Here is a 61,355-nt window from a genome sequence, read left to right as displayed (position 1 = left end):
GACTAAAAGTATCAGGTAGGTGGCGGTACACATAAAAATGTTTGTGTGGCTTTTAATTTCCAAAAGTCGTACAAGGTTTGGTTGTTCTTTGGTGTATCCATCTAAAAACTGACTTGTTAAAGTGTCATAGTTTTCCTTTCCTCTTTCGACTAATCCAGACTTAACTTTTTATGAGCAACTCGGTGGGTTTTTCTAGAAAAGCAGAGGACGCTTATCCTACCGGTACACCTGGTCCATGGTCCTAGGTTTTAGTAGCGTCCGAGTTGCTCATTTGCTGTTGTTACTTTGTATATACTATTTTACTTACTTTATGTTCCTTGCTGTGTATGTCTGTTTTCCATGTCTGGTTCAATACTTCTGAGTTACAGATTAAACAAAGAGGGTGCCCCTAGGCGATAGGGATGGATGGATGAGTGGAAGGAGTCGAATTGCTACTAGACCTGCTACCAACTTAGGTGTCGTAGGTAAAAATATTTGCATATCGCCAAATATTTAATATCGAAAATACAAGGGAAATTCAAGTTTTTTTTCATAGTACTGTGGTTTTATTTATTTTATTCATGTAAACGTTTGTTGTTTACATAATCGAGGTTTGTTGGTCAAAAATAACTATTTCAAATCTCCGACTATATTATAACCAAATGAAAGCATTATCAACACTGGTTTAAAAAAAGGATGCAATTGCACGAATTGAATATTTGTTTTACGTTGAAGTGTTATGCACGAAACTACTAGTAAAAAGGCGTTTATTGAAAAACAACAAAAAACAAAACAAAAAATAAAAAGCAAAAAAACAAAAAATAAACAAAACATCTCGAACCATCAAGCAAAAAAAAAGTCTGATGATTCAAATAGGTAAAATTCCAAAAACATCTCCTAAACTTCAACACATAAAATGCAGTCGATCTACATACACAACCAGCCTAATAAAAAGATAACACATAATAAAGGGAAAAACGTCATATAAAGAACTAAACCACTGGTAATATGAACTCCCACAAAAAAGGTTAATATCAAAAATATTTAATTGAATGCATCTTTTTGACGTTTCATTGGCGTGTAAAAGCGTTTAACGGTCGCTCATTCGGACATGGCGCTTATTGAAACTGTGATATGGTTAATGCTTCAACACGCCGATAAAATATAACAAACGCAACTATCAAATATTAAGTATTTAAAGATTTTTTACTTCTCTATACATTTTAACTGGAAGCAACATTAAAAGTCAAAAAAGCTTTTTTGGAAAAAAAAACTAATCGTTTGAAGAATTTATTACTTTTTTGACAGGTAATCTTATATGATAAAATTTGCTTTATTGTATTAAAATGAATTCATTATTTAATAACAATGACACAAAAAATGACAAATAATTGTTAGAAAAAAATGATTAATTTTTAGTTTCTTTCAAAACAAATTTGTTTCTCTTGCTCTTACGTGTTAACATGACAGACAATTTTTGTCATGTGACATTAAAATAACAAATTCTATTTTCTTTGATCATAAAGTTTGACAAGACATTCTTCAATCGACCCTGAGGCTTTATACTTTGCATCGCCGATGGTACAACCTCTAAGTGATGGATGTTGCTTCTTACTTTAATAGTATTGGTTTTGATTACTTCTTGTATACTATAGTATATTGAGTAAGGTTTTCCATATTGGCTGAGTTGTTGGTCCGAAGTTAGCAATATTGGACTGAGGCGTAGCCGAAATCCAATATAACTAGGCGAGGACCAATAACGCAGCCAATATGGAAAACCTTATTAAATTATACCTTTATTTACTAATAAGTCAGTACGGCACATTGGCCTTGGCCAAAATGGATTTTATCCAAGCCAATATGTCGTTTTGGAAGGGTAAAAACCGTATTGGACGGCAAAATCCCGTATTGGCGTATATTTGTTTTTGTTTTTGTTTTTGTTTTAATTTTGTTTTGTTTTTTTTTTGTATTTCATTGGCAGTTTTTATCAGATTTAGGCAAATATTCGATCGTTATTCAATGAAATTTAGATCTTCATACGTATCGCATTCAAATGCTGCTGATGGTTACCCTTTGAAGCATGTTTACATTGTACAGTATATCGAAAATTTAATGTATGCTAGGTATTTTCATTATATATTTTTTATAATTATTTACTGAGCTACATTAAATTACTTAAGATTACTCGGCCCGTCGATTTATTTCTTTATTATTATTATTATTTGTTCCTTTTTGATTTTGCTTTCTTTTGTTTTATTTTTGTTTGTATTTGTTTAAAAAAAACTTTTTTTGTATATGAATAATGAAAATTTCGATATGTCATATTTTAACGTGTGTAGCTTACCGAAATTTTCAATAAACATATAGCATCGGTATTTTTCTAATAAAACACAAGTTAATGTGACAACATGTATTTTATTTCAAATGTTTGATATTTATATAAATCAACTAAAACGCTTATTATACATAGTAAAATATGCCTTTTTTATTTTCAAAGTAGCGTTTCTTGTACCTAGTAAATGGTTATGTACAGTAAAACCTGTCTTAACCGAATCTCATTTGGGCTTTGAAATTGTTCGCTTTAGAAAAGAGTTCGGTTTTACCAGGTTCTATTTACATGCAAATTAATGTAAAGAAACTTCAACTAGTGTCTGGTTTATTCAGGTTTTCTCTTTATTTAGGATAAATATATAAGGATTCGGTTTAGACAGGTTTCACTGTATGTGCATTATTTTTTTCGATTGCTGCATAGCTGTTAAAATATAACGAGTTAAGAGAAATCTGATATACAGCATAGGAATGTTGTGAAGTATTTCGAAACCCTGTACAAAATGTTAAATTATAATTTGTCATTACTTTCGTATGATGATAAATGATTGAAATAAGATCCATTTGTTGAGCACGAAAAGTGTCAATATTCATATTACATGTGCAACAATAAAGTTTTAATAGTGTGGTTACTGTTTTGATAACGTCATCAAGTTATTTGTCATGAAATATCATTTACTAAACAGAAATGGAAAAAAGTTCTAATGTAAATGTTGAATTATACTGTGTCGGAAAGCAAGTATCATTAATCATTAACGCACCTTCGTCTACTTGAACCTACCATAGATGATACAGGACATTTGAAATTTGAAAGCGAATACTTTTGATACGTGAAAAAAAAGGTGACTTTAAAACTTAAACTTTCTTTTCCGTAATGAAAATATACAAACCAATTACATACATACTTTACTATCTTACTTAGATATACTTAGATGCACCTGATCAATGCTCACAATTTTTGATTGCATCCGAGTTGCTCATTTCCTTATGCTTCTTTGTACGAGTTATTTTGGTTATTTTACGTTCTTTTTGTGTGTCTGTTTTACTTGTTTGGTCTTCGTCCTTGGATTATATTCTTTTGAGTTCTGTTCGAATCTTGCTGCACTTTTTACTCTTTTATTGCTTTTCCGTTTTTTTTTTCATGAATAGCAAATACACACTGACTTCCTTTAAAGAGAATGACACTGTAAAATAACATTAAAGACAGGGCTTTGTTCAGTCTGTGTTGATATCATCATTACGAAGATTCTCTGGTCGTCGACAAAAATTGATTGGAAATAAACTATATCCGGATTGACAACCGATCGAACACAAACCAGATTTTTCACACTTTCAATGTAACTGGTAGCCTTACTTGGCAGGTATATCTTACAGCCTAAATCTAATATGTTTATACAACAAACGAAACTGTCCTTGGCCAAAGGTCAGAACCAATTTGAACAGTATTCCTTGCATATACTAGTTTCAAAATAAAAATACAATTAGAACCGACGAAAAAATAATTTTGGTTATTGCGTAAAGAAGTCTTCATTTCCTCTAACCCCCAAGGTAGAAATTACAAGTCATTGATTGTGAGATAGACATACTAAAGTCAGAAATTTTGTTAATAAATTTTATATTATTATAAAACATATTAGACGTATTCCTTCTCAACAATGTAAATGTAATAACAGTGAAATTTGGACACCTATTGGGTAGAGAGATTTGTTGTATAAAGGCAGATGTTTGGTTTGCACAGGTACATCAAATATTGTAAATGTAATTACAGTGAAATTTGGACACCTATTGGGTAGAGAGATTTGTTGTATAAAGGCAGATGTTTGGTTTGCACAGTTACATCAAATATTGTAAATGTAATTACAGTGAAATTTGGACACCTATTGGGTAGAGAGATTTGTTGTATAAAGGCAGATGTTTGGTTTGCACAGGTACATCAAATATTGTAAATGTAATTACAGTGAAATTTGGACACCTATTGGGTAGAGAGATTTGTTGTATAAAGGCAGATGTTTGGTTTGCACAGGTACATCAAATATTGTAAATGGCAAATTACAGTGAAATTTGGACACCTATTGGGTAGAGAGATTTGTTTTATAAAGGCAGATGTTTGATTTGCACAGGTACAACAAATATTGAAATTGTAATTTGGTTTGCAAGGTTACCAAGATTCGTTCTAGGAAAGATTCACTGTTGGATATTCGGAAGGAATATATTGTAGCTATATAGCGAGGGCATTATTTCTGTTATTTGAAATCTTACTTCCTTTTTTGATGTAGTGAATCCTTAGTTTTTATACCCGTCTTATCATTTTATGTTGCGTTTCATGGTCGTCATCTCTATTATATATACTTGTACCGATATTGGATTCAACCCGTCGAAGTGAGAAGGAATGTCCAAATTTCACTAGAGGTAAAATAATGTGAAAATATATGGGGTCATTTAAAAAAGTAAAAATATAAATACACATATGTTCAAAGAACCTGCATGATACAAATGTTTATCGTTCAAATGCCAATACATGCGAAGCGTTTAAACACAGATTATGACATGGAAAATTACAGAATGTTCTTATTGTTTGTAAACTGTATGTAAGTATCAGTCACTACGCATGCCACACAGAGACACAAACCAGATAATAAATAAGGCAAAAACAAAGGCAATGACAGTTTATTTTGATGGTGTCAATTACTGGTATGATCACTCATAATTTAAAAAAAAACACACACGATCCATACAACGGCCAATGTCTTACACGGTTTGAACAAACAAATCATTTTTATACACTCTTTTGTTTTTTTTTCACGTACAAATCATAGTACTTAAGTTGAACAATTTGGGAAACTAACGCTGAGAAGGATTTCAATAAATTGTACAACAATTTCTGTTTTATGGCAGGAAAGAGTAATCAAGGGAAACAAAGTTATAGTGGTAATCAAAGGAATATAATCCAGGGACAACGACCAGACATGGAAAACAGACATACACAACAAAGAACATAAAGTAACTAAAATCATACATAGAAAATAACAAAAGCAAATGAGCAACTCGGACTCCACTAAAAACTGGGAGCATGGACCATTTTTGTCAATTTTTGTTTCACGGGCATAAAACTTTCAACAGCTATTGTTATTTATTTCAAATGAAAATTAAGGTACAAAATGAAGTTCCTGAATATACTCTGTACAGCAAAAGAATCAATAAAGTAAAAATAAAATTAAACTTTATAAAACGGAATCGATTATTCTAATCTGAATTATCTGTAATAATGCTGTACATCCTGATTATATTGGTTAATTTATTTATCTTTTTATTGTAGTTAAACGTTTCATGGCATATATTTCATGCTTTTCAGGGGAGAATGATTGACTAATGTAAGAGCCCTGAGACATTTGAAGTATCAGTCCTTCTTACTCCTCACCAATGAAATTACATTTAAAAGACTGATTTTAACACATTTTGGTTGTTTCCTTTTTATTGGCCTTTCACAAATTTTGCTTTGCTTTTCTGTTATAAATCGAACAAACCATGCTATATACTGGAGAGAAATGCACATTTGGGTTTTGAATGTGCTAGGTTCAAGATTCAGAGCCTACATGAAAGCATGTTCACCCACATGTTTACGAGTATAAAATTGACACTAGTAGAGCCGTAGCTATTTGTACCGCTTTATATTGTTATATTGCTCATGTGTCGACCAACTGGATAAGTTGGAAGACTCCCTGTAACCCACCGTGTTATATGTTCACATCCTTTTTACATACATATTATCTGCAATACGTCAGTCCCGACAGATGTTTTTCTTTAGGAATTTATTCTTTAAAGCATCGATATATACAGTTCGTCGCTGATGCTCCGTCCCTATAATGATTCCCCACAAAATAGTCTTTACTTTTTCCAAAGCAGTTGATATAGTTTTCTTAAGATATTACTTGTTCTCTATTATGTACGTAGCATGCTAACAGATTTAATCAAATTTAACTTTTAATTTCGAATTACAAGTAGAAAGACTAATTATGAAGTTGATTAAAAAAATAGGTTTACCAGAAATAACTCGAATTTAATTAAAAGTTCTGATTGAACTTCATTTTTGCATTAGGATAGGTTATATGAGAAAATTATATCTGTACTGTTTTAACTTGTTTTAAGGCCTAAGACAAATTAGATGTCAGAAATATTCTTCTGTCAAAGTAATATATTACCATTTGTCTATTACTGAATGTTATTATTACTCTGTTAAAAATCGTTCCTCTTTCATTTTCTATTTTAAAACATTTTTATACAGACAACCTATGAAAAGTACATTTTGGATAAGATCAAAGTCGGATACACATTTCCGTGATACAAAAAATTGTCAGGCTTTTGATATACAAGGGTATTGACATTTCTGTTCAAGTTATATTTATATTGTTTTAAAAGATACGTGAATTGTGTAACATACAAAATACTTACTTTAAACGATTTCAACATGTTCAAAACACAAATTAATGGCCGTATAAACAGCCACAATTTAATTTCAAAGGAGGTGGGGCTAGGATCAAACTTTGTGTCCTGCTGACATATTTTTTGTTGTCGAAATAACATCTATGTATAACATCATAACGTAAATAAATAGCATGATAGATTATGATTGTTTTCTTTTTTTTCTGCTGTTTGTTCTTGTGATCAGTCGAGGATTTAAATTTATTTATTTTGGGGTTTGTGGTTAACATTGTTTACGCTTAAAGTTAAAGGTAGTGTTTTTCTTAATTGTGCTGAGGGTGTATATATTTTTCTTTGTTAATCTACATTTTCAGGAGTCATTTACATAACAGTTTTGATTCACCATTATTATTAAATCCTTATCGTTATTTTACATTTAAAATATTTTGCTCACGAAACAACGTGTATGAAAAAGGTAAATTAATTGTGATGTTTAACGACACATACCAACATAACTACTCTTTGATTTACGTTTTGTCATTGACCTGTGCAGGTCCGGGTTTCAAAAGAATAGGCCTGCAGCAGCGCTAAGCTTGTCGTAAAAGGCGACTAAATAGTGCTCAGAACCTTAGCCAGGGGCTAGGGCGCTCTGCCCACAGATCAACTGGGTTGTGTGTCCCATGTGGTGGAATGTGGTACCCCTGGTTTGTTACATGCTGGGGTTGTCAGGCTATAATACGGAAAACGTTTCAATAATTGAAACTCAATTATCCAGCATGATATGGAAAATCTTTTCTTTTTTTCTTCATTCTGATGGTACAAATGGTCAAAGTACACTATCAAAATGGTGGGTTTTTTATACTATGTTTCGCCCACTGTCTGATTCTTACAGGGACTGACTCTTAATACTTTCTAATTGTGATTTTGTAAAGACTTTTTATGTGTCAGATAAATTTTGAACATTCTCCTTAAACGATAAAAAAACAGAAGTTTTCGTTTGGATACTTAAAAAAATAAAGCATGGCGCTCGTAAACTTAGTAAAGTTTACTGATAGTTACGTTGAAGTTCTGACATGTATTTTAACTTCGAAATAACATGTCTGACATCTAGCATGTTATATATTTCATGAGCGTGTAAAATGAATCATTTCTCTTACGTCTCCTTCGGGTCGCAAATACTGAACAGTCGCAAATCATCCTTATATTCAATAATAATAATAAACACAAATGTTAATATAGTGTAATGCTAAAAAATAAAACAAAAAAAAAATGTCTTATCTACTCTAACCATTACTTCAAATGATTGAAGTCTAAGAATGTCTAAACCAAAACGACGTGAAATTCTTTCATTTGCAAGTTTTCCCAAATGTGTCTCAGTAAGAATTAAAGTCAAAAATATTGATTTTGAATAAATTAATCATTCGACGCTGTATTACTTTAGTTGTGAATAAGGCGTTAATGATAATATATATATATATATGTATAAACAACGTAAGATCCGTTTTACCTTATGAAAATCAAGCAAACCGAGATTAGACCGGTAAACAAAAGAACATAATCCAAGGATAATGACTATACAGGGGAAATACACACCAATGGACATTAAAAATTAAATAAAAATAACATGTACAAAAAATACAAACGAATGCACTAAAAACTTGTAGCATCGAATGGGTGCACCGGTATGGTAAGCGTCCCTTTCCTAGAAACACCATCCCAGTTGCTCATAAAATGTCACGTCCGAGATACACATACAAGAAAATTATGAAGTGGTGAACAAATCAGTTCCTTTCGTTCAGATGGATATACGATAACGACACACGAGTCCGTGATTACTGCCATTAAACTTATGTAGTGATAACTTTAATCTTATCTAATAGTGTGGAACCAAACTTTCCAAGGTTTGGTTCAAAAACCGGTCTCACATTAAGCAGAATTTCGTAAAAAAAAGTCATTTACAAAAATAATTAATTGTTTGTTAGACACATAAATCGTTTTTTGAAACTGAAATGATAAACAAGATCGATAGTAGAGAATCTGAAATGTGATGATGAAGAATCAGAATACATACATTATACAGAAAAAAATACATATGTTTTAAGACGTGTTTAGGACCGATATGGGAATACATGTTTCTGTGCATATAAAAGCATTTAACACCAGTTCTTTACAAAATTCATAGTCCTAAGAAGAAAAAATAAATACAATTGGATTTTAATTTACATATTTGTTAAAGCTAAACATAAGGTTATCAAATTGTTTCTACACATACAAAAAGAATATGACAAACAGATGTTTTCAGATGTTTTACAAAACAAATGAAAAACATATGTTGAAATTTCTTATGTCCTTTAATTCGAGAAAAAATATTTTTCTATGCTAAAAGGTACAAAAATAAATGTTGGACAATGTTGCAGTAGATATTGATCAGATTAAGATATTTTTAATTTGGTAATAATGAGTTGTTTTCCTTAATGTAAGAAAATAGATTAAAACAAGTAAAACATCAAACAAGGACCTTATACTGTAAATAAGTAACATGACATTTTATTTTTAATATTAACATTTGTGCATTAGACAAAAGTCTATGAAAACCACTTGAATGAACAGTGCGCGTTTCCACAATTCGAAATCAAGAATTCAACATAGGGTATATATAAAAAAAAAATAAAAAAAATATCGCCGTGATAACGGACCAAATATTAATGTTTGGACTGCTATTCATTAAAAAAAATTGAAACCGTTTGCGATTTATAAGTGTAAAATGCCGCAAACCAGGTGAAATCGTGTCACCTGATCAAAAATTAGATTTCTACCTTAAAGGGAGCCTGTTTTAATCTGTTTAGTAGTATGACATTTGTAAAGAAAGATTTAGGCATTTTTGGTTCTGTTTGAATTACAAAACAAATGCTACTTTGCTTTATGCCTGTTTTAAGAGTTTGATAACTGGCTTTTGACATAAAATTTGACATGTTTGAAGCTATAGTATCTTTAGCTTGTTATAATCTAATTGCAAACTACTCAACAACAAACGTAAAAGGAAATGTTTCTTTGTCGTAAAAATCATTAACCCTGTTTCAAAGTTTCTGCTGTCAAACATTTTTTCTCTTAATCAAATTCGTTGGACTTATATATATACCCAAAACAGTAGTTAATGCTCTTCAATTTTTTAACATTGGCTCATTGAATACAGAAGATGTGTTTACCAAACGATGGAAGGATGCATCTTTACCAAACGATATATGGAAGGATGCATCTTTGTGCATAAAATAAGTTTGTTTTACTCTTTTGGCTTTCCAACATATGTTGACATTAGAGCGAATTAACGAAAATCGGTCGGCGTAATATACATACGCAAACATCTCATTATATATGTACCTTCTATGAGAAATTAGGTTACCTGATATGCACGTGTTTCATTAATATAAGGAATTAATGACATTTACTTAAATTATGTTTTGGCTTCTGATGTCTTGGAAATGTTCTTCTTTATATGCCGATATTAAATAAAATTATGCTTTTTATATCTTAAGTGTTAGTATTTGTAAGAATCAAGCAACATGGGAAAAATCAGAAACATGCATGTCAAAATTTCACCGACCTGACAATATAATATCACTCAAGGATGCTTTCTCTATTTGAAAAGACCATTATTTGATCTCTGCTTCACGTTTGCTCAGAAATGTTTCAAAAGAAAAGTTATCTGCCCTTGAAATGTTCATTTTCAGTGCATTTAAATGAAATTGTAACTCAATATGGAAAATCTTGTCTGTTTTTCTTGATTCTGATGGTAAAAATAATCAAATTGAACTATCAAAATGGTTGTTTTTTTTTAAATATGTTTCAGTTACTGCCTGATTTTTAGAGATACAGACACTTAAAAATTGTACAAACTTGACTAATATTTTTAAGTACATACCATATGCTTCTGTCTGATGGAACTTTCTCCTGCTTGAATACGGTCATATAATACAGGTCACTGCCTCGTGAGTAATAAAAGATGTTTACTTATATTTAACAATTATACAGCAATGCAAAACATTGTAAAGCATGTTCGAAAAGCTCAAATGATTTTATAGTTTTAATTATGATGTATTTTGAAGTTTTAAGAAACCACAGGTACATATTTGACTATATATGACGTATTACTAAGACTTACAATTGTTTGTTAAAAGTACATTTTTGCGGCAATTAACGAGTTAATTGTTTTGTCTTTTCAATCTGGAAAACTAAGTCATTTCTTATTTAAGCACAGATTCTTTTACAATAAATATTTTTTTTATCTTCCCAATCATGGCTGATTAATTGAGAAGATCAAATATGAAACGAACTAATCTTACAGGTTCTTTATCATCTCCTCAGACCAGCTCGATTGGGCATTGGTCTATAATTGATACCAAATTATACATGAGCAAATGATAAACTATCTTTACCTTATACTATGCATTAATATGAACATTTAAGTACTAATTTGAAAGACATTCAAAGAGTAATCAAGGGAACCAAGCTATAGCGGTAATCAAAAGAATGTAATCCAGGGACAGAGACCAGACATGGAAAACAGACATACATAACAAAGAACATAAAGTAACTAAAACCATACATAGAAAATAACAAAAGCAAATGAGCAACTCGGACAGCACTAAAAACTGGGAGCATGGACCAGGTACACCGGTAGGGTACTCTGCTTTTCTAGAAACACCGCCGAGTTGCTCGTAAAAAGTCAAGTCAGGGGTAGACAAACGAAGAAAGAAAAACCATGACCCGTTGAATAAATCAGTTTTCATGGTGCAGATGGATACACCATAACGATCCATGAGTTTATGATGATGACCATAAAATTTCTGTAGTGATGACTTGTAGCAACATAACCCTGGTCCAGAAGCCTATGTGTTACAGTTATAGCGCGATACAAAAATTATGCGTAGTTTCGGCAAGCTCTGGCATAACGTATTAGTTGTGATATGAACACTCCATACGCAGGTGCTGAAGGGATGTTGCCACAGATGAAACGAAAGTTGACAATTTTGAATGAAAATTCATTACGTTTGTCGTAGACATTGGTCAATAGTTTTCCTTTACCATCGATTTCTAAGTGTAGGTCAAGATATGAGGTTGAATTCACAATGTCTGTAGTGTCCTTTATCGTAAGTTCTTTGGGGTAGATGCGATGTATCAAATCCCCAAAATTAGGATTGTTTAAAGATAATACGTCATCTAGCGGAAACTGAGATTAAAGGATCTAGCCAAACGATATTCTTTCTTTCTGATCAGATCAGCTATTAAGTCAGCCTCATGAGAGTGAAGGAATAGGTCAGCAAGTGAAGGGGCACAATTTTTTCCCATTGAATAACACGTCCACTACACTGAACAAATATGTTGTCGTTTAAAAACTCCAGCATTTTGTTAACATCTTCATCTGTATATTTGAGGATGAGGAAAGTATGAGGAATCTTTACCAAGAACTATATATTTATATCTAGGAGTACCATCTTTTTTGGGGAAAACAACGATTCATAACGTTTTTAAGTCGGGATTTTAACTGAGTATGGGGAATAGAAGTATACAGTGTTTAAAAATCATAGGTTTTAATGCTATTATATTCAGATAATAGTCTTGAACTGATTGTCTCCAAAAGACCTTTTGAATGTTTTCAGGATCCACATTGAATTAATACCACTACGGGAGTAACAAGTGTTGTGGTAGGACTGCATACCCTCTTTGACGAAAACTTTTTCAAATTTTCCTGCTTATGTTTGTACCCCAAAAAAAGCAATATATCCTATAATAAAATAAAAAGGCACGCATGTAATAATTCAAATATTTTTAAGTGTAGGTCAAGATATAAGGCTGACTTAAGTAGTATACTTAATCTCAAGTTAGTTCTTTTGGGTAGATGCGATAAATCAAGTCCTAGAAACTAGGATTGTTTAACGATAGTATGTCATCTAAATAGGATAAACTGAGATTAAAGGACCTAGCTAAACGATGTTCTTTCTTTCGGATCAGATCAGCTATAAAGTCAGCCTCATAAGAATGTAGGAATTAGTCAGCAAGTAGATAAACAGAATTTGTTCCCATTGGAATGCTGACCGTATTTTGCAAAATGTGTCCACCACATTAGAAAATATGTTGTCGATCAAAATTCCAGCATGTTGAAAACATCTTCTGTATATTCGGAAGATGATTTGGAATTATATTTTACAAAGTATGAGAATCTCTACCAAGAACTATATGATTATATCTGGATGTATCTTCTTTTTCGGAGAAACAGCGATGTATAATGTTTTTGAGTCGGAATTTTAACCGAGTATGGGGAATAGAAGTATACAGTGGTGAAAAATCAAAAGTTTTAATTATATTATCATTATAATCTGATAAATATCTTGAATTGACGGTCTCCAACAGATCTTTCGAATTTTTCAGGATCCATATTGAATTAATACAATTACAGGAGTAACAAATGTTGTGGTAAAACTGGAGACCCCATTTTGATAGCTGTGAGTACAGAAATTAAAAGTTTGAAAAAGTTTTGGTGGTACACTTTGCAGATCCATGTTTGTATGGATTCTTGTGGAATTTAGGAATCCAGTACATAGACGGTAAATAACAATTAGTTTCTCTGGTAGAGTGATCAAAAGAGGATAGCACAGATTTATGGGCATCCACCATCTCTTTTTTGAGACTGTAGTGGAAGTATAGGTTTTATCACTGCTATTATTATCTACATCTACCTCTGATAATAAACATTGGTTGTAATACGTTTCGCAGACAAAAACAATGTTATTTTGGGCTTTCTCTGCTGGAACGACAACATATCAGTCATGTATAGTAGACTTTACTTTTGCTACATCGGGGTCTTTGAAAACTGGTGCAGCATTGGCACTCATTGACCTACTTAAAACTATTATTCGTTTCAAAATTAAAGACTTCACGGCCTTTGTCCACTCTGACAGAGAATCAATGTCTTTTTGTTCTCGTTTTCTTGCGTTCTCCACTGAATCTGTAAGAACTTAAAGTTATAATTCCAATTCATGGAGCGTGGTTAATGGTACTTTTAGACTGTTAGAAAGGATATAACGCAGCGACTCGTTTTCGATGGTGGTTAAATCTCCCGTAACGACGGACCATATTTGAATGGAGAGTTTTTGCAAGAATAGTCAGGTAGTTTAGTCTTGAATCCTCAATCTTGAGGTTCTGCAATAGTCTTTTATAATTAAAATTTTTGATGCAATTGGTGAAGTATAGGAATATGAAATAATCGGTATTGATTTGTCCTTGAAATGTGGGGGAATTTTGTGGGTTACGTTTTTGTAATGGAGGATGTTAGCCAAATTAATTGCGTCTACACCTTTGTTGTCAAATGGTAATGGAGGAAATGATATTCTTTCTTCATCTTGATGTTTTACATAAACTGCTTTAAAAGGTCCGTACTCATCACTACAAATTTTATATTCGCCTTCAAGAACTCGTTATGGTTTATCTGTCTGCACCAGGAGAAATAATTTGTTATCCGTATCATGGTTTTCATTTCCTCTTTAATGATGTGTTTCCAGTACACCTGGGTTACTCATTTACTTTTATTTCTTTGTATGTTTTATTTTGGTTATTTCTTGCACTTTGTTGTGCGTGTCTATTGTCCCCGCATGGTCGATACTTACGGATTATATTCTTTGGATTACCCATTAATTTATGGTTTCTTCGATATCTCCATGTACTCTTTGTTTTTTTTTTTATTATTTTATTTATTTATTTATTTATTTTTTGTTTTGTTTTGTTTTTTTTTTTTTGCTGTAGTGGAACCTTACACTATAATGACTAGACCAACTAACTTTATACACTCTTGGATTGTACGAAGCGTTTTCCTGTCGTGAAGTGTATCCGATGGAGAACTTCGTTTAAATCAATATGACAACCAAGAGATGTCATTATACAGCAATGAATAGTTACTAAAGCTCCAACAATCAAATTCGTTCAGTAAAACAAATATATTTTAGATGCGTTCATGGCAAGACGACAAATATGTTTTCAATTGTAATGAACAACTAAAAGGAGATCCCATGAAGGCTTAAAGACAGAGATGGTTCTTCTGAAAAGTCTCAATTTAAACAATGTTTACCATATTGTAAACAAGTAAGTATCTGTAAAAGCAAATGAAGTCAATTTAAAACTGTGAAAAGTCAAATATACCAATTCAAGAAGCCGCATTTTCATACCGTCAGTAATTCAATCGCTCAAATCATAATAAATAGTCTTAATTTATTTTTCTATTAACAATGCAATGTTAAAATTCTTCATATCACATCCTCCAGCACATTCTTGAACATTTCGTGACAAAAGTGTACTTAAATTCGGATACTTAAGAGATGATCTGGAATATTTTATGGAATGCGTTTAATTCATGTTAAAATCTTGACTGGCAACATCAATAAACTGTAAAGACGTGATTTATGCAGAAAAGTAGTATTTATCATAGTCTGTTTTGCAACTTATATTTTTTACATATTTTTATTGGTAGTACAAACATTTGTTCTATGTCATCTCTATATTTCCATCAATTATGCGTAAATCTTTATATCACTTTAGTAAAAAATACGGAAACGTTTCTTCACTTCTCCATTTATCACTTGTAGAATAATATCTGTGAAATACTTGGTCTATCTAAACTATATAAACTGAAAATCTGTCGAAACCGAAACTTGCATGCACAAACCGGATATTGATGTTTTTTTTCTTGCCATAAGTGTATTATACTTAAGCATACTTAACCCAGTTGATATAACAACCATTAACCCTTTCTTCCGGGGCGTATTAATTGTTTCCACAAAAACTATAACATCGACAATCAACATGTGTTTCTTTTTTACTCGTTTTGTTTTGTTTTTCTTTTTTCTTTTGTTGTTGTTTGTTTTTTTGTTGTTTTTTTATGGCTTTGTTTTGGTTTATATATTCCTAAAATAGTAAAAGCTGAATTCAAAGCTGAAGTTACATTCACGCAATATAACCACAAATGGTTCGTTAAATCAAGTAATGTAAAGCTTTAAAAACCACATTTAGTATGTATCACTTAAGAATGTATATCAGAACATTGAAAATGATTCAAGGAGGTAGATACGGTAAAGTCAGGAAAAGCTTTTAAGTTCAGTGATATGTTTTGATCATACTAAATTTCATTAAACATTGTCAAGCATTTATTTCAAGTAGAATGAAATCAGTCTAAGTTTATATGCTCATATATGATTCATGTGAAATGGTTTACACAAACATAAGAATGATTAGTAAGCGTTTTGGCTCTTAAGGCATATCAAACCTATTACACTGAGCATTCATTTCTGTCATCATAAAAATTCATACTCAAGATAAATTTTCAATGAACTAATAATGCTTAAAATAATGTAAAACAGTATGCTAAAGAAGTTTTGACATAAAAAAAATATGTATGTGAAACTACAAACACTAGTTGTATAAAGCAATACCTCATTTAAGTGGAAATAATTGGCGGGAAAATGTTCTATAGAAACATAATTGGAATTTTAACCCTCAAACTATGAAACTAGTCACCTTTTTCTGGAAAAAGCAAATGTGTTTCTACTAACCACAGGGACTTGACCCAACTATCGAATATGCAACCCCACTAGTATATACCCACGAAAAGGGTGATTTCTTATATGGGGTGCCTCGCTTCAACTCAGTTGTTTTCAAATAAAATCGAATTTATCACAGTTCATTGTTCAGCAATCACTTGACTAATGGTGAATCTAATGAATAAAAACAGGTATTACCATCAAATACTTCTTATTAAATCATGATTCATGCATGTCCAAAACCCATCAGATTCAGTTTGATTTCTTATGCAGAAACAGTTGTTAATCATATAACCAGTCTTTTTTTATTTGGTTTTTGCTATTTTGAGATCAAATTTATATTAATTGTAAATGAAATTGGCACTGTGCAAGAGTTATCGTTCTTAATTTTGTTTAATTTGGTTGATTTTAGTGTTACATAAATGTATAATTTTTAAAATTTGCAGATCTGAAAGCAGTAACGATTATCATTATGTGAAAGTATAGTACTTGTAGACTGAAAAAGCATTGTTTGTTTGGTGGGATTTTCTTTACCATGATTTCTTTGCCATTGGCTGTGTCTGAATTTCATCAGATTGGTACTCAAAAAGTACTAAGAAATTTGGGTAATACCTATTTCGTCAATTTCTTAAATATCTGGGCGCCATGATGTCAACTGTTTTGGCAATTCCCATCTGGAAAAAGGTATAGTTCGATTTGCATTTAATGATCGAAGCTAGTGAATATTTTCCGAGACTAGTTTGGCTCTCAATCACATTTACAACATTTAAAGGAAACAAAACAAAGTGGATAATAAAACCATTAATTGCACTCTTCGGGAGCGTATTGAATAAATAAATACATAGATACAAAATAAAATAAAAAAACAGTGACTCCACAAACATGCAGTCGTCTACTTCCGTGTCGAGATATTTCGTCACTTTCGTCAGAATATTTTTAGCCATTCATAGTTCTGGTCTAGCATTCTACATATATAGTACGTCGCTGATGCTCCGTCTATATTACAGGGAAAAAGGTCTGTTAACCCCAAATTTTCTATTCTAATTATGAAAGAATTCAGTTGGGTGTTCTTTACATAAATTAATAGAAGACATTCTATGTAAGTGTTTTTTTTTACAGTTTGCGAAGTAGTGAAACTCTCCACAAAATCCATCCGAGAATTGCCTTTATTTAGGCTCAATTATCTCGAAATCAAGTTCGGTTACATATGATTTTTACATAAAAATTCGGGTTTCGTTTTTAGTTCAAAAAAGACGGTGTATGCAGTTCTTGGTAGAGATTCCTTATATTTCGTAAAAATAATTCCAAATCATCTTCTAAATATACCAAAAGAGATATTTTTAAAATGCTGTAATTTTTTATTGACAACATATTTTTTCCAGTGTGCTGGACGCTTTTTTCAACAAACGGTTGGTATTCCAATGGGAACAAATTGTGCTCCTTCTACTTGCTTTATTTTTCCTTCACACTTATAAGGCTGACTTTATTGCTGATCTGGAAAGGGAACCTCGTTTAGCTGCATTTTGTAATCTCAATTTCCTATATATAGATATAGATGATGTATTATCGTTAAACAATCCTTATTTCGGCGATTTGATACATCGCACCTACCCCCAAAGAATTTGAGATAAAGGACACTACAGACACTGTAAAGTTAGCACCATAAGCACTTTAAGATCGATAGTAAAAGAAAACTATTGACCAAACTATTCGACTAACGCGATGACTCTTCATTCCGTACTGTCAATTTTCCTTTCATCTGTTGCAACATTTCTACAGCACCTGCGTATGGATTTTTCATACTACAACTCATACGTTATACTTTTTGTATCGCGATAGACTTTTTACAATAAGGCTTTTAATACAGGATTATGTTGCTGCAAGAGTGAAGTCACCACTGCAGAAGTTTTTTAGCCGTCATCATGAACTCGTGGATCGTTACGGTGTATTCATCTGCACTATGAAAACTGATTTGTGTCTTACTTACCTTTCCTCTTTCATCTAAATCAGTGGGTGTTTCTAGAAAAGCAGAGGACGCTTACTCTACCGGTGCACCTGGTCCATGCTCCCAATTTTTAGTGGAGTCCGGTATGATCATTTAGTTTTGTTACTCTGTATGTACTATTTTAGTTGCTTTATGTTCTTTGTTGTGTATATCTGTTTTCCATGACTAATCTTTGTCCCTGGATTACATTATTTTGACTTCCACTAGAATCTTGAATCCCTTGATTACCTTTTCACTCAATGTGATCTTCCGAAAAAGGAACTCGGAAAAATTATCTACCAGAGATATGAAGTATGTTCCGCCTTAACCTACGTCTACCCCCTTAAGTATAAGTTTATTTGACTGATTTAAATTAAAAACAAATACATGAAAGACATGAAAAATACTATCCCCATACAATCTAAATGATAATGAAAAATATAATCTGTACACATATGAGAATTAACACTTAACCGTTTAAAGGGTCTGTCGTTTAAATTTAATTTCTAGCTTCCTCTACAAAACTCAGCGGGATAATTATTTTATATGATATACTTATACTCAATTCATGAACAATTACAGCAAACAAAGAAAGGAATAAACATTTCTGTGTTGTTTTTTTTTCTGTTTACAATGAATGTATTCACGATCATAGTGCATAAAACTTAAAAAAAAGAAAGAAAAACTTTTTTCGTTTTAACTTTACTCAAATATTATACTATTACGTATATGCATTACATTTTGTAGAATGACAAGGTATGAATAATTAAGGTCACTTTAACCTGTACGATTGAAAATTGGGTAGAAATAAATATGACACTAAAGGTTAATTTGCTGAATTTTTGTTTTTTAAATTTGATTAATATATATGACTATATATTCATCATAGAACACTCTATCTTAGAAAATGGAGTGCTAGATATTAATATTTTAACCCAAAACGTTGTAACTGTTTTGGCCCTTCCATCAACCTTTTGTCATATCTTATACGTAGTGAGCATCAATCATTTATAATTTTCAAACATGCAAAATAAAAAAAACATCGCTTAGTTAGATCTTATTTACATCTAACATCAATCATTATTTGGTGGATGCACTAGGAACTGAAGCTATAAAAGACCCACCAAGAGTCTGTTCTAGCCAGAAACGTCCACCAACTTTAATCTACCTTGCCTAAGCCGTAGCCTAACTACTACTTAACAGTAAGTCTTTAAACATCTTTTGTTTTAATTTTAATTAAGGGAAGTTTTTATTTATGAACATGTGATTTCGTATAAATATATTTATATATATATATCAAAACTTATCTTGTTTATTTAAATTGTAAAAAGCAGGACAAGCGACGTAAATAACGTCAAAATACAATATAACCTAGATTGAAAAAAGAGAACAAACTAATCACAAAGCTTCATAATTAATTTATTTAAATAATTAACTGATAATACGAGCACAAACATTCAAGGATATATAACGTTTTGTTTTTCCAATTCTGGTTTCGTTTGGATGGAATTTTATGCGTTGAAAAGAGCGTTGTGTTCTTAGTTTTTAATTTATTTCCAAAAATGATTTCGGTATCAAAGTAAGATTTTGCTTTGAAATATAAACAAGACCGAGATATAGATAATTTGTATAAATAAGCTTTTAATCGTAACAAGTATAAAACGAAAGCATGCATTAATTCTAAAACTGAATTGAACAAAAATCAATATTATCTTATGGTCCTTACCTAGCATAACATTAGTTAGAATTAGCAGAGAGAACCATTAGTAAAAGGAATTACCACTGTTATATACTCGAGCTCGCCTGAGCCGTTTTATGGTGTTTTTTTTTTTTTTTACGAAATCCTACCATTTCTGGTTCTCTGTCCATATAAAATTCAGACACTATTACCGGTTAAGTGATTTATGGTGTAAAAAAACCCACCTAACAAACGATTCTTTTTCACTCCATATATGCTATACATTCACATAACGATAATTATTTCTGCATTCAAATCTGCACTTTTTAGAAGGGCATACATTCATCTTCCACTAAAATCAACAACCAAATGAAAAAGTATTGCTGGTTATGTGATCAGATACTATGTTTGAACATGAAATAAATCTGAATTCCGTAGGTTTCCGATATGCACGAATCACCTTCAGTCTGATTTTTTATAAAAGCTCCTTTGCTTTGAGGTTGCAAGTAAGAAACAGAGCCCACAATAATAGTCAGTGTTCAACTTTAAGAATAATTACAATTAAGTATTCATTTCAGAAATGAAGGTTGTCATCTGTCTGTTTGCCCTCGTTGGTGTAGCTTTTTGCTCCTATAAAGGAGGATATGGCGGTTATGGAGGTGGTGCAGTAGCATATGGAGGTGGTGGTGCTGGATATGGATACGGTGGCGGTGCAGGATACGGATACGGAGGTGGAGCAGGATACGGATACGGTGGTGGTGCAGGATACGGATACGGATACGGTGGTGGATTAGGTGGTGGATTCGGTGGTGCAGGAGGTTATGGAGGATACGGTTATGGCCCAGCCTACGCTAAAGTTCTTGTTCCAGTTTATGGTGGATATGGTGGTGGTGCTGGATTTGGAAGTGGAGCAGGATTCGGTGGTGGAGCCGGATATGGCGGTTATGGTTATGGTGGTTATGGTGGCGGTTATGGTGTCGGTTATGGTGGATATGGAGGTGGATATGGAGGTGGATATGGAGGTCTTGGTGGAGGAGCAGGAGGATATGGTGGATACGGAAAGGGTATGGCTTATTCTAATTGAACTCATGACGGGGATTTATACAAAATAAGAATATTCACACTGCTAATAGGACGGACATTCATTTTTCTAGAAATATTGACACCAACATACGAATCTGAAATATCACACACACACACACACACACACACACACACACACACACACACACACACACACACACACACAAACTGCAACTCGCGTAACCTGAGCTTTAGAAGTAAATAAACTTTATATCAAAACCCGACAAATTTGCATAATTCTAATATTTCATCATTTTGAATTCATTTTCAAGATTTTACATGGTATTGTTAAACATTAATATTTGTAGTTTAAACGCTGTTGTTTTTTTTTTTTTCAGGAGGAGCATATTAAACCAGTCCAGTTTGTAAAGTTGGCCAATAATCTATCCCTGTTTTTATGTGAAATGCCTTTGTTTAAAATTAGCTTGTTTTAATAAATATTTGCATTTACAAAAATATGTTGAATTAATTTCACTCATTTTACTTCATTATAAATGAGAGAATTCAGTTCAGAAATATAACAAAAATCAATTCACAAAGCACGAACACCTACTCCTTAAAGATTTAAATAACACAAAAGAAACAACACTACATATAATTTCAAAAATCTAACAAAGTCTAGCTGTCTTTTCATTTATGTTACTATCATTAAATTACTTAGATAAAGGACCAAAACATTACATTACCTTCGTCACGCAATTTCTTGTAAAATACTAGAATACAAATCAGGATTGGGCGTTAAGTAGCTGTCTTTGTAAGAATCATGCAAACTCTGAAAAATGTGATACACCCCAAAGAAAGCTACAAATTTGTATTTTTATAATTAAGTTGTTTTATTGGTCTATATTATGAATTGTGTAATTATTCAATCAAATCTGCCTGCTCTTAGGGAATAATCAATATTGAAAATCCAATAGTCTATTTTTGTTTTTGATTGTCATTTACAGAGTTATCTCCCTCACTTATGAAACATACAGTGCATTCTATATATTTTTTATATCCTAAGAGCACGGGTTATATTAAAAACCACATGTTTATTTCTGTTTACTATGACATTTCAAACAAAATGTCAAAAATAAAAATATGTAGCCGCTTTACACATGAATCACATTTTGCATGATCCTTAGCTGGAGTGCTACTTAAAAACTTTGCTTTGAAAAAAAAAGGAATACTGAATGCAAAAATGTCATTCCATCGCAATGATTTATCTCTCGCCCATAGAATATGTGGTTTTAAATACGGATGCGACGAACAAAAAGTATACACCTGCATAAATAAGCGTTTAGATCCATATACGTCTGATATAAAGAAACACATAAACATTAGGGAAAAACTAAATATTGTTAAACATAAAAGCCTAAGAGTGTTAATTAAGTAAAGAAAAAGACAATATAACCAGCAACACAGTATACTGCAAACATCAATATCTCCTTATAATAGTACAAGTAGTATACAACTTCAAAACAAAACAATTAAAGGATGAACATAGTCATCATTGAAACAAAGGATTAGTCCTTGCATAACTGCTCCTTTACTTGCTGACCTATTCCTTCACTCTTATGAGGCTGACTTTATAGCTGATCTGATCAGAAAGAAAGAATATCGTTTGGCTAGATCCTTCAATCTCAGTTTCCGCTATATAGATGACGTATTATCTTTAAACAATCCTAATTTCGGGGATTTGATACATCGCATCTACTCAAAAGAGATAAAGGATACTACAGACACTGTGAAGTCAGCCTCATATCTTGACATATACTTAGAAATCGATGGTAAAGGAAACTATTGACCAAACTTTACGACAAACGTGATGACTTCATTCAGAATTATTAACTTTCCTTTCATCTGTGGCAACATCCCTTCGGCTCCTGCGTATGGAGTGTTCATATCACAACTCATACGTTATGCCAGAGCTTGTCGAAACAAGCAGACTTTTTGTATCGCGCTAGAACTCTAACAAATAAGCTTCTGGAACAGGGTTATGTTGCTACAAGATTGAAGTCATCACTACAGAAGTTTTATGGTCGTTATCATGAACTCGTGGATCGTTATGGTGTATCCATCAGCACCATGAAAACTAATTTATTCAACGGGTCATGGATTTCCTTTCCTCGTTTGTCTACCCTGGACTTGACTTTTTATGAGCAACTCGGCGGGTGTTTCTAGAAAAGCAGAGGACGCTTACCCTACCGGTGCACCTGGTCCATGCTCCCAGTTTTTAGTGGAGTCCGAGTTGCCCATTTACTTTTGTTACTTTGTATGTATGATTTTAGTTACTTTATGTTCTTTGTTGTAAATGTCTGTTTTCCATGTCTGGTCTTTGTTCCTGGATTACATTCTTTTGATTACCGCTATAACCTTGGTTCCCTTGATTACTATTTCTTTGGATAATTAACATTTCATATTTGAATACTTAAAAAAGAAATCTAAAAATATATTGTAGTCTCCAGCTATCTCGATATCAAATGTGTAATAAAAGGAAAAGAAGGAGTTTTGTGCTATCTGATATTTAATAGCAATAATTAGTAAGTGCGTGGACAGACTATTAACATATATTGTTTTAAAAATGATAAGTTTGATTTGTTTAATTAAATAAATTTGGATAATTCCTATTTTTAACACATAGGAACCCACAGAAAATCTTTAAAAGTATGTAAAATAAAATCTATATACTTAATGTGCCCCATCTCTCCTACATTCACATATATAACATGTGCATGTATTGTATCAAGCTTGTGTTTTGTATATATATCGTTTAGCAAAAGCACAGCAAAGCAGCACTGTTTGGTCACAATGTTGTTACATTCTGTGCCTATGCATATGCATTAAGAATAAATATGAAATATATATTACTAATACTTAAAACAGGAAAATCTGGCATCTCCAAGTCCGCGACACACTGACTAGACTATTGTACTTTGGCATCTATGTAAAAAATTATGACATACTAACTGGTAATGCATCAATCCGAACTAGTTTACAAAAATATTCAGATTCCAGAATCTAGGAGTTGGTTTTTCTCATTTTCCATGTCTGTAGATTGCTTAGTATCGCTATTTTGTTTAAAATCCCTTTGATCCTGCTATACCATAATTTTCGATCTCACGCCAGTCGAGTGAGAATGAAAATTATCGCTAGTTTCTATGTCCTCGCGTGACATATAAGCAACAGCCTAGGAATATTTGCCGACCCAAATAACCATCTGTTTGTTTACAGCGTATGAATTAATGGCTAATTTGTGACAATATTTTCTAGTCTACAATGGAAAATGATTAAATACAGTAACTTACCCGATTAGATTGAATAAATCCCAAAATTATTTAACAATTTTTAATAGCGATCCTCAGAGTTAAACGATTTAAAAAAATGTGTATCACAGCTGCACAACATATGTGACGTCACGTAGCACGTCGCCGCTCGACGAGATAAGCATGCGAAACGCTCTCTCATTGAAAAAATATTAAATAATCTAATAATATTGTTCCATGTTGACTTCATCTTTAGTATAACATCGTAGAGTATCTAGGCGCAGTTTTCCTTTTAGCATGGATTGATATTTCAATGGGAGTGTTAACCAATTAGCATTATTGTTCCATCGTGTAGTAATACGAAGAACGATCTGCATTTTATTGCTTAATTCCAGGAAATCGAAACGCTGCATCACAAGGAAAAATCTTCTATATTATGCTTTTCTTAACATTTTTCTCATGTAGAACTAGATATTTTTCAGTTTTTATCAGTATTTTTACATACAAATATATTTTGCTTTTAATATTGAACTCAATGCTATGCTAATGACGAATCCCCGTGGATTTGAATAGTAGACGAGGATCTATTTACATGATAACGACGGAGTCACATGACGAGACTTACATACCCTATTAGTATTTCAAATGCTTAAAGAAACTCCTTAGTCAACTTTGTACTGTTTTCATTGGTATATTTATTTAAAAAAAAAATATTGGTTGCAACATTTGTTGTTACATCGGCAATGTCAATTTATAAGACGTCAGTTTTTTTAAACGGTTAGGAATGTGGTGTTAAGAGCGGAAGAGTTATAGGAATTACTTTATACAGTGAAAGCTGTCAAACAGAACCCTGAATAAACACCTGCCTAAAGTAGACTTTTTTAAGTCCCTATGATTTGATTTACAATTCAAACAAATATTATCCAAGTAATGCAATAACCATTTTATGTATGGACAGACCGGCTCAACGAAAGATAACTCAGTATTGTAACTGTGGAAAGGGTCGTTGGATCTGTATATTTAACGATAAAAGCTGGTAAGAAGTTTTGTTTTTTTTTCTTAATCTTTTTTGGTTTTTTTTCTTTTTTTGGGTTTTTTTTGTTTTTGTTTTTTGTTTTGTTTTGTTTTGTTTTGTTTTTTGTTTTTGTCTTGGTAGTGGGGGTGTGAAATAAAGTCCTGGTTGATGACAGCACTTATTTTCGAATTAAGCTTCTTAAAATACAGCAAAGATTTTCAACCGATGGTGTTAGAACCTTTTGCATGGAAGAAACACAGTGGGACGCACCAAAACAAAATTCTCTTTTGAATTGACAAAAACAAAGAAGATTTCACATGGACAAGTGAACATTACAAAACACACAGTAACTTTTCTAGCCATTTACTTAAAGTCAGAGAGAAACCGTGACGTTTCTTTGCATTTAAAAAAATCCCCAACGTTGTAGTTCATTGTCTATTTGGTCGCCCAGTTAAGTGGATATACAGTGTAAATGTGCCAACGATATTAGTCATTAATGGAGATGAATGTGTCCTTCTTAAGCTGATAGGTAAAGTTGGTGTCGTGCTGCAGTTTTCGGCAAACTTCGGTCCATTTACTTGTTTTGTAATTTTGATGAAAAATATGTACAAAGTCACCAAAAATAAAATCTTAGCTACTATATTTCAAACGCGTAATTGTAGACAATATGTTTCTTTTTTCTTGGCTTTCTTGATTTGTTTTGGTATGGTAGAGTAATCAAGGGAACCAAGGTTATAGGGTAATCAAAAGAATGTAATCCAGGGACAAAGACCAGTGGGTTTGCCTTTGTTTTGTTTTGTGCAGTTACTGTTTATTTCTTTTTTTTTTGCTTTAATAAAGGTATCCCACAAAAAGGTGAAAAAAAAACAAACAAACAAACAAACAAACAAAAACAAAAATATGTATGACTCAAAATTTTTAGTAAAGATTAGACCTTTCACGTTCAAATTAAGATGACTCTTTTTGAGGTAGCAAATCAATCTGTAGAAAATATAAAGAAACATTTTGAATTTTGTCAAATATAGTTTCCTTGGAGATCTTTGCTTCTTTCGTTCATCACAAAAAATACGAACTTACATTTATACATTTTAAAAACAACGTGTAACCTACGCTCATGGCGATGTTATAGCAAAAGTAGACGTTGTCAATACGAACACAATAACTTGCTGTGTTATTTCCTGTGACGTTCGCGCCAGTTGTGTTGAGTTTTAAACGGTAAGAAATGATGTAAGACGGTGACGAAAATCTATAAATATAGTATCAAAAACATGCATCGATCTATCCACAAATTACAAATTATGCAAAAAAGGCGTTCCTTGTCCAATACCGCGGACAAAAGTTCAAAATATTGAAAGTAGAGTAAGTATTTATATATAATAGTTCAAAAGTATCATTACATATAATGACATTTCACAGAAACCGTTCTTAACTAAAATTTCGCGCACAGTGGTACGAACAACATATTAGATTATAAAGGCGTCAGTTTTGTTTACTGGAGTTTATAAATTGATTTCTATTAGCAATTTGTTTTCTAATTTGTATTTGACTGAAATATCTAATCGATGCTGTTTGTTTTACTCGACCACATTATAATTCATTTTTGTTTGCATTGTTTTGTTTCAAAAGATAAATCAAATCATTATCATGCAAAACAAATCCAGAGCATACACGATAGCATCATTTAAACGCATCATATTAAAAAACTTATAGGATTGGTTTTATTTTCTCCCCTATGAATTTGTGCATAAAGCTTATGTTCATAAAGTATACGTAACCATTTTCATGGTCAGAGTGTGAAGAATGTGGTTGAAATGTTTGCTTTTGAAACACAATTTGCGAATACGAAGCATAAATTTATCATTGTTCAATTATTTCGTTACTAACATATTTTCAAAATGGCATGAGGATTTGAAAAAAAACATGAACATGCAGAAAGATCTTAAGTGCCGTTCTTTTTTTTGCACACGACAGACACACGGAAACACATCTATTCAAGCTCTTTCAATCTTGTTCTTCTCAAACTGTGCAATGGCCGCGCTTATGTTCTGTGTTCTTGTTGATTTCTATTTAATGGTTCACTAGTGATACTATTTTGTGTTGGTTTTCTCCATGTTTGACCTATCCATTGTAAGGCTCGTCTTTTTATTTGAAGTGCTGTTGTTTCCTAGCTGTCACATACACGCTCCAGTAATTGTAATTTTATTACTTTTTAGCCACCAAACTTCACATATGTGTCTTAGGCATTTGTTGATAAAAACCTGGATTTTTTTTGTTCTAGTCCTGCTGTTAGTCACATCTGTTGAAGGGCAAGGATTTAATATAAGTACTAAATATTCTAATTTTAGTGTTATCACTTAGGACATTGGATCTGCATACTGACACATTCATTTGGAAGGCTTGAAGGGTTTGCTTATTTTGACCTTGATGCATTAACCCGTGCCGCTTGTCTTACTTACAACACTCCCTAAGTATATAAATTAGTCCACGTTGTCCATTTCTCCCCATTCAATTGCAACTGATCTTCCTTTCCTGGTCTTAACCTTCATAACCAATTCTGTTTCCAATTTCATTCTGTTTATTGGGCTTCTCTTTGATTTCCTTTATCTAGTAGAATAGTGAGGAAAATCTGAATTTCGACATTATATAGTATAGGAATATTTTAATCGAGGACTTGCAGACCAATTTACATTATAAACGTCAAGCTATCAGTAAAATGTGTATCAACTAAATTATGATGACCACAAAAAAACAAAAACAAAAACAAAAACAAAAAATAATTTTAGGCTTATTTCAAACATTTTAGAATGAACGTTTCCTCATGTTACATAACATGATAAAACTGAGAAGTCACTATGAAAGCCCTAGCCTTCTTAAATAAAATTATATAAAAACTGTATTGTATTAAGAATATTCATAATAAATATAAGAAAGAACTCATCTTACTTTTTTGAAAATTATGAGGGAGGTGGCAAATTTTGTGGGGTCAGAATATTTATTTTTGAAATTTTGCGGGTCAGACACATTGTCACTGTATGAAGCATCTGGATTGTAGTCAGAGTATTTATTTATTTTCCAGGAGGTTTAAGACGGAATATTTATTTGCAATTTTTTCAGGGCCGTAATATTGATTTCCAAATTGTGGCAGACCCCCACATCAGAAACAAATGGTCATCCCCTAATGCAGACGGATACACCAACAGTAACTTAATCCATTATCATAATTACGTGCTATGCTGTAGGTATCCAATTCGCATTATCAATCATTAATGAATAATATCAAATTGTACTTTAGGTCAGTTTCATCTTTGAGTTTTTTGGGTAATTTATATGTACAAGTCATAACTCGGTAAATTGATAGATAACAGCACTTTTTGTATGCTGGGTATAAAATGCCAGTCAGAAAGACAACCCAACACCTTAGAAACACCAATATCAATAGTCTTTCTAGGAGGTATACGCAAAGTCAATTCAGAAAGTAAGTTTTTCCTTTTTTTGATAACTTTAATCTACATAGATTTAAATTAAGATTTCCCTGGCGGAAAGAAAATCAACATTACTTCTAATACTTAATAACAGCATAAAAACGTTATCTAACTAATCACGGAAGGTATCCCTCTCTTCTGTTTTATGTGTAGCAATTTATGGACACAGTCTTCACACAAAAGAACTTATCATAACAATATTTATATAATAAGGCTTTCATATATTGTCAAAATTTATCCAAAAATATGCGTCATCTTATTTTGCTAAGTCTTTGGGGGAAAAACATTATTTTAGGTGAACAATTTATTCCTTAAAAATACAGTGAATGGTAATCAGTATTTTCATCAGCCTTTACCTTTTATTTGTGTTATTTTTTTGCCTTTGTTTTCTTTTTGTTAAGGGTGTCTATAACAGATTTGATTCCGATATTCTACATTTCAAACATAACCAATTAGCTGAACCCTTCTCTGCAATAAATATGCGTAAATGTCTATGTAAAATATGCTGTTTTTAAGACATGCATATCGGACAAAGTATATCGGACTTCTGTTTATCTTACAGTAAAAACACTCTGATCTGGTACATTTAATGATTTCATTATTTTATGATCTTCATCTTACGAAACCCGCCCACCCAAAAGAAGATTTGTGCTTGGTTTAAAACAAGAATGTGCCTTTCAACTCTGTTACTTAATTGGAACTTTGACCCCTTGAATTATTTAGTCATTAAATTTTCGCATTTATTATTAATAATTAAGAATAATATATTTAAATCCATTTTAACAGAGATGAAGACCACCATCTACCTTCTTGCTCTCTTCGCCACAGTTTTTGCTCTTTTTCCAACAGAATATATGGGCGGATATGGTCCTTTAATCGGGAGTTCCGTGGGGTACGCTTCTTTTGGTTACCCATTCATCACAAAAGGATATTATGGATATCCGTATTATGGAGTACCAGTGTTCGCTGGTGTCGCATTTGGGGAACCTGCATTTGGATACATGGGAGATGTTGCCTTTAAAGGTAACAATTTCAGTATTTTCTTTATTTCTTTTTTAATCTTGTGTTTAGCAGAGATCAAACGCTACATCATTATAATGTTAATTCAATTGTATTTAATATTTAGTATCGCCTTGTTGGTAATCAGAACTTATCAATTAGTTTTTTATTTCCTATTTCGTATTATTTGGAATTGATATTTTATGAGTAAGTCGGCGGGTGTTTCTAGAAAAGCAGAGGCTTTTTACCCTACCGGTGCACCTGTTCAATGTACACAGTTTTTGTGGTGTCGGGGTTCCTCATTGATTTTCATTTCTTTGTACGTGTTATTTTGTTATTTCACGTTCTTTATTGGAATATATCCTTTTGATTTTTCCTCAAAATGTTGATTCCATTGATTACTCTTTCATATCATTTTTGTGCGTCATTAGTTAATCCTAATAAATTAAGGTTTCATATTTTATCCGAATATATTATATGACGAAAATGGAAATGGTGAATATGGTAAAAAGACAACAACCTCAGCGGAATGAAAATATAAGCCCAGGTCACCCAATAAGGACATAACCCGTGTCATGCTTTTAAAACTGCTTTTAAATATAGTGTGTTATTTATATGTATAGACCCTACGAGCGGGTCAATGTTAATGCCAAAAATTGCTACATTTAAGGATTCGACCAAAAATATGAATAAGGCAATTTAATGTTGTAGTCAACTTACTGGGTGAGTTTTGAACTTCCCGTGATTTGTAAAGAAAATAACCATAAAATATTAAGATACCCCGTCGTACTAATTGTGTACAAGTACATCTGTGTTCGGGTATGACTTCCTTGTATCGATTGAAAAGTTTTGTGAATATTTCATGAGCATGTGGTATCGAAAATCATGATGTAGTAATTTCTCGGTTATATAAATATTTCTCTCGTTAAAAACCGAAACTTTGTGGCAAATACTAGCAAATGCGACCAATACCTTATGACGGCGACATCACCATGTAAAAACGGATTGTTAACAATAGGGAATAAAAAAATCATATCTTTTATCGTAAGTTTTAGTTTTAGGTTTATCATCATTGATATGCATACTTAGATCAAGAGACGGACATTCGTTATTATTAATATTTGCACTATTGAAAGAAAGTTCTGCATGGTATTTTAGTATAAATATTTGAATCGTCTTTGTTAAGAGTCAAAATATCGTCCAATAATTTGAGAATACTACATATCTGCAAACGAAATCTTACAGCAAAATGCAATTATAACATTCTTAGCATATTCATTCACAATTAGGCCATTATCATGCTGACAAGTGTAAAGAAGTAAGTTCTTTGGATTGTCAAGTGGCCAATGTCATATAAAACAAAAAAATGTAAAACATAAATTTAATAAACAAAACAAACTAAAGTAAATTCAAGATAAATGACATCATGAAATGAATAAACATAAATGTAACTGAATATACACGCACAAGACAGAACTAAATATAATGGAATGAAATAAACACATAAACTAAATGATTCACAGTCTCAACACACCACCATTTTTTTCTGCACACCTCCCGGTAAGGTCGAACGTTGCATGTACTGTAAAATTAACGAATGAAATGGGTTGTTTCCCTTGGACTTTTATTATAATTATAACTGGACGAAATATAGACTAATTTCACACATTTTTTGTAGATTTCTATATTGACGAAGAGAACACCAGATGATATATATTTCACTATAATGCTGTATTCAGTAAGCCATGACCGGTTAAACGAACATATCTAGCACGGACTTCTCGGTTACTTTACAAATTAATATAACGGACTTTGTGCTCCAAAAATAATAAATTCCTAGCTTTCCAACGGTTTTTTTTTAATCAACGATATTACTTCACCGACTCTAGGCGTTATTACACCATCTCGGGAACATCAGGTTGATAACCATTTTATCACCGACAGGTCGACGCTTCTAGCTATGTGCAAGACGCACACCAAAACCGGGTCTAAAAACCCCTGTAAATAGACATTGAACCCAAAAATTACTTACAACATCTATACCTTTGCATAATATGGCAATTTCTCGTACATTCTGGACCGCGAGCAAGAAATATCATCTCGACAGCAAAATAGACTATAATTTACCATATAAAATTAATTATTAACTTACCTGAGTATTGTAAACATTAGCCAAAGGGTTGAATGTCCTGAATTGACAATTAAAATTCCCCACTGCTACTTTACCAAACTCAATGCTTCACTCAATGACCATGTGCCGACAGATATAAAACTCACCTGTTAAATTTCTATACGTGTACAATCTCGTGATTTCACAAAAGGTCTACTTGATTCGATTTACCGGTGTTAGTGGTATTTAAAGCTAGGATAGTTTAAATAGTCCTGTATGGAAAAAATGTAAACGACAATTAACTGAAGTTTGTTACACAAGTTTATTAGTGATAATTGAGCCCTGTACGGTTTACTTAAAGCGAATGATTTGCACTTTTCTGTACTTATGATTTCTTTGCTAATACAGTTCAGCTTATATTGTGCATCCATTCCAATTGTCTTTGAAAGAAATTTTAAAATGAATTATCTAAGGTACAGTTAACAATATTAATGGTTATAAAAGGGTTTCATGAAATACCTCACTTGAAGTTATGCATACTCAGTGCTATATAATATAGTCCTTTGTTGTTTTCACAGGAAAAGGTTTGTACAAACCTCTAGGTCAAACAAGTCACTACCATCGACTACATAAATGTTGCAACTGCTGATAAATAGTCCGAATTTCAATAAATTTACCAAGCATTATCATTTATTATTTAGTACTGAATACTGTCTGTAAACTAAAAGCAGCGTAATCATTTCAGGTGGTTTCCACTAAAGGTCTATGTTCATCTTTTAGATATCATTTTTGCTGATTTAAAATTTAACCTCAAAGACCAATTCGGTTGGTGTTTCTAGAAAGGCAGAGGATGCTTACCCTATTAGTACATCTGGTCGATGCTCCCAGTTTAACACCAAATAACAATTTCGCGCTGGTATTGAAAGGGTTGAATAACTGACATAGAAAGTTAAATAACGACAGTGTAATCAATCCAATGACCATAATAGAGTGATATAGTATACAAATAGAAACATTTAAACATGCGGAACATTTATATCTCTTTCTTTCAATTTGTTTTTTTTTAAATCATTCACCAACTTCGTTCCAACATTTTGTGTTTTCCTGTTATGAAATTTTATTTCTTATTTGCACTTTTATCTAATCGCATGCATATCTGTCCTTAGTCGATGAAATTAATAAAGTCACAAGAAAATACAATAGCATGTGTTTGGTTTTATAATGCAATGATGATTGATAATGATTATGCAAAATTACTACAAGATGTTACTGAATATCAATTTAAAATTACGAACATCGATTTAATTCTTATATTAGTGCATAAACTATAGAATTGTTAAACATGGTACGCCATCACTACTTTTTTTTTCTTTTTTGAAAATATAATTTAGGAAAAAACAAACAAAACCTCTGTACATGAGAGTGGTGTTAAATACTACATTTTCATTAATTAAATGTGCATTTAGATCAAAGATGGATATCAATGCAGTATATTCACCTTGCCTTTCATTTATTTTATAGAGGAGGTCTCTGAAGTTTAGATCGCATTAGACACGTTATAAAAACATACCCTCTTGTACGTACTATAAGAATATAACAAATTTCTGTGCATTTAAATCAAATTTGGAAATGTCTTACTTCATTTAAAAAAGGTCTGAAAAACTAAGATGTCGTAGATGCTATAACTGCAGTAGTTCTTCAATATTTTACTATATGTAAAGCTTACAGATTTAAGATTTTGAATTGGTCATATAGATAGAGCTTGTATTTTAATCGATCATATAGGTGGCTTTGAACTTGAATCTGTGATAAATGTGATGTTTTATTCAAATGAGTCACACAGGTGATGTTTCTTTTTAATTAACGGAATATTTTTGGGTTACAAGTTAAAAAAAATATTTTGTCATTGATAGCTATAGTGCTTACCAAGAACAAGCGAAAAGATGTATTTTTCCAATACTGAAAAAAAACTTCTTAATGTTTCTTTACGCCTCATTCTATTTTATTATTATATTTTATTATAAAATTGCAGGTTCCATTTCTTTCCGTTTCTTAATTTTGTTTTCGGAGAACAGTCTTTTAATAGAGGAAAAATAGTACTTTATTTTATTATATAATATAGTTACATTGCTAGTGAAAAAAGTGCTGATTGATTCATACTTTTGAAGACCTTTATTGTACAGTATTCTATTACATGTCTATATTCATTTTATATGCAATGTATTTGAATGTCTTAGTCTCTGTAAGTAAATGTACGTAAATATTTTCCAGGATGATATTTAACCATTAAATTATATCATTGATAAAAAATATACATATAGCATCCCATGAACTAATATCCTGGATACTAATTATTTAAACATCCTGGATTCTAATTGATATCTTAAAACATTCTGGATACTAATTAATTAAACATCCTGGATATTATTTGATATCTTAAAACATCCTGGATACTAATTGATATCTTAAAACATCCTGGATACTAATTGATATCTTACAACATCTTGGATACTTATTAATTAAACATCCTGGATACTAATTGATATCTTTAAACATCCTGGATACTAATTGATATATTAAAACATCCTGGATACTTATTAGTTAAACATCCTGGATACTTTTTAGTTAAACATCCTGGATACTTATTGATTAAACATACTAGATAGCATGTCACATAAAAAAATGTCCGAATCACTTTAAATTGTGAAATATTTGTTACCCAACAACAACAATCAAGCTTAACTGTTTTAGTAGTGCCCCTAAAGATAATCCTTCCAGACATTTAATGTTTAATGGTGATAAGATTGTTAAAGGGAACAATCTAACAGCCATGGAAAACATTTAACTATCATACAATATCTACAAAAAGAATTTGATATATTAAAAATTTCACTGAGAACACTATTGGATGTTACATGTAAACAGTATTTCTGTCTACCTTCCGTTTGCCATATAATAACAATGTTCACTGTTATACTGAATATATGACTACATATTTATAAACTTAATTTGCAATACAGTCTGCTATAATAGATATATTGTGTAGTTTTACATGGGAAATGCCAAATTGATTTCCAAGTATTGCCGACAATGATTATACAAGATTACTATTAAAATTCGTTAGATGCCGTCAAACATTTACAAAAATCGTATTTAAATGTCGAAAGAGACGGTCTTAACTTACTGTTTTGAATATGTAATTTCCATACCGAAAAAAAAGAAAAAACTTTTTTTCTTTTTTCTTTTTTTTTTTTTTTTTGGAAAAACAAATCAAATCGATTTCAAAGTCACCTATAGTGTAAAAGGGGCGAATACTAATGAACTTTAATGTTATTTTGTAGCTTTCAATTAAATATGATGGAATGTTTAGAGGATCGATTTATTTTGTTGAAAATTTGTCTTTTTGTAAGCGATTTAAAAATCGATATATGCGTATATCGAAGTTGCCACATTCGGAAAGATCACTACAAATAAAAATATTTCAGTTCATCATGTGGCAAAAGACCAGCAAGATATTTAAGCTTTACAAAACACATTTCATGTTTCTTATATAATCAGCAGTAACAAAACTTTTAATTTAATAAGATAAACTCGTAATTGGTGCTGGTGAAACCTGTCAAAAAAAGGTTTCCAAAAGCATTTGCAAAACGTAATTGTGTCTTTTGCAGTTTACGCAGAAGAAGAATTACCAAAGCTTCAAATAAAGGGAATACGTGAATAAATCGAAGCATGTTACTTTATAGTGGAAATAAAATAATTGTCAACTTAAACGACAAGAAACCCACAATGTAAAGATTATAATGGAAAAAAATAAAAAAAAAAAAAACCTTAGTGTATTACTAATAGTTTGTAGTATCAATTTAATTGTTATATTAATGTTAAAAGATCTAAAACATGAACCTCGAAATTCTTAAATACCACTCCATATAAAATTCGGTGATTCATGAAAAAATTAAAATTAACCAAATCGGACAAAATTAAACATGCTAACTTTTACAAAGGGCTTTTTCATGTACAATCCATATAAATTGTATCTCAAAAGCGAAACATCCAAATGAAAAACAAAGACTGATTATGTGATCTATGACGGTTTCTGAACAAGAAAAAAACAAAAACAAAAAAGAACCAAAAAAATAAATAACTAAAAATCAAACATATTTCACTAATAAAGCAGGATGTTAAAAATTAAAACGAGCTCAATTTTGAATTCAAAATTCCGAATTAATGTTAGAAAAAAATCGGAAATAATTGTTTAATTATGTGAGTTCTATTTATGTAAAATTTTAACGTCTAAGAACAAACACTATTGTGCATGAAAATGAAGGAGTTGTTTCTTTTTTTTTTTTTAAAGTTGATGAACATCAATCATATTTGTCTGTATTACTGGGCAGCAGGAGCTTCCGCCTTAACAGTATATAAGGCAAGGCGAAAGGTATTCTGACAGAAAAGGAAGCCTCTTGAATTGCATACGACCTATTCACTTTAACAAGTAAGTATTATTACTATTATTATTTATTCTACAGGGATACTTGATAAATTTATTTTGTTTGTTTCTTTTCTCATTGTTTCTTTTGGGTTTTTGTTTTCATTTCCTGTGATCATAAGCGTACTTTGATTTTCCGAATACATACATGTAATTCATGTTTCGTCATTCTTTGTTTTGTAGAAATGGCCTTGTTATTAGATTGCAATTAAACAATTGTCGTATCGTATAAATTTCAATTTCAAAAGGTAAGGAATAAAGTCATAGATTGGAACGTGTCTTTATAATATCATAATGTAATGATATAATCTTTCCTTCCTTTCAAGGTATTTGGAATAACATACTTACTTTTATATCTATATTTAGGTGAAATATGTAAAAAATCAATCGAAAATAAACCAAGTCTTTATATTTTAAAATGAATGTTAATGAGGATATTTCAATGCTTTACACTTGAAAATCTATATTCATTACGTTACTTTTCAATAGGATCAAAGCCCGAAACATGTTAAATTTTTGTTTGTTTTTCAATCACCATACGTGAAATTATTGCAGATGGCATAGGTTCCAAGCACCTCCAAAGATAGCCTAATGGGTTGATTCAAATAATACAAACTGGTTCACAATTATAAAAAAGCATGCTTTAATTATGATCTCCCTATCGATCATTAATTGATCTTTATTTCATTGAATTATTTTTTATAACAGTATGTGTTTGAGTAAGGACGATTTAGAAAGAATTGCCTTTGAAGACATTACCCATACATTCTAAGAACTATCAAATGACAATCTTAAGTTACTCATTAAATTGTATTTTGATATTTCTAAGGAACAAACTGGAAATAGGTTTGATTTACAGAGCCACTGGTTTTTTTACTGTATTTCTGTATTTTTTTTCCGTTTTATATATATATATATATATATATATATATATATATATATATATATATATATATATATATATATATATATATATTGGGCAATTCAATTTCTTCCACTTAGAAGATACTTCATGTATGCTTTTAAAAAGGAATAATGCGGCTGAAAATATTCACTTTTAACATGCTTTATAAAGAAAATATCTCGTCATTTGAAATGTGTACATAAGATTAGACAAATGATTTTACTATACAAGTGAACCAATCACAGTAAGTATAGATAAAACAAATGTACAAAGAAAATTATTGAACTGCATTTGTTGTTTGGAATTAAGCTATTAATGATTCTAGTCACTACTTAAAACTCAAATACACATCGCATTCATTTTTTTTCTTTGAAGTAAATTAAAAAAAACGCACCATCAAACGTTTCAAACATTTTAAAATAACGATGTAACTATAAAGTTATATGATTTTCATTAATTAAATCTGTCTTTTTTTCAGGATGAAGACTATTCTCTGCCTTCTAGCTCTCCTTGGTTTTGCCATGGGCTATTACAAAGGTTACGGTGGTAATGTCGCCGTAGGTGTCGTACCTGTTGGAGTTGTTGGTGGAGTTGTTGGAGGATGGGGAGGTGGATGGGGAGGCGGATGGGGCGGTGGATGGGGTAGAAGTTTTGGTGGATATGGCGGCTATGGTGGTTATGGCGGTTATGGTGGCTATGGCGGTTATGGTGGATATAAAGGTATGTTTTGCAGTCGATCTCTCCGAAAAAGGTGAGGTAGTTTTAATAGAGGACGGGGATGGTGGATGGATATAATTGCGGTAATTGAGAGTGGCATTCAAATCAATTTGGGCTATAGACTTATGCTAAGGGACATAACTATTAAAATCAATAAAATATTTGTTCCATATTCATTTTCACCAAAACCTTCCAAGCATTCATTTAAAACAGAATTAAATCAATCCAAGTAACTGATGCTTGCATAAATTTTATGTAAAATGGTTAACACAAACGTTCCAATGATTCGTAAGAGTAGTTTCCCTTAATTTATTTCTACCTCCTTAAAATCATAAACTGGCAGGCTTGAGATCCAAGTATTAGTAAATTAGTAAATTTATATTGAATAGTATGTAAATCAATGTCATAAGTTTAAAGCGTTGAAAAAAGGAAAAACTTAACAATCGCACAATTTAACATGATTTAAACATCCTTTTCCTGTTACTCAATAAACATGAAACAACTAAATATTAACGTTTGGTTTGTTAAATAAATAGTAGCACATGGAGACAGTGGAAATCATAGTAAAAAAATGACCCATTACTATAATTCAGGCACGCCTAGTATGATTAAGAAATTTTATTTGTATTCTGTTTTGTTCCAGGAAAAGGACACTATTAGGAACAGATGTAGCTAAACCCCTACAGCGACCGGAACAGTTAAAGTTATGGAGTACCTTTGCTTTTTGCCATAATAAACTGCTATATAGCTTAAAGTTACACTTATTTGATTCTGTTTCCAAGTACTTCAACAGAGAAAAGAAATTAGACGCACACAAAAACGAACATGAAATAACCATAAAAACACACATGTAGAAATAAAAGAAAACGAGCAACACGAATCCCACTAACACCTTATTGTATGGACCAGATGCACTGGTAAGGCAAGCTTCATCCTCCTTTTTTCTTTAAGTAGAACTATATGTCATATTGTTATTTCCAAAAACAAATGCGGTCGAAAATAAAATACAAACAAAACTGACAGTTATCGACACTTCTAACTCAAACCGTAAAGTACATAGATCAAACCATCTCTGCTTGAAATAATTTTTATATTTAGTTGAAATGCTACAAAACACTCAAATAGTAAAGAAAACGCATTGTCAAAGATCAAACCTAAAATAACGAAAAAACAATAATAACAACATGCTGGAAGAGTAATCAAGGGAACCAAGGTTTTAGCGGTAATAAAAAAAATGTAATCCAGGGACAAAGACCAGACATGGAAAAAACAGACATACAGAGCAAAGAACATAAAGTAACTAAAATCATATATACAAAGTAACAAAAGCAATGAGCAACACGGACTCCACTAAAAACTGGGAGCACGGACCAGGTGCACCGGTAGGGTAAGCGTCCTCTGTTTTTTTTTTTAGAAACACCCGAAGAAAATATGTAAAACCTGCCAACAAAGCTATGAAATAATTTTCATTTCTACTGCCGACGATTGAATATTTCTACTGCCTCCTAGATCTGTAACAATGCCTTTTACAAAACAAGTTTGTCAATAAAAATAAGAACTTAATTGAGCCACATTCTCCGTAAAAAAAACAAATTAAACACTAATTGCTCTGGAAAATTGAAAAAAATGATGAAAACATTTTAAGTAAGGGCTAGACAGTAAACATCTTACTTTCCTAAGTCGTAAAAATGTTGAAGGTAATATTCTATTACTATCTAAGATATGTACGTTTTATACAAAAAAATAGTTACATTTATCCTATCATTAAACATCAGAAACTAAGACGCATTACTTACTTCATCATTAAAATGCGTCATCATGTTCAGCATTTAGGAAGATACAAAGAAATTTATGATCGTAAAAATAATTACGAAAATGGTTCGTCGACAAGACGTAGAAATGTACTACTGTCGACAATAAAAATGAAATTTACTTACCCTTTTGTAAGTCTCGAAATAAAAACAATATCGAATAACATGTTAAATCTTATTTGTGACAATCTGCTGATAACTTTGTGGTGGAATAATGTAGTTATCTTTCGAATACTGTCCTAATGTTTGATACGTCTTTCTATTGATGTGCCTTTATGTAGAGCACAACAATGTTCTAACGGGGATAATATTTCGTATGAATGATGAACAGTTGCAATTTTGGTGCATAGAAGACGTTCTGGGTTTCAGATCTTTGCCTAAAGGATAAGATCAATCAAAATACTAACACATAAACAGCTGATTTGATATCATTCTAGCACGTGTTTAATGTCTCTGATTCTATATTCATATAAATAAATGCATGGTATTACATTGTACTGTGCATAAAAGAAACAAAATTACTTGTTGATATACAATGATATGATCATTCTTCAAAGATATCGATTTGATTGAATGTACAAAACGAAATTTTTTTTTCGTCCATCTATTAAACGTTTAATACTATCCAATACACAATCGAACTTCATTCACCTACCATGCACAAAACCGACAGAAATCTACACAGGGACATATCATCTAAGAAGGTTGAGTTACTGACTACATGCATGGTGGAGTCTTCATAACGATTTATTTAAGCGTGCGCAGTAAAATGCCGAGTCTGGCTTCTTTACAATTTCCCCGACTCAGGATTATTTTCTGAGTGCAAATTATACGTAGTCGGGTTTTGATACTGGCAATACATTACAATTAAGCAAAAGTATTGGTTACAAACTGCGACTACATTACAGTATGAGTAAGTCGGCTGGGTTACATATTGTATCTATAAACTAAATTGAAGAAAGTGGGGATTATATACTGAACTTTCATTACAAATAACTTAAGTAGGCCGGGTTACTTGCTGATTCTAAATAACAACTTACAAAAGACTGCATGGTCTCATAGTGAGTCTACACTTTAATTTGTCGGAGAAGGCAGGGTTGAATATTACGTCCGTGTGTGCAAACCATGTTCTATAATGCTCTCTTTGCCGGATAACTAAGATTGATGTTAGCATTACATTTGTAACATGTTTTGTCATATCAAACTTTCAGTTGTGTTGAGGATGTACTGTACCATGTCATCCTTTTAGTTACGAAATTATAAGACGATAGTGACATATTCGATGCCAATACTTTTTTTTTAATTTTGATATTGTTTTGATCTAAATTAAAATTTTTTTTTTAAAATAAACTATTTAATGATGACTGACGCAATTATACTTCTTCAAATGTTCTCCATATACCAAGAGTTTATTCAAATGTACCAAATAAAAGTTTCACGGTGATTTTTTGGAAATCTAAGTCTGCAAAAACGCAGCACATTATGCATGACATACCGTTTATTAGAAAATATTGGTACGGTCGCAATGTCACCACTTATAATGTTCTTCGCCAGCTTAATTGTTATACAATTTTCAATACAACTTATGTTCCATCAGATCAATAGATCTATTCATGTGAGTAAGTTGTATGGAAAATTGTATAACAATTAACAAACACCTCCAACAAAACAACAAATGTTGCGATAGAAATGGTATTAAGTTGATGAACGCCACAGGTAGAAAAAAGTTTTGAACTTTCGTTGACCTGTTTATTAATGCCAGCACTTTTTAGGTAATATCCAATAAGAATGTTTTATTCCATTAGTTTTCCGCAACTGGCCCAGTACAATTCACGAACGATTATTGATTGAAATGATTATGGTTCTGACTTTATATATATGTATGAATTTTATTATCCATCCTGGGTTAAATTTGCGACTTGACATAGGTCAAGCATTATTACACTTTTCAGCTTAAACATAATAGCATGGTTTATTTGTTACATTTTTTTTTAAAGTTTAAGTCTTTATATATCAGAGGAAATGGAATGTATGACTTCGCAGTGTTAGGTACAAAGCAACGTGTTGGTCAGCTGATAACGGCGTATTGTTCCTTGTTATATCACATTATAAAGTTTGTTCAAACTACAAAATGCAGACATAACATATATTAAAAACTATTCCTTCAAATGTAACACTTTTTACACAAGATAAGAAGCAACATTGAGCTTTTCAGTTTGTTTTAATTTGTAAAACTTCGAACGAATTTTATCTTATTCACCATTTAGTTTCGTTCATTAAAAAATGATATTCTTTCATGATTTTCTGGGAAACTTGTTTTGAAGCTGTATCAAATATTAACTGAAATCTTCTGATTATCTGCATTTAGATGCATGTTGAACCCCAGTCTCCCATAACATATAGGTGAACTGATATCCATATGGCTTTTGCCATATAAAGACTAATATGAACCCCTCTAACCATATAAATCCTCCCATATGCTCTCGAATAAATTGATGTGTATTGAGGAAGGTTGTATGAAAACATAATTATAAAATGTTCTTTGGGAATCATGCATGATTTATATGTATAAGCAGTGCATATCAACATTAATATAGTTTGCGGTAAATGTATGCAAAATATTGATTGATATATGTTATATATCGTTCTTCAAATAGAGATTACTTGAATTTCAATTTGCGCAAAAGGTCAAACTCTATTATTCGTTTTAATCATGAAGTTATTTAAATCCATGAATAAAGTCAATTTGGATTGGCGACCTTTTTTAATTTACAATATATCATATACGACTCAAGTTATTATCACTGTTATGTAAACGCTTGTTTGGTTGGTTAGAAGTTTCATATCAGTTGAAATAAGAGAAGTTAGCACTTCCAACACTCCAGACAATTTGTTATTTTATTAAAATGATCGTGACGATGATCTATCATTGAATGTTTAAACATAGATAAAAATAATAAGAAATGTAAACAAGTGTAATCTAAGTGGTGTCCAGAATTTTTCAGTCCAATGTTGTATTAGATCTTCTCATCAGGATCGGGCCTTTGATTTTCAAAATACCTAATTCTGCACGAAATTGCAAAACGAATCGGAATGTGTGTTTTTACTTTTACTCATTTCCCACCTCTTTCACGTATGCTTTCCTTCTGTGGTTGGTTCTATTTTCCCGATATGTCATAACACAAATATTTTGGATACCTTTTGGCTATTTGGAAATAAATTAAGTTAAAAGTTGTTCAGTATGTTGCCATGGCTAACTTTTAAATTGCTTGAATCTCAACACACCAAGGATTAGAACACTAAAAAAACGTAAATATTCCGTTTTGACTATCAAAAGAAAAGAAACAGTATAAGACAAAAGAAAAGAATTAACTCAATGTAAAAGTTTTTTTTTGAAAAATAAGGTAATTTTCCTATCTAACTACCATATTTTTCTTTTGATAACAGGAAATAAGGGTTTTATTATCATTATTTATTCATGTTTTTTTTTCTTTTAAAGTTATGTCGTATTGTCTAAACACATTCAAATTTTGCCTGTACATGTACTATCAAATTTAAGCGAAATTGTATCTTGATTTCAAATATTAAAAATCACAAAATTATTTATTTAACATTAAGAAACTGGTTCAATTGGCAAAACATTTTTTTTAATAAAAATTCTATCGAGTATAATCATACCACATACAAACTGTACAAACTTATAAAAATTGTACATATCAATGTATTAATCTTTCGCATAGAAAATACATGCGTTTAAGTATTTGAAATAACCAGTCGTTTTAACCACAAAATGTAAACTTATTACCAATTACATGACCTTATCGACGTTTTTAGGTAGAAATACTCGTAACCCGAGTGCTCTTATAATGCATGCTTTAAATTAAGAAAGTGAAAAATGTTTCCTGCGCAATAGTTTATATTATTTTTTTTATATTTTCGTTCCCGATTAATGATTATTGGGAACTTTCGTCATTACCTTTACTTATCTATGTTTGGTTTATATCGTGGTAAATTCGCAGCTTTAATTAGTTCATAGCTGAATATTGTCTTTACCAATTAAACATGAATAGTTTTGTTCATGATTATGTAATTAGAGAAAGTTTTGACTAACACACTAATGGACAATGAAATGAAAGTATTTCACAAAGAAAAGGAAATCGATTTATATTGAAGCCTAGAAGATAATTTCTATCATAAAATACATTCGGGGTTGAGGGTGTAACATAAGAATTTCCTAGGCAAAATCACAGAAGTGGGTGTATAGATGGAAAAACAACTACTAAATTTTTATATGGGGGTTAATGCCAGCACTTAAAAATCTGTATATAGCGGAATACATGCTTTAAGTTAACGAAGCGAAGTTTTAACAATGGATATCAAAATTATTGTCTGTTTTATAATAAAATTTAGAATAAAGCTTTGAAAAAGTCTTTGTTAATGAAAAAGATCTGTGTATGGATACGTATCGTTGATCATAAACAAAAGATGTAATGTCACTAAATAGGTGACATGTCCGTTTTGATTTCTGGCGATTCATTCCTCTGGAAAACTTTTTGATTTTTTTATGAATATAAAAGCTATTTTGCAGCTTTTTCAATTGCAGCAGAAAGATACTGCTAGCATATAAACCAAATGAAATACTATTATTTCTTACGTTTTCGAAAAAAATGTCATATAGTTGAAAATGCATTATCTATAGCTCCACTAAAATTTCAAAATCCAACCTAAAAATTCTCATTAATTTTGTTAATCGACTTTGTTTAAAAGCCTCTAGAATTGTCGATTTTCCTACATATTAAAATATCGTCTCGAACATTTACGACTTCGTCCACAAGATTGTGTTGAACAGTAAAATTATCAAATCTCTTATTGACAGAAATGTGCAACAGCAACCTTTCATACTGTTTCATTTCCTAGTTATGATTTCAAAACAGCGGTGGTGTAATTCATTTTTAATAAGATTAAAAGATGGAGTATATGGTTAACGCATGTTTAAAGACATGAACACCTTATTATGTATGCAGATAGATAGGTCTGATTAAATTTAGAAATTTATGGTTTAAAAAGCTACTTGTTATTCAGGGTTGATACAAAAATTACAGGGAAGAAAGAATAAACAAGTATGAAAAACGAATAAAAAAATCAATCACCATAAACAATCGCGTTTGAAACAAATAATTTGTTTTATTTGATTAAATAATCGTTTTTTTAATAAGTGATAGGCGTATCCCTCTCTGCAGTATATAAGTCATTGGAGAAACAACAGGGGTATACACAGCTGCCTTTTAACCATAGAGTAAGTGTTTCATTGTATTCATTTTGAATGTTTGTCATTTGGTTTTTCTCTTCTTTGTCGCTTTTGACAAGTCATTTAAGATATAAATATTCTATAGATTTGTTAAATTGGTACAATATGAACATGTTTCACACCGGGCTTTAATACAAATGATTCTCTAAAGGCCGTAAAGTATTTTAGTCGTCATGAAATAAGTCTAAAGTTTGTAGGTAAAGGGCCACTGGCATACATCGGGTTTCTCGAATACACTCCAATATGCCGTAGACCTTATAACCTCGATTACGATTCATCTTAATATATTCATGAAATGGCTATATCGTACAACAAAAAATGTTGTTATTTTTCAAAATACTACCTTGACATGAAATTATATAAAAGCCCTCTACAAAGATATTAGCTATCGTATATTTACAAAGGAGAATTATTTATTTCATTTTTCTTTAGTTATTTGATTTGCTTAAAATTTTACATTTACAGATATGTTCATTAGTTTTTAAACACGCAAAATTCGCGTAAATCGAGCTTTCGCGTGCATTTTCCTTTTGAAATTCATCCATTAAACTCTCTGTATTGTAGACCATATACGTTAGTTTGTTTATAAAGTGACAGTTTATGTAGACAAAAAATTATCTGAACAATCACCTAGAACATTGGAGGTGATTAACTGTGCGATCAGTGCATTAGTTATATAAAAAAGAGTTCAATGTAATTATCCAAAGGTTTTTGTCCTTAGTTTTGAAAATGATATGAATTCTAATGGTTGCTTGGTCCATCGTATATTTTTTCCCTTTTATTGATATGTCTTTAAAGAACTCAATTCTAAAACATAATAAAAAATTATAATTTTATTATGAAAACAACAAACACGATTTTCATAAAATTACTGCTCTTTTTTCTAGAAATGAAGACTGCCATCTGCATTTTCGCACTCGTTGGCATTGCCATGGGCTATGGCAAAGGAGGATACGGAGGATACGGAGGATATGGAGGTAATGTCGCTGTCGGTGTTATGCCTGCTGCAGTCTACCAGGTTTATGGAGTTGTTGGAGGAGTCGGAGGATTAGGAGGAGGGTGGGGTGTAGGTGGTGGAGGATGGGGCGGCGGAGGCGGAGGATGGGGCGGCGGAGGCGGAGGATGGGGCGGCGGAGGTGGTGGATGGGGTGGATGGGGTGGAGGAGGTGGTGGCGGATATGGTGGATATGGCGGATACAAAGGTATGTTTTATTATCTACAACTTGTATCAGACATACAATTACTGGATTGTATAAACTTCCTTTCCATGTCATTTACGTATACAATACAACAAATTCGATCCATTCATTCAAGATCATTTACGATACACTAAACTTCCTTGTTTTTCTCATTCCGTTTAGCATTAACGATGTTCCATAAATATTACATAATTCACGAGTATACTTCCTGCATTAACTTTTACGAGTTGCGGTATACCAAGCACGACAACGCGTTAAACTACAAATGTCAACAATGCTCTTTTTTTAATTCCAGGAAAATACTAATAAAGTAAAGTAAAGAAAGACCCCCTGTGACGACCGGAACATCGACCTTGAAAACATTATATTAATCTTTATTTTACTAAAAACTGCTATGTAGCTGACGCTTGCAACACTTTTTGACTTGTGTTTTATTTGAAATGTCCACCATTGGCCCAAATAATCCCTTCGTTACATTACGACCCCTACGATCCATCGATTGATGACTAGAAGAGAAACAGATATTGCGAGAGACTGAATTATACCGGTTAGTCTGTAAAAGGCGTTATATCCCTTTATGGAAATTTTCCGCCAGAAAAAAAACCAACAAAGCGACATTTATCATTTGAAACCACGAAATTTGGTTCCCAACAAATAGAAGATTTCCACTGAAGTGTATACAGCAAACCACAAAATATTGCACTTCCCTGGCACCACTGTTTCGCATAGAAAAATAGAAGTAGTCTCACAGAAAATTAAAAAAGTGACAGGCAAGTACACCATACAGGGAAGCACCATTGGGTTTCATCAGTTTAAATACAGAAAAAGCAAGCTTATGTTTTTTTTTTTATTAATCTTCTTTAATAAGTTTTCTGATTTGATAAATTGACAGTTCCTCGGGAAATCCAGTTTTCAGAGATCTGCACGTTGTGTTTTTTTTTAATAAAAGGGGGGTAGAGCTGCAGTGTTTCAAAACATAAATCGTGTGCAGGTGTCGGACAAAAAAACATTGCATTGCACTGAACACAGTCCTATTTAAAAATACATCAAATAATAAACATCAGACATAGTTAAAAATCACTGTTTATTCAGCTAATATTGTGTAATAACATGTCTCTTTCCGGAAACAAAATTAACTCAATCAAAATCTATATGATATTATGCATTACAAAGTAAAAACTGAAAGTAAATAAAATGTAATTATGAAAATTAAATAATGATAATAACAATTATTAAACAAGTGTTATCTTTAAAAATAAAGATAGCCGACGCAGTAAAATTTGTTTATTTTACTTATAATTTTCTACATTTTATCCAGGAAATAACACATGACACGCAATTTTAATTTTGGATACAGTTTTTACGAATGCTACTAAATGGTCAGTATGTGGCCAATCGGTAAACAGAATTTCGATCAGGTGACTTGCGTTTCCGTGGAAGAGCGTCTTTTAAGGTCAAAGGGTATAAAAAGCGACACTATACCGACTGCGTCGGAAAAATAATAAATTGAATTAGAAAAATAAATAAAAATAAAACCTGTTAGATTTTTTATAGAAATAAAAACACACATGTATTTTGGTTCGCAGTCATATTAGGCCGATGAAACGTTCGTCCAATCAAGATTTAGGATTTATCTTATAATTCATTTCAAATATATATGTATATATCAAAAGATAGCAAAATTATAAGCCTTTTGTAAATCATAAAGATATCAAACAGACATGAAGTAAATTTCGGATATTTAATGGTTTTTTTACTATATCCCCACTAAAAAACGGCGCAATTCGTGTTACAGAAAAATACAGTACTATCAAAATTTTCCATTTTAGCTGCCTCAAAATGAAATGACTTTTATATCAAAATGTATCTGTTGACAAAACCTTAAGAATATAGAAAACTTAGTTGACAGATATTTACCACTTAGAAAATATTTAAATTTGTTTGTGCCCATATCAGAAGAGAATATTTTTGTTAGAAAAAAATCGTCCTTTCAAGATTTTAAATTCATTTCTGAAAATATTTCAGAAGTGTACAGGGGAAGGCTGGGTATATTCGAATAAATTGTTTAGTAACCAATCAGTAATCATATTTTCATTTAATCATGCAAACGCTCTCATATTTGGATTGGCTAATCATTTTTCTCTTTAATTCTTAAATTAACTATAAAGAAAATAAATGAAATTGTACACAGATAACAAATGATCAAAAGTACCACGAATTCAAAATCATGCGATAAGCGCCAATGTACAAAAACTTTGTAAAGAAGACATCCGATAGTAACCGAATTATATTGTTCACTATAATATAGACACTATATCAACATAAACCAAAGTAATGTATTTAATCCTTTTGAATGCTGGAAAATCACATTCGTGAATAGTAAAAGCTTCTCACAATAAACAAATTATTATGCCTTTTACGTCGTCCGAATATACCCTTTGCGGAATAAATACATTTTAAGGTACATTCGGTTACTTTGATTTTGATGTTAATAAATAATTCATAATAGTTACAATTCAATTATACAGTATTTGATCTGTAGCATATATAGTGTGTTAAATGTTACGATAAACTGTATTTCAGTCCTTTCCTTAGTTAACGTATGTGAGTAAACCAGATCGAGAATCAATTAAATAAGGTTAGAATTGTAGACGTATAGAGCACATATATGCACAACATAGAAGAATGTTGTTTGGCGCCTCGTGCTACATGTGTCGACGCAGGTGTATGACTTCGATAATTGAAATATAATTGCATTTCTTTTGTCTTCTGGATTTTTAAAATAAAACAATTGACATGGAGAATACACAATTAATAATAGGCGACCCTAGGTGAGTATAAGGGGATTTTTCTGGTACGAACAATATTTTTAAGTCAGTTTAAATATTTAATTTAGCAAAAACGATTTAGAACACGAGGAAGCTTTAGCACAAAACCTTTATGGGTTCTCAAATAAAATTATCAAATACCAATAAAAAATAAACATGTTCGTATTACCCAATAGCTATACTTGTGGGGTTCTGGTACACTTGTCAGGAGAAACATTCCGTAAAATCGAGTTAAATCAATATTTTCTTTGAAGATCGAGATCGGAACAGTTAGAATCTTAGAATGTTACTTACTTACTTTATGTAAAAAGTTCAATCGAATATGACAGAACATAATGAAATATTTCTATGTAATCTTCGAAAAAAAGTGGTATTGTCTTTCTGTGGATTCTAGTCTTCACACATGCAATAGTTAAATATATCTGTCATTGTTTATCATTTTCTTCTCGAAGTTGTTTAAATTGATACAACTGTAAGTATATATTCGCTGGCAAACCAAAACTTTACAACTGCTCGATCATAAATGCTGAAGCCGATCAAGGTCGATAGGTAATTTGTCGATCTCTACCATTACCCCAAAGACCTATCTCCTACAGAGACTTGGAATATGGATGAAACACATCTAAACTTTCAGCAACATCCGAGTAAGGTTTTATCATCAGCAGGAGACAGAAATGTGCCAGGCAAAACTGTGAGCAGTCTGGACGGTGTGACAGTTTTGCATAGAGTGAATGCGACAGATGATAAGATTCCACCATTTTTAATTGGTAGGGATAAAACTGGAGGATCTTTCAATACTCATGAAATGGATCGAGATAATGACATAATGATACTGACAATACCAGCCCTTGCAACTCATTGTCTATGTCATCTTGATCGTTGTATTTTCGTGCCATTCAAGATTGAATATGGTTTTGTTCTCTGATTAAATGCCTACTAATGCTGCCAATATGGTCAACAAGCTTTCTTTCTCCATGCTTATAAAATGCTTGTATGATAAGGCATTTAAGAGATCAATATAGTGTCTGGATTGACGCCATGGGCATTGCTGACTGGAATTAATCCGTTTGCTATTCCAGCTTCAGTCTTTGCTCCTGCATCTGCTTTTGACGATCCGGAAATTACACTGGACGAGTCGGAGAATGACATGCCATTGACTGTGTTCGAATTGAATGTTTGGTCTTTGAACGAAAATAAACAGGTGAAAAGCTTAAATTGCAAATGATTTTTTTTTTTTTTTTTTTTTTTTTTTTGTCAAGCAAATACATAACTTTATCAGAAACAAGCGAAACAACGTTTATATGGTTGTCGTGCAAAAACCCGTAGAAGCTTTTTTATTGAAAAAATAAAAATCCCATTTGTAGCAACGTTTGCTAAATTCAGACTATGAAAATCGCCACAAGTCATCAAAAGAACCGGTATCTGTTGTGATAGTACTAAACAGAAAAATACTGGTACCAAGTAACCATTTTTGTTATGAAATAATGAAAAAAAGGAGGTTTGACATGGAAAAATATGTCAATTTTAAGGATTTATCGGTGGGGTAGGGGTATAACGATTGTATATAACTCAATGACTGTAAGTGTTACAGCAACTTTCGTAATACCGTGGTAAAGGGTTACATTATTGGGCGACATGATTACAACTGTATATGTTTCATTAATTCATATCTGATGCCCTAAGACGGTCTAAACGCTCGAATAGTGGAGTAAAAAAAATCATGACTTTATGACCCAGTAGGGTACAAAAATAGGCTTATATTGAAGAATAATCCGAGAATATTCTTTGGTCACAAATGGATTCGTAAATGGAAGGTATTAAGTAACATGAAAAGCATCATGAAGTTAATGAGTGGGGTGTGCAGTGGACCTTTCCAGCCCATGTACTAACATATTCAATTCCGTTTCGAATTGAAAGTAAAAGAATGCTGAACTGTTTAATTATATAACTATAATGTGTAACGACAACATCTTATTCTATTTCATCGCCTACTGATTATTTCAAAACAGTAACGGTATCTCTTTTTTATATATAATTAGATTAAAAGATGGAGTGTATGGTTAACACTGACAATGGAAATAATGTGGAACATGTTTTAAAGACATGAACACCCTCTTACGTATGCAGATAGATAAGTCTCTGACTGAATTAAGATATTTATGGTCTGAAATATCTACTTGTTATTCAGGGTTGATACAAAAATTACAGAGAAAAAAAACGATAAACAAATATGGAATACAAAGCAAAACAAATTTAAAAAATCAATCGTCATAAACAATTGCTTTTGAAAACAAATAAATTGTTTTATTTGATGAATTATTCTTTTTTTCGATGAGTGATAGGCTAATCCGTCTCTATGGTATAGACAAAGAAGGTATATAAGCCACAGAAGAAACAACAGAGACATTCACATCTGCCAACCTTAAAGTAAGTGATTTATTTTGTTCATTTTAAAGGGTCTTTCATTTTGCTTCCTTCTTCTTAGTCATTGTACATATGAATAAGCACTAGACTTGCTAAAATGATACGGTACGTACAGGTTTTACACAGGGATCTGATGCAAATGATTCTCGAAATATTTTAAAGTATTTTGATCGGCGCGACATTACTGTATAGTCTATGGACATAGACCAGAATTTTTAAAGTACATTTCAATATGTACGTTGTATTTTTAACCATGATTACGGGCCATCTTAATATATTCGTGAAACGCTTTTTTATTAAATAAAAAAAATCTTTGTTATGGTAGCTTTTTTAAATATTACTTAGACATATAAAGCCCATTGTATCCATTGTATATATTACAGACGAATTTGTCATTTTGGTTTGTTTTTGAATTTGCTTGAAAAGTGTACATTTACTGAAAAGTTAAGTTTTGAACACGTAAAATTCACGAAATTCTCACATTGGTCTGTTCCAATAACACGGGAAAAAACATGAGAACCATATTTTCACAAATAATATTGAAGATATCATAAAAAATTGGATACATATGTATTTAGAAAAAAACGTGGAAAACTCGTTGTATTCGAACTTTACACGTTCATTTTTAATAAAGTGACAGTTTATGTAGGTAAGACTTAGTTCATTTTAACAACCACTTCGAAATTGGGAGGTGTTTAAAGCTGCATCAGCTGCCAAAGTTGTTCACTTTTGATGCTACTGAATTTGCTGATTCAATAAAGTAATATCGATAATACCTACGGAAAACAACGTTTTGTTAGTCAGAGAATATTGATAGGTCTGATCTAGTTATTTTTCGCCATTACTTAAAAATACTTTAACCTTGGCAAAGCAAATAACAATAACGGATACACAGCACGTGGCCTGTTTTCATTTCATTTCAACTATTTCTTGATTAGTTTTCAAATAAATAATGATCCTATTTGAGCCGCATTATATTACAATACGTAAATTTCGAAAGGATCCTTGCGTTATATTCGAACATTTTTCTTTTACGGTTTGAGTCTGTCTGTCTTCCTTGCAGTTAAATAACCACTTTGGCTTTGCAATCAGATTTGTTATTAAAGAAGCGACCCTTACAGCCAATGCCAGATTAAGGTCACCAGAAGTCGCATGTATACGAACTTATCTAGGTCGATTTTTTTTTGTCTTGCAAGACATTAAATATATAGACATCTATTTCATGTATTTAATGCATTTTATTTGTGGATATCAAATGAAATTGAACAAGAAAAGCACTATTTAGTTGAAATAATGCAAAGTTAAGGTTTATTTCAAAAGAAATAAAAAATTACGAAAATGACAGCCAATGCAGCTTTAACTGTACGATCATTGCTGCTTTTTGAATCAATTAGCATTTGTTTTTTAAGGGTCCATTGTAATTTTTTAAAGGTTTAGCTCTTAATTTGTAAACTAACATATGAGTTTTAACGATAACACAGTCCATCGCGCACAATTTTATAAAATTTACCAACGCGGATTATTATGATTTAACGTGTGATAAAAAACCTATATATATATATATATAATTAATAATTAATTCTGCTAATTTAATATTCACCACTTTTTTTTCTGGAGATGAAAACTGCCATCTGCATTCTCGCTCTCTTTGGCATTGCCATGGGCTATGGCAAAGGAGGATATGGAGGATACGGAGGATATGGAGGATATGGAGGTAATGTCGCCGTCGGTGTTATGCCTGCCGCAGTCTACCAAGTTGTTGGTGTCGGAGGATGGGGTGTAGGAGGTGGAGGATGGGGCGCCGGAGGTGGAGGATGGGGCGTCGGAGGTGGAGGATGGGGAGGTAGAATTGGTGGTGGATGGGGTGGAGGAGGTGGTGGCGGATATGGTGGATATGGCGGATATAAAGGTATGTTTTGCTATCCACTAGTATCGCTTGTCTCAATATCATCAAAAATACAGTAAAATGATTGTAAAAATATCCTCTCCATGCCTTTACGTATACGATACACCAAATTCCATTGTTTACGAATTTTTTTTTACGATCCGCCATGGTAATAGACGATATTCCAAATTTGGGAACAAAACGTTAATTCAAACTTTCCACCACTTTCGGTAAAGATTATTTAGGTAAAGTGGCAGGTCACTCAATGCAGAACAGGAGGAAATTTCACGGCGGAAATTGATGATGATTGATTATATGTACAAAATCGGTTTCTTAAGCCACAAAAATTATCTAACATTCTACAAACAGAAAAACAGAAAATTAGCGTCGACAATAATCTTTTTGGAATGCCAACAACGTTTCAGACAAAAGTTTTTATACGAGTATGTTTCTTTTGGTATTAGTTTTAATTTGTCGAGTAGGGGGCATATATTCTGGAGCAATACCGGATATTGTATATTAGACATTCCCTGTTTTTCTCATACCGTTTAGCATTTACGATGTAGTATACATCACGCACTATTTACGAGTATACCTTCTCCCTTCACGATACACGGGTAATACATGTATAAAAATTTGAATGTTCATGAGCATTTTGACGATTTTTGTTGACTGACCAATATCAACTTATTGTACAAATTGTGGTTTACCTAGAACGCGTCCAACTTCATAGATTTACAATGATTTTTTTTAATTCTAGGAAAATGATACTATTAAGTAAAGGTAGACCACCTGCTGCTTCGACCGGAACTTCAACCGTGAACAACATAACGTAAATCCTTATTCGACTAATAAATTGCTATGTAGCTTAATTTTGTAACACTATTTGATTATATTTTTTTATTATTTGAAACGTCTTTAATTGGCCCAAATAATCCCGTTTATAATCCCTACAATAACTCCATTCGCGAGTAGAAGAGAAACGGATACGGAGAAGGACTGGATTATTCGGGTTAGTTTACAATAGGCGTAAAATCCTTTCAAAAGTCGGACAGCGAAAGTTTCCGCCTGAAAATCGATATAAATCATAAATTAAAAGAACCTATTAGTTATTAGTGCCTAACCGTACTGTTTCATTTTATTAATTTGCTGGTTGTGTTGTCATATCTAGTGATTTGAGCTTTTTCATGTTTACAGACATTTGACGAGGACTATTGTAAACTTTTATGTTCATTTAAACAAAGGTGTGAACATATCTACAATGCAAAAATGAAATGCACAATAAAATTGTGTATTTCGATATCCATGTATAATACAGTTATGACAGAAATTAAAAATGACATAATATTAATCAAAAAGCTTTAATAATAATTTGCAAATTTTGGCAATACCAGTAATTTTGAATAAATGTAATGAATTAATTGAGTTCATGAAACTTAATAACATTTATATAACCATACGAATTACTCGGCAAATATCTCGCCTAGCAGTGTTGAAAATGTTACGTTTGAGTAAGTAATGAAACTCATCACCAAGTTCATTAACATTACAAAGATTACAATAGTTCTCAGATCTATCAATATTATAAAATCTTCCACTTTCAATATGTAAATTAACATATATACTTCTTAAGGAGGTAGACCTAGGGTAAGGGACACGACTCATACAAATCATTGAAACATTTGCATTTTACATTAATCTCATTAATCTCATGTAAGCATCAAAGTAACTTGTTCTGATTTCACTCTGTTTCAAATGAAAGCTTTGAAGACTTTAGTGAAATTGAATGTGATACAAACATGTCACTGACTTCATGAGTTATGCCCCTTACCCTAGGTCTACCTCTTTAAATCACATGGTAATATTGATGAGTTAGACAGTACTTCTCAAAACAGAAATCGCATTTATATATTCTATAATTAAGACATTTAGCAGAATTCATACCATTTTGTCAGTTTTGTATAAACTTATCAATTAGACATTTCTTAATAGTTTTGCTAATACAATTTAAAACATGTTTGATGATCCCATAACAAATCATAATTACATTTATATAAAGTATTCTTGATTTCTAATAGCCGCTTAGAGTGGAAAATATTTCTGACACTGAGTTGATACCATATATTATTTACGGACATTTGTTTTTTTCTCTTTTACCATAATTAATACTATACAAGAATCCAACCATTCTGGATTTTATAAGCATATTCAATGGTATTTTACCCAATATTCCATAAGAGTAATCAAGGGAACTAAGATTCTAGCGGAAATCGAAAAATGTAGTCCAAGAACAAAAACCAGAGAGGGAAAACGGACACACACAACAAATAACATAAAATAACTAAAATAACACACACAAAGTAACAAAAGTAAATGAGCAACTCGGTCACCACTAAAAAATGGGAGCACTGATCAAGTGTACTGGTAGGGTAAGCGTCCTCTGCTTTTCTAGAAACATCCACCGAGTTCCTCATTAAAAGTCAAGTCCAAGTTAGATGAAAGAGGGAAGGAAACCTATACAACGAGGAGTGCTTTTTTAAAAATCTTTTTAAATGGTTTAACAAAATTGCATGTGGAAGTTTTCTACATTATTGCATTTTTCAAAGCCCCAAATTTCTGCAACATACAATAGAATGTGTACTTACTACCATTATATCAAATAACCCAAGTTGTATATCGATTGGGAAATTCAACATTCGAGCCTTTCTGATAACTAAAAAATATGGTTTGTCTTGTTTGTTGTGCTTTCGCATCATTAAAGGAACCTTTACTTGAAAATATAATACCCAGATATTGAAATTCAGCGACAATATCTAGTTTTCAGCAATGTATTTAAAATGAATATTAGTTGTGTCAAGTCTAGATCTTGAAAATAGTATAACCTTTGTCTTGGGGTTATTAACATGTATCTTCCAGTAAGTAGTAAGTAAGTAAATCTGATCTAAAGTCTAGTTAACGAGTACATATATCAAATAGCATAAATTCTCAGGAGCTTTTATACCAACTAAATATAAACATACAAACATCATACATGTTTAAAAGTCATACATACATGCAGACATATACAAATTAAACATAAAATCATGTACATACACAAGAACATAGGGAAAACATATAAAGCACTATCATTATACACAGATAAAGCAGGTGAAATTGAAGCAGTCCGCATGATTTACATATAATACATGTACAGATGGGAACTGCCCATGTATTAATGAGGGTCTTGAACTAATTTATATTTGTCTGCTTTCTAAGTTCATTCGGGAGACTAATCCAAATCTTTTGGGGTGAATATCTGAAGGATTTCAGACCATACCTGGTGGTTTTTACTCTTTTATTATTATTAAATGTTTCAATGCTTATTATTCTAAAACGTCTCATTTTAAGGGATGGGAGTAGCGATTTGTCCAGCAACTTTTCGTAGAGAGAATGTTTGTCCTGATAAATAAATCTAAGTGCTCTTTCTTGAATTTTCGCAATATTTTTAGTGTTTGCCTCTGAGGAAAAGTGCAATGTGAGGGAACAAAAGCTAACATTTGATATAATGAAAGAATAGGGAATAGTAATCTTGTTCAGACGGTGATGGCCAATACGCTTGGGATCTTTAAGTTGTCTTGCTGCTTTCATGCACATATTTGTAATTGACTTTTAAAGTCTAACATAAAATCAATTGTTACACCAGGTAATTTGACTTCTTTTTCACATTCAATTTTAACATTACTTTCAAGGTCAAATTTAAAATTAAGATAGTTAGTGTTTTTACCCAGAGCAATGACCTGAAAATTATCAGGTTTGTTTCTATTTTATCAATATGAAATTATTTTATACGAGTTTTGTTGTCATTTTCAAGAACAGTTATTGGATCATTATCTGCATAGAAGACTGTATTATCATCTGCATTATTGTACAAAGTAAATTTATGAACAAAACTAAAGATCTCGTTGAGAAAAATATTAATCATTACAGCGACCAAAATAGATCCCTAATGAACACCTTTTATCAAAGTCTGAAAGCAACTGAGATTTTGTCCAACTTCAACGAATTGTTTCAAATTGTTTTCTTTGACTCAGATAACTCAGATCAAGAGACTGAGCGAGTTGTCACTGGCTTCATAATATTGTAGTTTTAACAGCAACAATCATTGGGGGCAATCAAAGATTTTGATAGACCTAAGTTTGACGAAACAAATACATAGCATTCAATGAAGCTTATAGCGTAGCCAATCACTCACGGTATCTGCATAAAATAACAGAAATAACGAGAATAAACAGAATTTTTTTCAGTATCAATAATGGGTGTTTCAAAACTCAATTCAGATAAACCATTATAAGCAAGTGATATAAAATCAACCAAAAATAAATTTCCACCTTGGCGGACACCAACATTGGATTGAAAATAGTTCAAAAAAGAGCTTTTTTACATCAATGGTACACTGTAACAATTTTAATTTTGCCACGAGTAATTTTTCTAACAGAATAAAAGCTTTTCGATAGTCAACAAACACACAGTGTAGTTTTCTACTTTCATGCAAATATAAATCAATCAAACATTTTAAGTTAAAATATGGTCTATTGTACTACAGCCTTTTCTGAACCCTGATTGCTCCTCACTTAATAAATATGAGTATTCTAAATATGCATGTACCCTCTTATATAAAATACAAGTAAACAGTTTTCCATCACAACTTTAAATAGTAGTGCTACGATAGTAATCCACATCATTTTGATTGCCTTGATTTTCATAAATTGGGCAAATATAGCCTTCTGGTCAACTATATCTATCGGGTACAATACCACTATGAAATACAACACTGAATACTTTCACAAAAAGAGGCAAAAGTTGAACAGTAGGATGCTTAAAACATTCTTTCAGTATAAGATCATTTGTCTACCCCGGACTTTTTATGAGCAACTCGGCAGGTGTTTCTATAAAAGCAGATGCGCTTACCCTACCGGTGCACCTGGTCCATGCTCCCAGTTTTTAGTGGAGTCCGAGTTGCTCATTTACTTTTGTTACTTTGTATGTATGATTTTAGTTACTTTATGTTCTTTGTTGTGAATGTCTGTTTTCCATGTCTGGTCTTTGTCCCTGGATTACATTCGTTTGATTATCGCTATAACCTTGGTTCCCTTGATTACTCTTTCTTTACCACATGCTTTATTATTTTTCAGTGATTTAACAGCATATAAAATTTCTGCTTCAATAATATCTAGGTTTAACTCAACATTATATTCAGTAGTATGTGCAGGTAATACAAAGTTGTTGTCATCATCAAGAGAATTAGGATTTTCAAAATGACATGTAATACATCAATAGGAATTTTATTAACAACATTGTCATCTTTTCTGTCACATTTTTCAAAGACCAACGTACGTTTGAATCAGATTTGCGTAAATTCTTCAGTTTCTCTATGATAGACTTCGGTTAATCTGTAAATTGTTTATAAAGCGTTGGCTGATACTATCTACTATAGCTTTATCTGCTGCATTTTTATAATTGGTCAGATGCATTTTATCAATACTGTAATTGCAGTTTGAATTATGTTAGTTCACAGATTCGCATTGTGCGTGATAGCATTTTTTAAGCTTATAAGTTAGCTAGTCTCTTCATTGTGGTAGTGCCTGGTGCGCTTCTAATGTCAACACAAACTTACACTTAATTTGTTTACTATAATTTTGGTGACCAGTAGTTTAGTTTTGCATTTGAGACGGATGTATGTTTCGTTTTTTCCATGTGATGGAATGTCTCGGTAGTATGGAGAGTAATTTGTTATTATTGTTGTTTTGTTTTGTATACCACTGTATGTCTGTTCAAATACTGCATAAATAGATTTTTATAACATATATTTGACCACAATATCTGCTAGATGGAATGGTTTGGCTACTGAGCTACAAGATTATACTTTCAATAACGGCTTAACAAATATTTATTAAGAGCAATATGACTTTGTGTGAAAGATGGAATGGTTTGGCTACTGAGCTATAAGACTTGACTTTCAATAATAGTTTAACAAATATTTGTTGAGATCAATATGGCTTTGTGTAATAGATGGAATGGTCTGGCTATACTGAGCTACAATATTTGACTTTGGATAATGGCTTAACAAATTTTTGTTAAGAGCAACATGTGCGATTTGAAAAGACTTTTAAGTTCACCCTGTATGACTGCTGACTCTGAATGACTTAACATACAAATATTTTGTAACTGGAATGTTGCTGAACGGGATTGGTGTCTTAGGCAGCATCAACATCGACTTAACAAATAGTTGGACATTGACATAACAAATATTTAATAAAAGTAGTTTTTCAGTCATCACTGTTTTAACAAACCTTACACTTTTTTTCACAAAAATTTGTTATAGGAAGTGCCTCATCAAGCTGGTTTTTATAAGGTATACACATGTACTTATTTGTCAGGGGTTTAACATACATTTATTAAAATGAGATAGAACACCATAATTGTTTCGATCATGTATCGTTACTTGTAATATGGAGAATATTTTATGATTTTTACAAATGTAATCTACAGATTTATGAAGTATTGTAAAGGTATATAAAATATAACGAAATATGACTACAATGTATCTATAGGAAATAAATGTTGATATCATACCATGATTCTCTATTAATTTTCACTGCTTCCAAATTTTGGTAATAAAAAAATATATTTGAGCATACTGAAATCTCAAATGCAATTGTAAGCTGTTGGAGTTCAACTAAATCATTTACAGTATCATTACAATATTTTTGATAACAATATGATCAAATTTCACAATAACATTATGTATATTTTCATCATTAAAATTTTCAATAAATATATTTGCAAATTAATTTATATTATTTTTCCACCCTTATTTTAACACTTACATCATTAGACATTGCAATGACCGGTTCAAGAGTTTTACATGTATTATGTATCAAAAATGTTTTGTTACAAAACAATGAATGTCACTCAGAATTATTTAAATTTCTTAATAGGATGAAAATTATTAATATTTAAGTATGATTTAAGTTTAAACTACAATTAAATTTGGAGTTGGTCTTATAAACTTTTATCTATTTTTAAATTTCGAACAATAAATTATTTTCTGTAATAAATTTTGGAACATTTTCGCCATTTATGTATATATATATATAGTATAATAAGTACAACCACAACACTAAAAAGAAGGAGATAAAGATGAACATGGATATTTTGGTTCGTTATAGATCCAAAATAAAGCTTTTTGTTTTTGCTTTGTTTTTGTTTTTGTTTTTGCTTTTATTTTTGTATTTGATATACAGTCAGCCATTGATCAAAGGAATAAGTGAAATAAAATCGCTGATCAAAAGAATTTATTAACCGCCTAGCTTTTAAAAAAAAACACTGTTTTCCCAGAGTTTAGAGGTGTATATGTAAATAATATCATAATATTAGACCATTCGCTTACAAAAACTAATAGTCCGGTTTATATTATGTCCGAAGAAATTCATTAACAAATCAATGATAATCAACCGTATAAAATATTTAAAAAATGGTGCCGAACCGAAAGAGCGGTCTTCGGTGCCGATTTAGCCATACTGTGTGCCGTTTCCCTCCCCTACAATATAAAATACTACTTACACCATGATCAGTAGCAGTGAAGTTTCAAGCTCATCATCCTGCTTTCCCATCTATCAATTTTTGAGTCTCAGCTGGATATAGTAGGTTCTTCTTCAAGTGCACAGGTATGTATGCTGCTCTATCCAGACACCAGGTCCCGAGGAGAATTGGAGTACTTGCCTGAATGCAGACAGATAGGACTGACAGAAGCTGACCTATGGGACACTTGTGCCACAAGAAGACTTTCCTCAGGACAGATGTCACGAGGACTGATGATGGAGGTCCACAGGCATGTTGACAAGTATT

The 61,355-nt window shown here is 31.7% G+C and overlaps 2 protein-coding genes and 4 long non-coding RNA genes across 6 annotated transcripts; 5 read left to right on the top strand and 1 right to left on the bottom strand.

Annotated features, from left to right (window-relative positions):
- Nucleotides 1-19,370: 19,370 nt before the first annotated feature.
- Nucleotides 19,371-21,511, top strand: LOC148620874 (uncharacterized). Its single transcript, XM_088574708.1, has 3 exons — nt 19,371-19,496; nt 20,551-21,036; nt 21,394-21,511. The coding sequence occupies exons 2-3, from the start codon at nt 20,553-20,555 to the stop codon at nt 21,405-21,407; spliced, it is 498 nt and encodes a 165-aa protein (XP_088430834.1). The 5' UTR covers nt 19,371-19,496; nt 20,551-20,552; the 3' UTR covers nt 21,408-21,511.
- An 8,142-nt stretch (nt 21,512-29,653) lies between these two features.
- On the top strand, nt 29,654-31,601 carry LOC148620873 (uncharacterized). The gene is made up of 2 exons (XR_015920970.1): nt 29,654-29,823; nt 31,478-31,601. It is a non-coding gene; the product is annotated as an uncharacterized LOC148620873 (long non-coding RNA).
- Nucleotides 31,167-32,218, bottom strand: LOC148620872 (uncharacterized). The gene is made up of 2 exons (XR_015920971.1): nt 32,077-32,218; nt 31,167-31,797 (listed from the first exon to the last, which is right to left on the bottom strand). It is a non-coding gene; the product is annotated as an uncharacterized LOC148620872 (long non-coding RNA).
- A 4,029-nt stretch (nt 32,219-36,247) lies between these two features.
- LOC148620871 (uncharacterized) lies at nt 36,248-38,767 on the top strand. Its single transcript, XR_015920969.1, has 3 exons — nt 36,248-36,398; nt 37,775-38,016; nt 38,657-38,767. It is a non-coding gene; the product is annotated as an uncharacterized LOC148620871 (long non-coding RNA).
- Nucleotides 38,768-45,060: 6,293 nt separating this feature from the next.
- Nucleotides 45,061-46,746, top strand: LOC148620870 (uncharacterized). The gene is made up of 3 exons (XM_088574706.1): nt 45,061-45,120; nt 46,020-46,334; nt 46,627-46,746. Exons 2-3 carry the CDS (start codon nt 46,022-46,024, stop codon nt 46,635-46,637), a joined length of 324 nt encoding a protein of 107 aa, XP_088430832.1. The 5' UTR covers nt 45,061-45,120; nt 46,020-46,021; the 3' UTR covers nt 46,638-46,746.
- A 6,453-nt stretch (nt 46,747-53,199) lies between these two features.
- LOC148620869 (uncharacterized) lies at nt 53,200-54,353 on the top strand. Its single transcript, XR_015920828.1, has 2 exons — nt 53,200-53,492; nt 54,229-54,353. It is a non-coding gene; the product is annotated as an uncharacterized LOC148620869 (long non-coding RNA).
- Nucleotides 54,354-61,355: the final 7,002 nt, after the last annotated feature.

Source organism: Perna viridis, chromosome 3, assembly GCF_037379345.1.
Source record: "Perna viridis isolate PV_CMFRI_1.1 ecotype Kerala chromosome 3, ASM3737934v1, whole genome shotgun sequence".
Taxonomy (NCBI): domain Eukaryota; kingdom Metazoa; phylum Mollusca; class Bivalvia; order Mytilida; family Mytilidae; genus Perna; species Perna viridis.
Note: the sequence above shows the minus strand (reverse complement) of the source record. Positions and strands in the feature narration are given on the sequence as shown.

Coding starts and splice junctions, on each gene's coding strand:
- LOC148620874 (XM_088574708.1), top strand. CDS start 20,553: ATGAAGGTTGTCATCTGTCTGTTTGCCCTCGTTGGTGTAGCTTTTTGC.
- LOC148620870 (XM_088574706.1), top strand. CDS start 46,022: ATGAAGACTGCCATCTGCATTTTCGCACTCGTTGGCATTGCCATGGGC.